This window comes from Hypanus sabinus, unplaced genomic scaffold (genome assembly GCF_030144855.1).
Source record: "Hypanus sabinus isolate sHypSab1 unplaced genomic scaffold, sHypSab1.hap1 scaffold_423, whole genome shotgun sequence".
Classification (NCBI taxonomy): domain Eukaryota; kingdom Metazoa; phylum Chordata; class Chondrichthyes; order Myliobatiformes; family Dasyatidae; genus Hypanus; species Hypanus sabinus.
In genome coordinates, this window is record NW_026781302.1 from 105,425 (window position 1) to 177,513 (window position 72,089).

At 44.2% G+C, this 72,089-nt stretch overlaps 3 protein-coding genes across 4 annotated transcripts; 2 read left to right on the top strand and 1 right to left on the bottom strand.

The window, feature by feature from the left end:
- Positions 1 to 6,018: 6,018 nt before the first annotated feature.
- LOC132388841 (gastrula zinc finger protein XlCGF26.1-like) lies at positions 6,019 to 22,431 on the bottom strand. Of its 2 annotated transcripts, XM_059961264.1 has the most exons (4): positions 21,001 to 22,431; positions 19,711 to 19,861; positions 9,412 to 9,521; positions 6,019 to 8,885 (listed from the first exon to the last, which is right to left on the bottom strand). In XM_059961264.1, the coding sequence occupies exon 4, from the start codon at positions 8,477 to 8,479 to the stop codon at positions 6,755 to 6,757; it is 1,725 nt and encodes a 574-aa protein (XP_059817247.1). In that variant the 5' UTR covers positions 8,480 to 8,885; positions 9,412 to 9,521; positions 19,711 to 19,861; positions 21,001 to 22,431; the 3' UTR covers positions 6,019 to 6,754. The 2 variants fall into 2 exon arrangements, with proteins under 2 accessions (XP_059817247.1, XP_059817248.1); XM_059961265.1 differs by lacking the exon at positions 9,412 to 9,521.
- Positions 22,432 to 28,643: 6,212 nt separating this feature from the next.
- Positions 28,644 to 35,859, top strand: LOC132388845 (zinc finger protein 229-like). The gene is made up of 2 exons (XM_059961267.1): positions 28,644 to 28,670; positions 33,561 to 35,859. The coding sequence occupies exon 2, from the start codon at positions 33,917 to 33,919 to the stop codon at positions 35,204 to 35,206; it is 1,290 nt and encodes a 429-aa protein (XP_059817250.1). The 5' UTR covers positions 28,644 to 28,670; positions 33,561 to 33,916; the 3' UTR covers positions 35,207 to 35,859.
- Positions 35,860 to 42,849: 6,990 nt separating this feature from the next.
- LOC132388836 (zinc finger protein 16-like) lies at positions 42,850 to 54,965 on the top strand. Its single transcript, XM_059961261.1, has 4 exons — positions 42,850 to 42,998; positions 45,609 to 45,727; positions 45,838 to 46,014; positions 53,370 to 54,965. Exon 4 carries the CDS (start codon positions 53,777 to 53,779, stop codon positions 54,728 to 54,730), a length of 954 nt encoding a protein of 317 aa, XP_059817244.1. The 5' UTR covers positions 42,850 to 42,998; positions 45,609 to 45,727; positions 45,838 to 46,014; positions 53,370 to 53,776; the 3' UTR covers positions 54,731 to 54,965.
- Positions 54,966 to 72,089: the final 17,124 nt, after the last annotated feature.

The following is a 72,089-nucleotide window of genomic DNA, read 5'->3' on the forward strand; positions in this document are numbered from 1 at the left end:
ATCCACTTCAAGAACCTGTGTTGCCTCAAACGTTTTCCTTTGTAATAGCAATGGCACTCACTCCTGTTCCCTGACACTCATAGATCTCTGGCACACTGGTGGTGTCTTCCACAGACAAGACGGATGAAAAGTACCTATCAAGTTAGTCTACCATCTCTTCCCCATTTGTAGCCCATGAGCATCATTTTCCAGTGGTCCAATATCAACTCTCGCCTCCCTTTCGTATATTTTATAACTGGTTTATATTATTGTATAGTTTGCTGTCATATTTCACCTTTCCCCTTACAGCTTTTATTTTTAACTTGCCTGTTGTTGGATGTTAAAAGCTACCCAATTATCCAACCTACTACTCACTTTTGCTACCTTATATGCTTGTATACAGTCCTTAACTTCCTTTGTCAGCCACGATAGCCTAGCCCCGCTGTTTGAGAACTACGTCTGTGGAATATATCTATCCTGCACATTATGAACTATTCCCAGAAACGTCAGCCATTTCTGCTCTGGCATCATCTCCACAACCATCCTTTTTCAATCCACCTGGGGAATCACCTTTCTCATGCCTCTGTAATTCACTTTCATTCCATTGAGATATTACACATGTGACCTGTGCTTCTCCCTCACAAATTGCAGTAGGACTTCAATCATATTATGATCACTGCCTTCTAATGGTTCCTTTACATTAACCTGCCTAATAAGATCTGGGTTATTACACAACACCCAATGTAAGATAGCAGTTCCCCGAGTAGGCTCAACCATCAGCTGCTCTAAAAAGCCATTTCGTTTGCATTCAATACATCCCCTCTTTTGCGATCTCACGCCAATCTGACTTTCCCGATCCTCCTGCAGAGTGAAGTCACCCACTACAGTTGTGTCATTAAATTTATTACATAAATGCCAAACATTCAGCAGTACCTGGGGCAGAAGTGAGGATACATGCTTTTACTAAGGAGAGAAGGGGTTTTTGAAGCGGAAAGGCCTGAAGGTAGATAAGACACCGCAGAGTTCAGAAAGAGGTGGCTGAAGAGATTGTGAAGGCATTAGAGTCATAACACACTACAACACAGGAAAATGCCATTCGGCCAGTCTATTCCGTGCTAAAGCATTAATCTTCCGAGTTCCAACAAATTCCACCTGGACCATCGCCCTCCCTATGCTTCTCATCCATTGACCTAAGCAAACTTCTCTAAAAGATTACAATCATCCCTGCCACTTGCTCTGGCAGCTCGGGGCACACTCTCCCCGCCTCTGAATGAAGAAGTTCCCCCGTAGTTTTCTCTTCAAGTGATGAGTAATGATCTATCAGAAATCACTAGATTTTAGAACGGTTCTGGTGGACCAGAAATTTGCAAATGTCACTCCAGTCTTTAAGAAGAGAGGGGGCACAAGAAAGAAAATTATTGGACAGTTAGTCTGACCTTAGTTGTCAGGAAGATGTTAGAGTGTACTAAGAGTGTGTTTTTTGGGTACTGTAATTGGGGAAACATGATGAAGTAGGCCAACGTCAGCCGGATTCTTTCGAGGAAATCTTGACTGACAAATCTCTTGGAATACTTTGCGCAAATAACAGGCAAGGTAGATAAAGCAGAGGCAGTGTATGTTGTTTGCTTGGATTTTCAGATGATCTTCAACAAGGTACCCCATGCAAGGCTGATTGAAAAAGTAAGGAAGCATGGGATCCAAGGACACATTGCTTTGTGCATCCAGAGCTGCCTTGCTCACAGAAGACAAAGAGTGGTTGTAGATGGGTCATATTCTGCATGGAGGTCGGTGACCAGTGGTCTGCCTCAGGGATCGGTTCTGCGTCCCCTACCCTTCGTGACTTTTATAAATGACCCGGATAAGGATGTGGAGGTACGGGTTAGTAAATTTGCTGATGACACAAAGGTTGGGTTAGGTTGCAGGGGGATACTGATAGTCTGCAAACCTGGGCTGAGAAGCTGCAAATGGAGTTCAACCCAAAGAAGTGTGATGTGGTTCATTTGCTTCCGTCAAATATTATAGAATATAGTATTAATGGTAAGCCTCTTGGCAGTGTGGAGGAACAGAGGGATCTTGGGGACGGAGTCCATAGGACACTCAAAGCTGCTATGTAGGTTGACTCTGTGGTTAAGAAGCCATACTGTGCATTGGCCTTAATCAACCGCAGGCTTGAGTTTAAAAGCCGAGATGTAATGTTGCAGCTATATAGGACTTTGGTCGGACCCCACTTGGAGTACTGTGCTCAGTTCTGGTCGCCAAACTACAGGAAGGATGTGGAAGCCATAGAAAGGGTGCTGAGGAGATTTACGAGGATGGTGTCTGGATAGGAGAGCATGTCTTTTGAGAATAGGTTGAGTGACCTCAGTCTTTTCTCCTTGGAGTGATGGAGGATGAGAGGTGACCTGATAGAGTTGTTCAAGAAAATGAGAGACATTGATCGTATGGATAGTTAGAGGCTTTTACCCCAGGGCTGAAATTGCGAGCACGAGGGCATAGTTTGAAGATGCTTGGAAGAAGGTACAGAGAAGATGTCAGGGGTAAGTTTTTTACACAGAGAGTGGTAAGTGTTTGGAATGGGCTGCCGGCAGTCGTGGTAGAGGCGGACACGATAGGGTCTTTTAAGAGACTCCTGGATAGGTACACGGAGATTAGAAAAATAGGGAACTGTATGTAACCCTTGGCATTTCTAGAGCAAGGACATGTTCGGCATCGCTTTGTGAGCCAAAGGGCCTGTAACGTGCCGCAGGTTTTCTATATTTCTATGTTTCTAAGGTGCTGCACGTGAGGCTGCTTAACAGGATCACAGCTCATGGAATTACAGGAAAGAAACTTGTACTGACAAGGGAGAAAGAGTCAGAATAATGTGGGCAATTCTGTTTTGCTGTCGGTAACTAATGATGTTCTGTAGGGGTCAGTATTGAGACCGCATCATTTCATGTTAAATGTGAATGAGATGGATGACAGAATTGATACCTTGGCGACGAACATTGCAGTTGATACAAAGATAGGTACGGCACAGGTAGTTTAGAGCAAAGCGGGAGTCTGCAGAAGGACTTCGATAGGTCTGGAGAAGGCCAGCAAAGTAGCAGTTGAAATACAGTGTATGCAACTCATGTACATTTGGTAGAAGTAATTGGCGTAGAAAAAAAAATGGGAGAAACTTGAAAAAATTAGATGTGCATAAGTGCTTGTGAGTCCTTGAGCAAGAGGCCCTAAAGGTTTGCTTGCAGATTGAGTTGATTAAGGATGACAACTGCAATGTTAACAATATAAGAGCAAGGATGCGATACAATAGCTTTATAACGCATTGGGCAGATCACTGTTGGTGCATTGTGAGCAGATTCCGATCTGTACTTACGTCTTATTATCTGAGCAAAAGATGTGCTCGTATTTGAGTGGGTCCGGAGAAGTTTCAAAGAATGATTCCAGGAAGACCAAGATTGGATGACCAGGATGAGGAAGTACGTGGGAAGGGATTCACTCAATCAATAGACAATAGACAATAGGTGCAGAAGTAGACCATTCGGCCCCTCGAGTCTGCACCGCCATTCTGAGATCATGGCTGATCATTCACTATCAATACCCAGTCCCTGCCTTGTCCCCATATCCCTTGATTCCCCTATCCATCAGATATCTATCTAGCTCCTTGTTGAAAGCATCCAGAGAATTGGCCTCCACCGTCTTCCGAGGCAGTGCATTCCACACCTCCACAACTCTCTGGGAGAAGAAGTTTTTCCTCGACTCTGTTTTAAATAACTGACCTCTTATTCTCAATCCATGCCTTCTGGTACTGGACTCTCCCAACATCTGGAACATATTTCCTGCCTCAATCCTATCAAATCCTTTAATTATCTTAAACGATTCAATCAGATCCCCTCTCAATCTCCTCAATTCCTGTGTGTACAAGCCCAATCTCTCCAATCTCTCTGCGTAAGACAGCCCTGCCATCCCAGGAATCAACCGAGTGAATCTACGCTGCACTTCCTCAATTGCCAGAATGTCCTTCCTTAAACCTGGAGACCATAATTGTACACAATATTCCAGGTGTGGTCTCACCAGGCCCCTGGACAAATGCAAAAGGACATCCTTGCTCTTGTACTCAATTCCCCTTGTAATAAAGGCCAACATTCCATTTGCCCTCTTCACTGCCTGTTGCACTTGCTCATTCACCTTCATTGACTGATGAACTAGGACTCCTAGGTCTCTTTGCATTTCTCCCTTACCTAACTCTACAGATGTTACTCTAACAGATGTAGAATAACTTTCTGCAACTGTTGAGGCTTGATCTTTATACTGCATTGCCTGATAGGGTGATGGATGTAGAATCCATAATGGCTTTCCAAAATAAATGGAAGAAAATCATTTGCAAGGATATTTGGAAAGACTGGGAACAAAACCAATTGGATTACTCTTGGAAAGTCAAGCACAGATGCAGCATTCTAAGTAGCCTTGATTTACAAACTTTACAAATTCAAAATTGATGAGGACTTTGGGATCATCCAACCTACAGAAATTTATCAATATCCACTGCTGATGATTTCCACACACAAATAAATCTAAAGGGATATGCCCAATCAAATAGCTAATTAATCGATCAATAGCCCCCAAAACAACACGGCCCAGCCGGACACATAACTGTTGACTTTACATCTCACAACTGTGGATTCAGTAATGAAACCCGTGATTAATGTTGTTGTCCCTCTGAAATCATAAGAAACGCACATTAAGGTGCATTTAAATGAGAGCGCATCCCCACAGGTGACGTTGCACAGACCCCCCTCGCGCCTGACGTCACGCATGGGCTTCCCACACCGGGATCTGCCCTTACGTGCACAGCGTATTACGTCATCCATGCGCTGGTGAGCTCGGGCTTTATCAGTTTAATAGCTGGGCTAATAGTCACGTGACCAGCCCTCCCCCACCGCTGTCAACAAAGGATTCAGGGGCTGCACTATTCCCATTGGTGCAAAGCGATGTCAATCACTTGTTACCACCAGTCGCAGAGGTGGACAAGTCCAGAGGGTGTTACCCCCGCTGAGTTCGCCTCCCGCTCCGGCCTCAAACTCCACATCACAGCGGAGTAAATGTCCGTTTTTTGATTTATTTCCATTTCCCTCCAAGGGAAGTTGGGGCGTTTGTGAAGCGTCTCCTGCAGCCGGAGTCTGATATGTCGCCGAGAGGTGGAGACCTCTCGGCCCGTCGGTTTGATGCCAGTTCCCTGGGGAGGGAGAGGAGGGATTTTATTGAAAGGAAAAAGATGGAGGGAGCGGACAAGATGTTTGTCCCGGTGAAAATCTGTGGAAATGTCTGAGCCCACGGTAGTGGCGAGCAAAGGGATTCACATAGGGGAGGAAACACCAACAGACGGTTGACCTGCAAGTGGGGCCAATGACGGGGGTAGGAGGTGAGTCGTTGGGGCAACACGGGGCTGCGTAAGATGGACATTTTTTGCACAGAGGATTAAAAAAGTGATTGGAGAGTATTTGTATTAGAGAGTGCAATGAAGTTTCAACAGACTGATCCCTGAAATGGTTGGGTCATCATATAAAGAAAGATCAAATGTGATAAACCTTTCATTTAGAGAATCGAGGACTGAGAGGTGAACACATTGCAATGCAAATCATTACCGGTTGAAACAGGGATCCCAGTCTCTGAAAAAGGGGGTGGGTGCCTATATTTTATAGTAAAACCCCTATTGGTTTACCTGTACTTCCTCTATCAGTTTTATGCTTGCCCTGGTCCTTCACACCCCCTTACCTGCTTAAGATTCAGCCCATTAGCAACAGTCAGCAATTCATTCTTTTTGGCTTTTCCTAATGCCTTAGGGGTAGGCGCTTCCAGAAATTTATAAATGTCCATTGCTGCTGATTTCCACACACAAATAAATCAAAAGGGATTTCCCCAATCAAATCGATAATTCATCGATGAATAGCCCCCAAATTTGTTCATATCCCAGACGCAGGCCCCAAATTTGTTATGAACCATAATGCTTTAGAAACAAGCCAGCAGCAATAGACTACACCTGGAGTCTGGTTTTGATGTTAAATCTGTCTTTATTAGAATCTTCTTGTAAAATTGCAACTTAAACAAGATAAACAGAAGTTAATAGTGTTACATTTATAAATGTGTGTAAATATAACTCCCAAACTATTGAGCTCGGGGGAAACAAGGCTTACAGTGTTGAGATGATAAAGCATTAAAGTTCAGTTCAACTACAGAATAGGCGATGAGAGGGAGAGACTTATAATCCAGGGTAAATGGCGAGAGAAGGCAAATATGTAGAATTGCACAGGTTCCACGGTGGTAAAACGAGAGAAGAGTTGCTGGAGATTTTGTACATCATCGTTCCAAATCCACATACAAATTATCATCGAAAGTGACTTGTCACAAGCGGTATCGTCTTCGTGAACTGCCACACCACAGCCAGGCAAGGGTTAACACATAAGTGGTCTCCACAGGATGCGCCAAATCCGATCCACTCTTAAGGATCAAATGAGGTGACAATGACACATTCGATGTACGGTGAATCAATAATTAACCCATCCTTGTGGGCATAGGAAAGTTCCAAACAGTGACCCTTGGCCACTAGTTCCCTGGTTTCGATCCTTCCATTTTTCCTCCTTTGTCTCCGTCTGACTCTGAGTGTCTGTGTCCTCGGTTAAAATTAAACAAGCTGCGAGCAATGAAAACAAGCTGCAAGTCAGACTGAGTCGGCATCCTAATGCCTGTCTCTCTCTCTTAAAATGACAGTCCACAGCAAACGAAACCCAGGGATTCATAACAACGACCAGTCCCCACTGTGAACTGACTGGTGTGCCAGTAGTTGTGATGACTGAGTGAATCCTTTCCCGCAGTCTGAGCAGGTGAACGGCTTCTCCCTAGTGTGAAATCGCTGATGACTCTGTACGCTGGATAACTGAGTGAATCCCTTCCCACAGACTGAGCAGGTGAACAGCTTCTCCCCAATGTGAACTCGCTGATGACTCTGTAGGGTGGATGAACGAGTGAATCCCTTCCCACATACTGTGCAGGTGAATGGCTTCTCCCCAGTGTGAACTCGCTGGTGACTCAGTAGGGTGGATGACTGAGTGAATCCCTTCCCGCATTCTGAGCAGATGAATGGCTTCTCCCCAGTGTGAACTCGCTGATGATTCTGTAGGTGGGATGACCGAGTGAATCCCTTCCCACAGACTGAGCAGGTGAACGGCGTCTCCCCAGTGTGAACTCGCTGGTGATTCTGTAGATTGGATGACTGAGTGAATCCCTTCCCACAGTCTGAGCAGGTGAATGGCTTCTCCCCAGTATGAACTCGTTGATGACTCTGTAATCTGGATGACTCAGAGAATCCCTTCCCACAGACTGAGCAGGTGTATGGCTTCTCCCCAGTATGAACTGACTGGTGTGCCAGTAGTTGGGATGACCGAGTGAAACTCTTCCCACAGTCTGAGCAGGTGAATGGCTTCTCCCCAGTGTGAACTCGCTGATGACTCTGTAGGCTGGATAACTGAGTGAATCCCTTCATACAGACTGAGCAGGTGAACGGCTTCTCCCCAGTGTGAACTCGCTGATGACTCTGTAGGATGGATGACCGAGTGAATCCCTTCCCACAGACTGAGCAGGTGAATGGCTTCTCCCCAGTGTGAACTCGCTGATGACTCTGTAGGCTGGATAACTGAGTGAATCCCTTCATACAGACTGAGCAGGTGAACGGCTTCTCCCCAGTGTGAACTCGCTGATGACTCCGTAGGATGGATGACTGAGTGAATCCCTTCCCACAGACTGAGCAGGAGAATGGCCTCTCCCCAGTGTGAACTCGCTGGTGTCTCTGTAGGGTGGATGAGTGAGAGAATCCCTTCCCACAGACTGAGCAAGTGAATGGCCTCTCCCCAGTGTGAACACGCTGATGACTATGTAGGGTGGATGACTGAGTGAATCTTTTCCCACATTCTGAGCAGGTGAACGGCCACTCCCCAGTGTGAACTCGCTGATGATTCTGTAGTTGGGATGACTGAGTGAATCCCTTCCCACAGACTGAGCAGGTGAACGGCCTCTCCCCAGTGTGAACTCGCTGATGACTCTGTAGGTTGGATGACTGAGTGATTCCCTTCCCACAGACTGAGCAGGTGAATGGCCACTCACCATTATGAACTGACTGATGTGCCAGTAGTTGGGATGACTGAGTGAATCCTATCCCACATTCTGAACAGGTGAACGGCTTCTCCCCAGTGTGAACTCGCTGATGATTCTGTAGGTTGGATGACTGAGAGAATCCCTTCCCACAGACTGAGCAGGTGAACGGCTTCTCCCCAGTGTGAACTCGCTGATGACTCTGTAGGTGGGATGACTGAGTGAATCCCTTCCCACAGACTGAGCAGGTGAATGGCTTCTCCCCAGTGTGAACTCGCTGATGTCTCTGTAGGTTGGATGATGCAGTGAATCCCTTCCCACAGACTGAGCAGGTGAATGCCTGCCCCCTGGTTTGAACACGCTGGTGTGCCATTAGGTCAGATGACCGAAAGAATCCCTTCCCCGAAATTCAGCAGATGACCAGCTCTGCCCAGTGTCATCTGACTGGTGTGTCCACAGGTGGGATGCCCGATAGAATCCTTTCTCACACACAGAACAGATGAATGGCCTTGCCCAGTGTGAAATTGCTGATGTACCTTCAGTTGAAATGACCGAGTGAATCCATTCCCACTGTCTGTGCGGGTGAACGGCCTCTCTCCTGTGTAAAATGCCCGGCTTGCTAGTTGGTCAGATGACCAAGAGAATCACTCCCCACAGTCTGAGCAGGAAGGATGGTCGATTGAATCCCTTGCTCCACTTCTTAAATATCTAGACAGAGACAAATAAATTGTTGTGCCGTGTTTGAGGTTCCTGGAGACATATTCCTTCCCGTTTTTAACCTGTAAAAGATTTACAAAATTCATCAATGAGTGTAGGACAACATTTCAGATGAGATTACTTGAATTGCCAAGATTTGATTTGGTATCACACTGTTACAGTGAGGTTAAACCCAAGTTGGAAGATAAATCATCTCCTGACTGGGCAGAGTGCTAGGATCTGGAATGACCATCAATTCCCATATGCGTTTCAAGTTCCAACTCCTTAAACTGCAGGGTTACAAGCTGCAGCTGGATGCACTTCTTGTAAGTGAGGGCATCAGGGACACTACAGGTCTCCCCATCTTCCCTCTAATTTGTAATAACAAGTGTGTACATAAATCTTGCACTGTGCATTTTTTTTTACCCAGTGACAAGATGTGCACGGTGAATTTTATATAGAGAGGTATTCATTTTCACAGCTAGAAAATCACAGTCAATAGGAACTTTGATCTCCTCTGGGTTCAATCCACACTCTCACACTCTCACATCTACACTCTCACACAACCTATGTAGTAGGCCTGTAATGGGTAATGAAGGATTTTCTCACCAAAGTTTTTGCATATTGTCCATATGTTGTTTGCTTGCTAAGTTATGCTTTAACAAGTCAGATTTCCAAATATCATTCCACTTCTTCCCACTTGCAAATTCTCCAGCAACCTTTGCAACACCAGAATACACAAAAGTATCATCAGTTTCTGTATTCTACATAAATATTTCCCCTGAACCCTCCCCCCCCCCAATGAATGACAGTGGTGAACTCAGTTTCTATATTCCCCTGAAACCTTCCCCAATTCTCCAGCAACGTTTGCATTGCCACAATACACACATCAGACAAAGACTGACAGTGTTGAAACTCAGTGATTGCAATGCCAATGAATACGAAGGGAAGGGCAGTAGTCCGTCACTGGAGTCTGGCACATTTGTGATGTGAAAGCTACTTGCTGCCCAGGGCAAAGGTGCTTGATATCATTCAGTACCCAGAGAGAATGGGACAATACATGCTCTCACCGGTAGAAAAGTCCTGAACAAAAGGTGGAGGAACAAGCAACAGACACAAAATGCTGGAGGACCTCAGCAGGCCAGGCAGCAGCTATGGAAAAGAGTACTAATGCTGAATTCCTCTAGTATTTTGTGCATGTTGCTTGGATTTCCAGCATCATCAGATTTTCTCTCATTAGTGATTGGAGGTAGAGCATAGGTGATTTTCTCAACTGGTGATGTAAAAGATTTTGTTCCCTTTCTCTGAGTTCCTAATCCTTGCCTTTATTATAGCTGGAGCTCAGCTCTGTCTGAAAGATCCATCGGTTCCCATTCACTCAGCAGCCGGAAGCTCCCCGGGGCCCGTGTACGGATCGTGGAGCTGAGAGCCAGGGACAAGAGCAGGACTGTCCCGGGATTGTTGGCCACGGTGTCCAGATTTCACAGGAATTGTCGCGAAGTCGGTGTTTAAGATAAAAACACGGAGAATCGCTATTACCTGCACCCAACATTTTCAAACCCTTCTGTGTACTGCGCATTTCATCAGCGCTTCAGTACCGGCGAAATTCTTAACGCATGGCCCTATGGGTAATCACGGTGCCATTAAACATTTCTGCCAGCACCGGTTCAATGCCCATGCCTCATTTTTTTTTTATATAGTGTGTATAGAAAAATCTGCAGCTGTCTTAATGCAGAAAGCGGCTCCCATAAACAATATACTCAATATCAACGTGTATCTAACGCCAAAGTAAAATGCAGTTATAAAATACAGGAGATTCTGCAGTTGCTGGAAATACAGAGACACACACACACAAAACGCTGGAGGAACTCTGCAATTTAGAGAACTACGAAGCAGTGGAGTACACAGGCTAGGCATGCGGAAGGGGCTCTGCCTAAACATTGTCTTTTTAGTTCCTCTCCACATTTGCTGCCCGAAATTAACCACCTTTTTTCCCGGTCAACCAGTTTCCAAATGTATCTGACCTTTCTTTTGTAGCCATATCCTGCTGGTCTGATTCCTCCTCCTCCTCCTGGTAAACTCTAGACCCCATCTCTCTCTGGAACCCCAAAGCCCTGTCTCAGGCTGGCAACTTTTTGGTTTTTGACTCTGCACCATCGAAGATTCACTTGCTAGTCTGCTGTCAGACTTTAGAGGTGCATTGTGTTATGAGACCGCAGGTTGGCTTACTGTGAGTGTCACTTTAGGTGCCTGAGTGAGGCGGCACTGTGACATTAGACACAAGGGGGGGGGGGGGGGGGGAAAGAGAGAGAGAGAGAGAGAGAGAGAGAGAGAGAGAGAGAGAGAGAGAGAGAGAGAGAGAGAGAGAGAGAGAGAGAGAGAGAGAGACAAAACCACAGTGAGCTCATCGTCTTATTCAGCCCGGAGAAAATCATGCAAGAAATTCATGCAGCTGCAAAACTTAAAAAGTGTTGTCGTTCATCCATGCAATCTTTAAATGCTTGCCATTGCATATGAATGTTGCGGAACCAACTAGAGAGCAGGCCATTCTACATTGGGTATTGAGCAAAAAGGAAGGGTTAGTTAGCAATCTTGTCGTGCGAGGCCCCTTGGGTAAGAGTGACCATTATATGGTGGAATTCTTCATTAAGATGGAGAGTGACATAGTTAATTCAGAAACAAAGATTCTGAACTTAAAGAAAGGCAACTTTGAAGGTATAAGATGTGAATTAGCTAAGATAGACTGGCAAATGATACTTAAAGGGTTGACGGTGAATATGCAAAGGCAAGCATTTAAAGATCGCATGGATGAACTACAACGATTGTTCATCCCAGTTTGGCAAAAGAATAAATCAGGGAAGGTAGTGCACTGGTGGCTGACAAGGGAAATTAAGGATAGTATCAAGTCCAAAGAAGAAACATATAAATTAGCAACAAAAAACGGCACACCTGAGGACTGGGAGAAATTCAGAGACCAGCAGAGGAGGACAAAGGGCTTAATTAGGAAAGGGAAAAAAGATTATGCGAGAACACTGGCAGGGAACATAAAAACTGACTGTAACAGTTTTTACAGATATGTGAAAAGAAAAAGATTGGTCAAGACAAATGTAAGGACCTTTACAGTCAGAAACAGGTGAATTGATCATAGGGAACAAAGACATGGCACACCAATTGAATAACTACTTTGGTTCTGTCTTCACTAAGGAGGACATAAATAACCCTCCGGAAATAGTAAGAGACCGAGGGTCTAGTGAGATGGAGGAACTGAGGGCAATACATGTTAGTAGGGAAGTGGTGTTAAGTAAATTGAAGGGATTAAAGGCAGATATATTCCCAGGGCCAGATGGTCTGCATCCCAGAGTAGGCCAAGAAATAGTGGATGCATTAGTGATAATTTTTCAAAACTCCTTAGATTCTGGATTAGTTCCTGAGGATTGGAGGGTGGCTAATGTAACCCCACTTTTTAAAAAAGGAGGGAGAGAAAAACCAGGGAATTATAGACCGGTTAGTCTGACATTGGTGGTGGGGAAAATGCTAGAGTCGGTTATCAAAGATGTGATAACAGCACATTTGGAAAAAGGTGAAATCATCGGACAAATTCAGCAAGGATTTGTGAAAGGAAAGTCATGTCTGACGAATCTTATAGAATTTTTTGAAGATGTAACTAATAAGAGTGGATAGGGGAGAGCCAGTAGATGTGGTATATTTAGATTTTCAAAAGGCTTTTTACAAGGTCCCACACAGGAGATTAGTATGTACACTTAAAGCACACTGTATTGGGGGTATGGTATTGATGTGGATAGAGAATTGTCTGGCAGACAGGAAGCAAAGAGTGGGAGTAAACTGGACCTTTTCAGAATGGCAGGCAGTGACTAGTGGGGTACCGCAAGGCTCAGTGCTGGGACTCCAGTTGTTTACAATATATATTAATTATTTAGATGAGGGAATTAAATGCAGCATCTCCAAGTTTGCGGATGACACGAAGCTGGGCAGAGGTGTTAGCTGTGAGGAGGATGCTAAGAGGATGCAGGGTGACTTTAATAAGTTAGGTGAATGGGCAAATTCTTGGCAGATGCAATTTAATGTGGACAAATATGAGGTAATCCATTTTGGTTGCAAGAACAGGAAAACAGATTATTATCTGAACGGTGGCCGATTAGGAAAAGGGGAGGTGCAATGAGATCTGGGTGTCATTGTACACCAGCCATTGAAGGGAGGCATGCAGGTACAGCAGGCGGTGAAAAAGGCGAATGGTATGTTGCCATTCATTGCAAAAGGATTTGAGTACCGGAGCAGGGAGGTTCCACTGCAGTTGTACAAGGCCTTGGTGAGACCGCACCTAGAGTATTGTGTGCAGTTTTAGTCCCCTAATCAAAAGGTTCACCAGATTGATTCCTGGGATGACAGGACTTGCATATGAAGGAAGACTGGATCGACTAGGATTATACTCACTGGAATTTAGAAGATTGATGGGGAATCTTATTGAAACATATAAAATTCTAAAGGGATTGGACAGGCTAGATGCAGGAGGATTGTTTCCGACATTGGGGGAGTCCAGAACGAGGGGTCACAGTTTAAGGATAAAGGGGAAGACTTTTAGAAACGAGATGAGGAAAAACGTCTTCACACAAAGAGTGGAGAATCTGTGGAATTCTCTGCCACAGGAAACAGTTGAGGCCAGTTCATTGGCTATATTTAAGAGGGAGTTAGATATGGCTCTTGTGGCTAAAGGGATCAGGGTTATGGAGAGAAAGCAGGTACAGGGTTCTGAGTTGGATGATCAGCCATGATCATACTGAATGGCGGTGCAGGCTCGAACAGCCGAATGGCCTACTTCTGCACCTATTTTCTATGTTTCTATCCACCGTCAACCCTTTAAATATCATTTGCCAGTCTGTCTTAGCTACTTCAAGTCTCATATCTTCAAAGTTGCCCGTCATTAATTTCAGAACATTTGGTTCTGAATTAACTATGTCACCCTCCATCTTAAAGAAGAATTCCACCATATTTCGGTCACTCTTACATGACAAGATTGCTAATTAACCCTTCCTCATTGCTCAATACCCAGTCTAGAATGACCTGCTCCCTCGTTGGTTCCTCGACGTGTTGGTTCAAAAAACCATCCCGCACACATTCTAAGAAATCCTCTTCCTCAGCACCCTTACCAATTTGGTTCACTCAATCTATATGTAGATTGAAGTCACCCATTATAACTGCTGTTCCTTTTTTGCACGCATTTCTAATTTCCGGTTTAATGCCATCCCCAACTTCACTACTACTGTTAGGTGGCATGTACACAACTCCCACCAGCGTTTTATGCCCCTCAGTGTTACACAGCTCTACCCATATCGATTCCACATCCTCCAGGCTAATTTCCTTCCTTTCTATTGTGTTAATCTCTTCTCTAACCAGCAACGGTACCCCACCTCCTTTTCTTTCCTGTCTATCCCTCCTGAATATTGAATATCCCTGGATGTTGAGCTCCTATCCTTGGTCACCCTGGAGCCATGTCTCTGTGATTCCAACTATATCATATTCATTAATAACTATCTGCACATTCAATTCATTCACCTTATTGCAAATGCTCCTTGCATTGACACACAAAGCCTTCAGGCTTGTTTCTACCACACTCTTAGCCCTTATACAATTATGTTGAAAAGTGGCCCTTTTTGATTTTTGCCCTGGATTTGACTGCCTGCCACTTTTACTTTTCAACTTACTACTTTTTGCTTCTATTGTCATTCTTCACCCCTCTGTCTCTCTGCACTTGTTCCCATCCCCCTGCCACATTAGTTTAAATCCTCCTGAACAGCAGTAGCAAACGCTCCCCCTCGGAATAGGAAGACGGACAGCCCTCTGTGATTCCTGTGTATGCTCCCTGGAAGCCTCAAGAAATGATAATGATCATGAATCAGGCCACAGATAGAAAAGAAAAAAACAGCGCAGTTTGCTCAGTGTGTCCACGGTACCATACAAATGTTTAATGCGACTCCTCAAGATTTAACTGCTGCATGGTTCTCTCAGCTGATGAGAGGCAAAAAGGGAAGGCAGAATTGAGAGACAGGAGTTACAGCTATCAGGAGTTCCAGGTGGAAAACCATAATGAGAATGAACAGAATGACCAGATTATTCAAGCCTTTGAAATGGCTCTCCAACAACCTGTAAACATCACTAAAGTACTTGAATGCAATCCGAAGCCTGGGGAATCAGGACCAGACTATTGGGAGTGACTTGTGTCCTGCTACGGCACCTTTGCAGGAGACCAAGCCTTTAATGATGGGAATCTTTCCCCCGAGTTCAATGCCCTACTGCTCCAATGCTTACCAACTAAGTTAGCCAACATGATTAAAACAAATAATATGGATTGGCCTGACAATGACCAAAATCGAATGCGATGAGCTTTGACATATCATTAGGACCCAAATTTCGAATCCCGATCAACCCCGAAGGGAACTAATATTAAAGGTGAATATGCTCAGCGGGAAGGACGCGAGCGGGCTATATCTGAGGAACAGAAATGGGAACAAAAACCTACCAAGTGACAGGTGGGGACAACAACCCGTTTAGAAATTGACAAGAAGATCCTTGCAACCATGACTGCCAACCCTCAGGAAGAGCCCAATGTAATATTGCAAGTTGCTGGAAATCCAGTTCCATTTATGATTGATATGAGGGCAACCACAACCATTCTCGATCAGGAAATAGTATCGGAAAAGGGATTCCAGCTATCAGACGCTACAATCACTCTGTCAGTGTTCGAAGGCACGGAACGTACGTATTCACGTACCCAGCCACTGCAGGTGGAATTCCAGGGGAACCAGTGTGAGGTTTCATTTACTGTCACCACCAGACGGGGGTGTAATCTCGTAGGGAGAGACTTGCTCTGTCTGTTGGAAGTTGAGATTCTATGCATGGACAAGGATATCATGCTGGGACTGCGAACAACTGATAGCTTCCTCTGACCACCCAGTGGTGGGCACTTTATCTGGACTCCAGTACATTTGAACCCCTTCTTCCAGTGGCCGACTCTCATGTGACTCTGTGCTATGACCCTACGTGGTGCTCAACTGAGGAAAGCCAATATTATGCACCCCGAGGGACAGAAATTCCCAGTCACGGTGATTGGAGAGGTTAAAGGAAGAGACTGCATTGCATTTCTGGCCGAGGTTCCAGATTTCTTTTGGCGACAGACAGGACTGGAGGTTCCCAATACCACCTTCAGGGTCTGACCTGGGTTCAAGCCAATGAGCCGAGTGCTCCTGGCCTACACCATGACGAAACAGGCCTCCAGCACCAAGGGAGACTGGCAAGACTTGGCCGTGGGCCAACTCCGATACTAGAAGGAGTCTGAGGTGAAGACGGGACATCTGGTAAGACATTCTTTTAATAGTGACTGAACCCAAGATGTTGTACCCCATCTCTGGGCAATTTCAGTCCATGAAGTCCGCCCTCCTGTCTGGATCACAGTGAAAGAAGGACAGACTCTCCCAACCATTCTGCAATACCCTCTCTAGCCCATCCGGATCACTGTGAAAGAAGGACAGACTCTCCCTTCCATTCTGCAATATCCCCTCTAGCCCGTCCGGATCACAGTGAAAGAAGGACAGACTCTCCCATCCATTCTGCAATACCCCCTCTAGCCCGTCCGGATCACTGGGAAAGAAGGACAGACTCTCCCATCCATTCTACAATACCCCCTCTAGCCCGTCCGGATCACTGGGAAAGAAGGACAGACTCTCCCATCCATTCTGCAATACCCCCTCTAGCCCGTCCGGATCACTGTGAAAGAAGGACAGACTCTCCCATCCATTCTGCAATACCCCCTCTAGCCCATCCGGATCACAGTGAAAGAAGGACAGACTCTCTCATCCATTCTGCAATACCCCCTCTAGCCCGTCCGGATCACTGGGAAAGAAGGACAGACTCTCCCATCCATTCTGCAATACCCCCTCTAGCCTGAGGCAACGTTTTATGAGGATGGAAGCTCTTTTGTGGATCCAGCAGGGAAACGATGCGATAGTGACAGACAGTGAAGTAACTGAACAGGCCTCTTTTGAAGCAGCTGTCTCCGCCCAGAAGGCTGAGCTGTTTGCTCTGACTCGTGCCTGTATCCCAGCAACAGACAGAAGTGGGAACGTTCACACAGACTCCCATTATGCATTTGGAATTGCACATGACTACGGGGCTCTCTAGGAACATGGGGATTCTTGACTTCCTCTGGCCACCCCATTAGTAATGACAACTTACTCACTGTTCTGCAGCTACCTCAAGTTTTGTTCTTCTCAGGGGGACGCCTCTGAGGAGGAATGAAAACTGTGGTCCCATATGGGGTGCAAGAAAGTCCCCGGCCTAAGTTTTTGGATCACCTAGTGGGACAGGTTTGTGTTCCAACACAATTTTTACCAATACAATTTTTGACACACCTGGGAAAGGAGGGAATGGTTGGTAACCTGTACCCTGCACATCGGGAACGACTCCCTTGACAGGTGGATCTTTTTCATGTCTACAAGTTGATTTTATTGAATTGCCTACAGTACATTGCTATAGATACTGCTTAGTTATTATAGATGTGTTTAATAGATGGATTGAAGCTATTCCAACTACCATTAATACTGCTGTGACTGTTGTGAAGGTATTATTATGGGAAATAATTCCCAGGTACAAGCCAGAGATGCTGAGTTCAACAATGGCCCACACTTTATGGTGAAAGTAAATGAAGGAGTATGTAACAAACTAGCTATCAAGCAACAATTCCACTGTGTACACCACCCACGGGCCGCTGGCAGTGTGGAAAGAGCCAATGGCACTCTGAAGAGTAAACTGGCCAGACTAACAGTGGAGACTGGACTCACTTGGTTGAAGGTCCGACCATTAGCCCGATTCCACATGAGGGTTACCCCACAGAGGAAAACAGGGTTGTCACCAGCTGAAATCATTTCTGGACGGCCCATGAGTACACCCTGGGAACAAAGTCTCAGGATTAAAGCCAAAGTGTATAAGAATAAAGAACCTTGGTTCTCGATGGATATTGGAACTCTGATAAAGAAGAGAGAGATGTATGACATGTGTAAGAATCAGGGAGCAAAGAAGGTACTTGAGGGGTATAAAAAGTGCAAAATAATACTTAAGGAAGAAATCAGGAGGACTGAAAGAAGACATGAGGTGGCGTTGGCAGACAAGGTGAAGGATAGTAAGAGCTTCCACAGATATATTAATAGCAAAAGGATAGTTAAGGGATAAAATTGGTCATCTTGAAGATCAGAGTGCTTGGCTATGCATGGAACCAAAAGAAATTGGGGAGATGTTAAATGTTTTTTTTGTGTCTGAATTTACTAAGGAAACTGGCATGGAGTCAATGGAATAAGGCAAACAAGTATTGAGGTCATGAAACCTATACAGATAGAAGAGGAGGAGGTGCTTGCTACCTTGAGGTGAGTAGATAAATCTCCAGGACCTGACAGGGTATTCCCTCGGACCTTGAAGGAGACTAGTGTTGAAATTGCAGAGGCCCTGGCAGATATCTTTAAATGTCGTTATCTACGGGTGAGGTGCCAGAGATTTGGAGGATAGCTCATGTTGTTCCGTTGTTTAAAGCAGGCTCTAAAAGTAATCCAGGAAATCATAGGCTTGAAAGTTTGATGTAGGTCATGGGTAAGTTATTGGAAGGAGTACGAAGAGATAGGATCGACAATTATTTAGATAGACAGGGACTTATTAGGGAGAGTCAACACGGCTTTGTGCACGGTAGGTCATGTTTAACAAATATATTAGAGATTTTCGAGGCGGTTACAAGGAAAGTGGATGAAGGCAAGGCAGTGGATGTTGTCTGTATGGACTTCAGTAAGGCCTTTGACAAGGTCCCGCATGGGAGGTTAGTTAGGAACATTCAGTCACTAGGTATACATGGTGAGGTAGTAAATTTGAATGGGAATTGAGAAAGGGAGAAGTCAGAGAGTGGTCGTGGAGGATTGCTATTCTTGAGTGGAGGCCTGTGACAGGTGGTGTGCCACAGGGATCAGTGCTGGGTCCATTGTTATTTGTCATCTATATCAATGATCTGGATAATAATTTGGTAAATTGGATCAGCAAATTTGTTGATGATACAAAGATTGGAGGTGTAGTGCACCGTGAGGAAGATTTTCAGAGCTTGCAGAGGGATCTGGACCAGCTGGAAAAATGGCAGATGGAGTTTAATACAGACAAGTGTGAGGTATTGCACTTTGGAAGGTCAAACCAATATAGAACATACAAGGTAAAAGGTAGGGCACTGAGGAGTGCACTAGAACAGAGGGATCTAGGAATACTGATAGAAAATTCCCTAAAAGTGGCATCACATGTAGATAGGGCAGTAATGAGATGGTACATTGGCCTTTATAAATCAAAGTACTGAGTATAAGAGTTGGAATGTAATGGTGTGGTTGTATATTGCAATAGTGAGGGGGAATTTGGAGTATTGTGTGCAGTTTTGGTCACCGAATTACAGGAAGGATATTAATAAGGTTGAAAGAGTGCAGAGAAGGTTTACAAGGATGTTGCCAGGACTTGAGAAACTGAGTTACAGAGAAAGGTTGAATAGGGTAGGACTTTATTCCCTGGAGTGTAGGAGAATGAGGGGTGATTTGATAGAGGTGTATAAAATTATGATGGGTACAGATAGAGTGAATGCAAGCAGTCTTTTTCCACTGAGGCTAAGGGAGAAAAAAAAACCAGAGGACATGGGTTAAGGGAGAAGGGCAAAAAGTTTAAAGGGAATATTGGAGGTGGGGGCTTCTTCACAACTGTGTCTGACTGGTACTGGCATAACTGGTTCTTCTGGGCACATTCTGTCTCACTCCCAACTATTTTGTACCTTCCTTTGTACAGGTATGTAATGCCTAAAGGACCAGTGTTTGAGTAAATGAGACTCACCAAACTTTCTCCTGACTGAATCACTGGAATCTCCGAGTCATATGGGTCCTCTCCAGTCAGTGCTCTCAATCCTCGGGCTGGTTCACATGTTGCTGTTCCCTCGTCTTCAGTCATGCGTTTTCTTCCAATAAATCTCTCACCGCAGTTTTAACTTTAACATGAAAGATAATGAAGCACGTTAACAATGAAAAGGAGGACCAAACATTTCTGCTTAATGTTACTAGGAAGAAAACTCACTGAAATTTAAACGTTGAAGGCAAATATAATGATCTCAGTGAACAATCTTTTATTGTCCCTCACATGACACAGACGATACGGGATAAGAAGGAGCCATCATTCAGTCATGGTAAGATATAAGACACAGGAACAGAATTAGGTGATTCAATCCATCTGGTCTGCCCACCATTCAACCACGACTGATTTTTATTCCAACACCATATTCCTGTCTTCCTCCTGTAACACTGAAGCTACTCAGCAATCATCAGTATATTAATCTTCACAAATATACCCAAATGGCAGCCTCAAACAAATTCTGCGGAAACAAATTCCAGATATCAGACATCTCTTGGCCAAAAAATTTTTCTCATCTCAGTTTTAAAGGGAAGCAAATTTATTCTGAGACTGTGCTGTCAGATCACAGACTCCCTGTCTAATGGAAACATCCTCTTCATGTCCAGGCTATTCAGCATTTGGTAGGCTTATTTAACCATACATCCCTCCACCACCCCCACCGTCCCTCTGAACTCCATCGAGCACAGGTCCAGAACCATCAAATGCTCCTCACACATAAAGCCGATCATTCCTGAGATTATTCATGTGAACCTCATTAGCAACAACTGTACTGAACACATTTCCAGCAATAACAGACAAAATGGTACCAGATAATTGACAGGGAAAAGTTGTGCTTTCTTTACTGTTATACTATCACTCCATTTCCAGGTTAAAACTGGTCCATTTCAGGAAATTTGTATTACAGATCCTAGGATACAGATCTTGTCTTGCCTATACTGGAGTGACCGCCGGCGCTGGGCTATAAACGTGCAGGAGTAATGTGTGGCTAAGTGCCTTGCTCAGGAACACACCACGCTGCGTAGTGCTGAAGCTCGAACCATTCATCCCCTTGACATCCCAGTCCATCGCTAAAGCAGGCAATGAAATCAAAGATCCCCACAACCTGGGACGTTCACCTTTCACACCCACCCCAGTCCGGGAGAAGACACAACAGCCAAAAAGCCCCACGACAAAAGCGAGGAGCCCCAGGAAGCGAGGCGAGATCAGGGAAGTTAATACCTGAACACAGTCAGTGGCCAAAATCAACCACGTGATCTGGCGTCACAAAGCGGAGGCGGGGCGAATCTGCGGCACAAGACACAAGTGACCTGTCTGCGAGTCTTCCATTTCAATTCTGCTGAAACAGACAGCCTGGGCTCCTGGTTTGGATCGTTCAATGCAGATTAAGTTAAGTCGACACATTTCTGACGAGCCCAGATAGCTGGAAAATAGATGATTAACTGGCCCTCAGTTCCGGGCTCACGGCCAACATCAGATCTCCCCGCTCGGGATCGGTCTCAATACCGAAGTATTGAAGTGATATCTTCGGCCCGCAGACAGTGATCCCGACGGAAGAGACGAAAGTCTTTCCCGAACACACGGCCGACCCACTTCAGCTCTGAGCGGAGAGGATAACACCGTCCACCCGGAGACTGTGAACATGCGCGAAGAGATTGTTACATCATCGGGAGGCGGGGCCACGCAGATGCTGCGGTTAAATGGGAGGGGCAAATGGGATTACTCGTCAGGATTGGTGACACCTCCCCCCTCCCCCCAAGGCAGAGACTCCAGCTACTCATTAGTCAGTGGAAAGAAGCAAACTTGCCGCTCACATCTCCTCTCACCTTAAATGTATTAGACATTTCAACCCCCAGGAAAATATATCGTCTGTCCACTCAATCTATTCCTCTCGTAATCTTATAAACGTCCATCCAGTCTCACCCCAGCCCGCGCCGCTCTGGAGAAAACAACACAAGTTTGTCCAGCCTCTCGTTATAGCTCATGCCCTCTAATCCAGGCAGTGTCCTGGTAAACCTCTTCTGTGCCCTGTCCAAAGCCCCGACATCCTTTCGAGAATGGGGGCGACCAGAACTGTATGAAACACTCCAGATGTGGTCTAACTAGTTTTATAAAACTGTGTTACGAGCTGCAACGTTTTAGAAACGAACCAGCAGCAATAGAGTTCACACTGGAGTCTGGTTTTGATGTTAAAATCACTCTCTTTATTAGTATCTATTTATAATATAGTAACAACGAAATAAAGGAAAGTTAACAGTGTTAAGTGTATATGTGTGTAAATGTATTTCCCAGACTATCGAGTCTGAGGGAACAAAGCTTAGAGTCTTTAAATGGTAAAGTAGGAAAATTCAGTAATCTACGGAATAAATGATGGGAGAGAGATGCTTGTAATCCATGGTGAAACGTAAAGAAAAGGCCGTTACTTCAAAATAACCGTCGACGAAGTTCTTATCCGTTGAATCCGTCCACAGACGAGTTATCAGCGAAAGTGACCTGACAGAGGAATACCGTCTTCCCGGGGTTACCACACAACATACCCAGGCAAGGGTTAACACAAGATATTCCAAAACCCACTCCTATGGATTATACGAAGTGACAGCCACACACATTCGTTGTGCTTCCGTGTACCGTGTACCGTGGGCCGAGGAGACTCTCAACCCTCAGCTGCGAATAACTGAAGCGATCAGCTTTTGCAGTCTCTCTCTCTCTCTCTCTCTCTCTCTCTCTCTCTCTCTCTCTCTCTTTCTCTCTCTTTAGACTGGCCGACTGCCTGTCTGCAGTTCGCTCTCTCTCCCTCTCTTCTGGTTCAGTCCACACTCAGCGCTATCAGCCTGTGACTGACGTCATAGTCCCGCCTCCTCACGCCGGCGCTCTTAAAGAAACAGTCACAGTACGACCGCAGGCTCGTAACAGCAGCAACACAACCTCCCGACTTTTGAACTCAATGCTTCAACTAATAAAGACAACCACGCCATTTGCCTTCTTAACCACTGGATCAATCTGTTTCAGTCTCTTTCAGGGAGCAATGAACTTGGAGTCTACGATCCCTCTGATCATCGACACTGTTCAGGGTTTTGCATTTAACGGTGTACAGTCTCATACATTCGACCTACCGAGCTGGCAAGATGATCATCACTAATCAAATTTCACTGAGATTTCTCAGGTCCTGTTGAATTTATTGCCAAGTGCACAAGTACGGGAAGGTACAGGTACAGAGGAACACTGACTTGTGGCAGCATCACACGCAAGTACATTCACATAACACACAGAACACAAATTATACGATGCTCTGTCAGTAACAATCTCTAAATATGTTTTATATCATTAACAATATATAAAATACATTGTGTCATGATCAATAGTAAAATGTGCATTTTGTGTCAATAACAGTCTGGAAATGTTGAATTTGGTCCCTGTCTCCATTCCTCCTGCAATCCACAACCAGCTCCTCTTTTTTTGTCACAATGAGGGAGAGGTTGTTTTCTTGTGTCGGGGTGATGACGTCTTCTCTGTAGGCTGCCTCGTTATTATTTGGGATTCAGCCAGTCAGTGTAGTGTATTCAGCAAATTTAATTAACAGATTGGAGCTGTGGGTGGCGACACGTCATGGGAATACAGAGAGTAAAGTAGGGGGGCAAAGAGACACCCCTGTGGGGTATGTGTGCTGAGGGTCAGAGAGACAGAGGTGAGGGAGCCCACTCTTACCACCTGTCGACGATCTGACAGGAAGTCCAGGATCTAGCTACACAAGGCAGGGTGAAGGCCGAGGTCTCTGAGCTTCTTGTTGATACTTCACGCCTTCGTATGGCTACTGCTCTGCCCATGACTGCAGAGAACTTTGGAGAGCAGAGAACATCAGGGAAACAAGCCTCCCCTCCATGGACTCTTCCTACTCTTCCCCTGCCTCGGAAAAGCAGGCCATGTACTCAAAGACCCTCACATTACCTGGACATTCTTGCTGCAAACCCGCTCTCCCATCGGGGAAGAGATACAAAAGCCTTAAAGTGCGACACGCCCGGCTCAAGGACGGTTTCCTGTCTACAGTTACAAGCTAAATGAATGATAAAATGGACTCGACCTCACAATGTAACTCGACGTGACTCTGCACCATATGTCTAGTGATTGTTTTGCCAGTTTCATTTTTCATTTTTAGAATCTTTTTTATTGATGCTTAATCTTCTACAGCTATATAATGATGCAAAACGTCAATAGATTAGTATGTACACAGTTAATAAAGCTGAAAAAAAACTGATCGTAAAATATAAAAATGGAAACAAATATATATATATAGAAAAATAAGGGAAAAAAGTGTCCCATCTAACGCGGAAAAAAACCCAGTAACCAGAAAAAAAGGGGAAAAGTCCATTAGGAATGAACCCTCCGGAGCAATACGTTTGACCATTACCTAAATTTTTTTAAAAAGAATCATCAACCGTCATTTCACACTTATAAAAAAAATAAAATTGGACGGAAAACATACAGCAACATTCAAATTAAATGATAATATTTGGCAAAAGAACCCCATCTTCTCTCAAAATCGAATCGAGGATCAAAAGTTCTACTTGTATTTCTTCCAAACTAAGACATAACATTCCTTGAGAAAACGATTCAATGAATGTAGGGGAAGAAATATCTTTCCATAATAAAATAGCCCTTCTTGTCAGTAGAGTAACAAATGCAATTACATGTTGATCTGAAGATGAAATACCCTGAATATGATGTGGCACTTTACCAAATAGAACAGTCAACCTATTAGGTTGTAAATTAATTTTCAGAGCTTTAGAACTTGTAGAAATAAAAGATTTCCAAAACTATTTTAATGAAGAACTTGACCAGAACATACGTGACAAAGTAGCTACTTCAGTTTTACATCTATCTCAGCATTTGTCTATACTAGGAAATATTTTAGATCGTCTCTCCTTTGTTAAGTAATAACGGTGAACAGTTTTAAATGGAATTAAACAATGGTTGGCACATTCAGAAGAGGAATTTACATTTTTAAAAACTCGAAGCCAATCTTCATTAACAAAGGTCATATTAAGTTTTCTCTCCCAATCTTGTTTAATCTTTAGTGATAGGTTCTCGTTTGGTAACAAAAATAAATGATACATTCTGCCAATGGAACCTTTCACAAAGGGATTCAATTTCAAAATGGCATCCAACAAATCAGATTCTTGTAAACATGGAATCTTAGGTAAATAATGTTGTAAAAAATGTCAAAACTGTACATATTGAAAAACATGTGTATGAGCGAGAGAAAATTTGTTAATTAACTCTTCAAAGATCATCAATCGGCCATCACAAAATAAATCTGTAAAAGAAAGGATCCCTTTATTTTTCCATAGGAGAAAAATGGGGACAGTTGTTGAAGGTATAAATGAGAAGTTTCGATGTAAAAAACTAGTCATCTTAAATTGTTTAAAATTTTTTAAAACACGAAACTGAACCCAAATCCGTAGAGATTGTTTAATAACCGTGTAAAAATTTAAATTTGGAATTTTAAAGAGCTGTAAAAGTAATGGAGCTCCTAATATTGAAGTTAAATGAAATTGTTTAACTGCTTTTAATTTCAAATCAACCCACAATTGATTTTAGTTCTTATCAAGACAATATAACCAAAAACAGGATTCTCTAATGTTCACAGCCCAATAATACAGTCTTAAATTAGGAAGTGCAAGTCCACCATCTTTTTCAGATTTTTGTAAATGATACTAATTAATTTATTGTTCCAAATAAAGGAAGAAATAAGTGAGTCAATTTGATCGAATTTTTTTTAGTTAAAAAGATAGGTATATTTTGGAAAACATATAAAAATCTAGGTAAAATCATTTTCACAGCATGAATACGACCGATTAAAGAAAAAGTAAGTGGATTCCATCAGGAAAATTGTTGTTTCCTGGAGACCATTAAAGGAAATGTATTCGCTTTGTAGAGATATTTATTTTATTTTTTTTACAAATTATAATACCTAAATGTATAACGTTATATAAAATACATTGTGTCATGATCAATATTAAAATGTGCATTTTGTGTCAATAACAGACTGGGAAATGTTGAATTTCATCCCTGTCTCCATTCCTCCTGTAATCCACAACCAGCTCCTGTGTTTTTGTCACAGTGAGGGAGAGGTTGTTTTCTTGACACCACTGTGTCGGGGTGATGACTTCTTCTCTGTAGGCTGCCTCGTTATTTGGGATTCGGCCGATCAATGCAGTGTAGTCAACAAATTGAAATAGCAGATTGGAACCCGCCACTGCAGATCAAGAAGGAACAATATACGAATCTTGGGTCTTCCTGAGTTGGTCGAAGGCAATCGACCTTCAGAATGTTTTCCAAAGCTGTTCGCTCGTTTGTTTTCTGACGTTTTGGAGACTCCGCCTGGAATAGACCGGGTACACCGAGCCCCGGTGTTTAACTCCTCTTCTCAACAGAAACCTCGACCTGTGACCATTGTTTTTCATGACTTTCAAACAAAGGTTACCATAGTTCGCCAATATCGTCGGTTAGGTATGATGAAGAAGATAAGATAAGGCTGGTCGAAGATTATTTGCCCGGGGCATTAAGCGAACGTTTTAAGTATGAAAGAAAAGTCATGGCTGCGTTTTATAACAGAGACTATAAACCTTCACTAAATTACCCCGCTCGCCTCAGGATCATTTTGAAAAATGAAATGTTGTCTTTCATCCACTGACATTCTTTGTAAACTTTTAACAGTGTAAAGAATTCAAAGGATTTGTCGATAGGAATATCAAACACAACAACACGTTAGCTCCGCTGTATCTATCAGGTCACCAGCGCTTGAGTGCCACCGGTCCTTGAAAGTGGAGACGGAGATGCTGGAGAAGACAGCGCCCCTCTCGCTGCAAGGAGAGCGCGAGCACGTGTCCATCTCCGTGATCTGATTGGATACATCGCCATGACGTTTAGCAGTGTGACGTCATTCACTGGCTCTCATTTTGGAAGGGATTCAGTGGCACATCGCAGATACACCAACAGCTTCGCTCTGGGAAGCGGCCGTTCACCTGCTCCGTGTGTGTGAAGAGATTCATTCAGTTAACCCACCTTGTGATGCTCCGGTGAGTTCGCAATAAATAGAGGCCACATTTCTGTCCGGAGTGAGCAAAGAGTTTTACTCAATCATCCCAGCTGCTGCAACACCAGCAACTTCACATCAGGGAGGAAGTTCAAATCAGCTCCGTGTTAAATGTTTAACCATCACGGTGACTGAAGGCAGCTGCTCATCGTAGCCAGGACTGAACCCTGGTCACTGAGCATTGGAGGAGTCCGTTCTGCTGATGTTAGCCTTAAACTAGACTGATGTTTAATATTGTGGATCTGTGAAAGATAAATCAGTTTTATCAAATCCCGTGTGTCAGGTACTTACCGTCTCCACTACACTCACTATGTACACTAGAGAGGGCACTCGGCCCATCTGGTTTCAGCCCATGTTTCTGTTCCGTATCAGTTTATGAAAATCTATCCCTGCCGTTCCCCTCTCGCTCTCCCTGAGATGACAGGTTGCAACTAGTCACCACTCCGTGGGATAGGAAATTCCCCTTGAATTCCATAGAATCACAGAAATCTACAACACATTACAGACCTTTTGGCCCACAATGTTGTGCCGACCACGTAAATTAGTCTCTAAACTGCTTAGAATTACCCTATCGCATAGCCCTCTGTTTTCCTAAGCCCCATGTACCTATCTAAGAGTCTCTTAAAAGATCCTATTTTATCCGACTCTACCACCGTCGCTGGCAGTGCATTCCATACACAATCACCACTGTTGTTTAAAAATCTTAGCTCTGACATCTCCTCTGTACCTACTTCCAAGCAGCTTAAACCTATTCCCCCTCGTGTTAGCCGTTTCAGCCCTGGGAAAAAAGCCTTTGACTATCCACACGACCAATGCCTCTCATCATCTTATACACCTGCATGAATTCCCTGCATGATTTTTGCCCGGGCTGAACAAGACGATGAGCTCACTGTGGTTGTGACGTTGTTCAGGGCTCCGGACGAAGTTGGTTAAACTCCTTCTTCCCCGCTCTTTTCAATGTTTTCAGTCATTCTCACTAATTTCAAAGGTCTTCGCTTCGAACTGCTGGGTTGTTAATGAACATCTGAAGTCTGACAGCAGACTAGCGAGTGAATGGAGCAGAGTCAGAAACCAAGTTGCCAGTCAGGGATTTGGGGCTCCAGAAAGAGATGGGGCCTGGAGTTTACGAGGAGGAGGAAGAAGAGAAACTGAACCTGTAGGATGTGGCTACGAATGAAAGATCAGACACATTTGGAAACTGCTTGATTGAAAAAAAAAACTGGTTAATTTCTGCAAAATACTGGAGGAAATCAACAGATCAGGCAGCAAATGTAGAGAGGAATAAATAGACTACGTTTAGGCCGAGACCCTTCAGCATGCCTAGACTGTGTACTCCTCTGCTTAGTTGCTACCTGAACTGCACAGTTCCGCCAGCATTGTGTGTGTGTGTGTGTGTGTGTGTGTGTGTGTGTGTGTGTGTGTGTGTGTGTGTGTGTGTGTGTGTTTCTAGCAACTGCGGAATCTATTGTGTTTTATATCTGCCTCTGTAACAGGGTTATACGAGAGGCATTAGATAAATAGAATGCCTGTTGATATTGAGTATATTGTTTTTGGGAGCCGCTTTCCACGTTAAAACAGCTGCTGAGTTCTCTACACAGAAAAAAAAACCCTGAGGTGTGGACATGAAACCGGTGCTAGCAGGAAAGTTTAATGGCACCGCGATTACCCATAAAGCCCTGAGTTTAAAATTTCGCTGTTTCTGAAGCAACGATCAAAAGTGCAGGCATCAAGGTCGATGACGTCACCGAATAGCACGCATGCGCGCCGTACACAAAGGACCTCCGGAGGATCGGTAAAGGTAGGAATGATTTTCCGGGCTGCTATTTTAAACACCGACTGCGGGACATTTGCTGGGAACTCTGGACATCATAGTCCGCAATCCTGGGACAGTCCTGCTCTCTTCCCTCTCTCTCAGCCCCGCGATCCGTACACGGGCCCCGGGGAGCTTCCGGCCGCTAAGGGAATGGGAACCGATGGATCTCTCAGACAGAGCTGAGCTCCAGCTATCTAAAATGCAAGGATTAGGAACTCGGAGAAAGGGAACAAAATCTTTTACATCAGCAGTTGAGAAAATCACCTTTGTTCTATCTCCGATCACAAACAAGAGAAAATGTGCAGATGCTGGAAATCCAAGCAACACACACAAAATGCCGGAGGAACTCAGCATTAGGACTTTTTTCAATAGATGCTGCCTGGCCTGCTGAGCTCCTCCAGTATTTTGTGTCAGTTGCTTGAGCTACCTCCTCTAGTTCTGCACTTTTCTACCGGTGAGAACATGTTTTGTCCCGTTCTCTCTGGGTACGTAATGATATCAAACACCTTTGTCCTGGGCAACAAGCAGCTTTCACATCACAAATGTGCCAGACTCCAATGAGGCAGACTACTGCCCTTCTCTTCATATTCATTGGCATTGCCATCACTGAGTTCAACACCATCTGTCACTTGGGAGAGGGTTCAGGGGAAATATTTATATACAATACAGAAACTGGTGTTACAGTATTGTGGTGATGCAAAATTTGCTGGAGAATTTGCAAGTGGGGAGTGATATTTGGAAATCTGACCTTTGAAAGTATCATTTAGCAAGCAAATCACATATGGACGGTTTGCAAAAGTTCTAGTGAGAAAATCCTTCATAACCCACAACAGGCCTGTTACATAGTTTGTGTGAGAGTGCAGATGAACTCGATCAAACCCAGAGGAGATCAAAGTTCTTATCGACAGTGATTTGCTAGCTGTTAAAAGAAATACCTCCCTATTTAAAATTCAGTGTGCACGTCTTGTTGTCAGTGGGTAAATATTGCACAGCACAAGGTGTTTCGGCACACCGATCATTACAAATTAGACGGTACATTGGTGGGAAGGCGGGGAGACCTCCAGTGCCCCTGATACCCTCACATACAAGATGTGCATACAGCTGCAGCCTGTAACCCTGCATTTTAAGGAGCTGAAGCTGGAAATGGATGAATTCTGGATCATCTAGTAGTTGGAGGGGGTGATAGTTATAACATCAAGAGAGGTGAGTTACACTCAAGGTGCAGGACACATTAAACTGGGTGAGAGTAAGGAAGGGGAATGAGGTTAAATAGCCAACACAGAGTACTCTTGGGGTCATCTCATACAACAACAGGTGGACCACTTTACAAACTGTTGGGGGGACGGGTTACCTGGCAGAGGAAAGTCAAATGTTCGGAAATTAAAACTAGCAGAGATCTAATATCCTAGTGGTAAGGCTTGCTATTGCTAGTGTGTGGAGTGGAGGGTGTTTGGTGAAACTAAATTTGCAGGGGGGAATTGGAGTCAGAATGCCAGAACAGATGGTGAAGCGGGTGAAATGAATTGACTTATACCATTCATATACATGAGGAGTAGAAATCTTCATATTACTTCTTCATCTAAATGTGCAATCTGTAATTTACAATAAATAGTTTATACTTAGGACAGTCATTATAACAGAAACACAATTGTATCAGCATAAATTAATCAGTCTGTTGCCCTGGTGGAAGAAGCCGCCCAGGAGCCTGTTGGTCCAGCTTTTATGCTGCTGTACCATTTCCTGGAAGGTCGCAGCTGGAACAGTTTGTTGTTGGAGTGACATGGGTCCACAATGATCCTTTGGGACTTTTTACGCACCTGTCTGTGTAAATGTCCTGAACAATGGGAAGCTCACAACTACAGATACGCCGGGCTGTCCGCACCACTCTCTGCAGAGCCCTACGATTGAGGGAAGTACAGTTCCCATATCAGGCAGTGATGCAGCCAGTCAGAATGCTCTCAATTGTGCCCCTGTAGAAAGTTCTTAGGATTTGGGGCCCCATCCCAAACTTCTTCAACCGTCTGAGGTGAAAGAGGCACACGGCCACGTACCACACAGCCGGTATGTACAGACCACATGAGATCCTTGGTGATGTTTATGCTGAGGAACTTAAAGCTGTTCACTCTCTCAACCCCACATCCATTGATGTTAAAAGGGGTTAGCCTGTCTCCATTCCTTCTGTAGTCCACAACCAGTTCCCTTGTTTTTGTGACATTGAGGGAGAGGTTGCTTTCTTGACACCAGAAAGATGTTGTTCAGACCTCAGATAGAGTCAGCAGACAAAAGGTTAAGCATGGTATGATGAACGTGCTGAGCTGTATATATCACAATGCAAGAAGCATTGTAGGAAAGCCCGATGAGCTCATGACAGGGAATTTGATATTGTAGCCATTATTGGGACTTGGTTGCTCCCAACACTCTGAGAGATTTAGAAAAAAAAAAACTTTGTAGAGATCGCAGACTATGCTTAGAAACAAAGATTGATATAGTAAGCGATTTTAACTTTTTATATATTGAGTGGAATTCCCATACTGTAAAAGGACTAAATGGAGTAGAGTTTGTCAAATGTGCTCTTAATCAGGACGTCGTATTCCCGACATAGAGGTGTGCGGTAAGCTGTTAGGAAATGATCTTGCATTAGTGACGTGTATGGGAACACTTTGTATCTAGCGATCGTAATGACATAAGGTTCCAAGTAAATATGGAAAAAGAGAGGGCTGGACCATGGTTTGAGTTTCTAAATTGGAGAAAAGACAATTTTGATGGTATCAGAAAGATCTAATAAGTGTGGATTGGGACTGGTGGTTTTTCTAGCAAAGGAGTACTTGTAAGTGTGAGTTCTTCAGAAGTGAGGGAGTAGAGTTTGTATGTGCCTGCCAGAATAAAAGTGGTAAGGTAACTGGTACAGTGAAACTTGGGTTTCAAGAGATATTGAGACCTCGGATATTTTGTTCCTCTAAGTGTCTCAGACTGCTGGGCGCTACCAAGACTCATTAATGACTGACTCATTAATCATCATTCCAAGCCCTGAGCTTATCTGACTTTTTGTTTAGTCGTCTTCTGTTGGTTCCTAGAAGCTTCCCAATAGTTTTTTTGTTCTTTTGTTTGTCCTGTCTTTGTCTTTTATGTTGGTTTTGGCTTCTCATTTCAGCCATAGTTGTGTCCTCCTGCCTTTCCAATGCTTCCATTTCTTTGGGATATATCTGTCACTCAGCTCCCAAATTGCTCCCAGAAACTCCAGCCATTGCTGCTACGTTGTCACTCCTAACTTTTCCCTCCCAAACACGTTTGGCCAGCTCCTCTGTTACAGAAACATGGAGAAGTTCAGTACAGAAACAAGCTATTTGGCCCATCTGGTCAATGCCAAAAAAAATTTAAGCTGTCTAATGCAACGACCTGCACTGGGAACATCGCCCTCCATACCCCTACCATACAGGTACCTATCAAACTTCCCTTAATTGAGAAATCGAGTTCATATTCACCACTTGTGCTGGCATCTCTTTCCACACTCTCACGACCATTTCAGTAAAGAGCTTTCCCAAATGTTCCTGTTAAACTTTCACCATCCCCACTTACCCATGACCTCTGGTTGTCATCCTACCCAACCTCAGTGGAAAAAGCTGCTTGCATTTACCCTATCTGTACCCTCATAACTTTGTAGACTTATAACAAATCCTCAGAGCAATGTCTAATTTCCTTGTTTATGTTTAGAGCCTTTTTTAGGTGTATAAGATGATGAGGGATGTTGATCGTGTGGATAGCCAGATGTTTGTTACATCGGCCTTTATAAATCTAAGTATAGAGTATAACAGTTGGAATGTAATGGTGAAGGGGTATTAGACATTGGTAAGACTGAATTTGGAGTATTCTGTGCAGTTTTGGTCACCTAATTACAGGAAGGATATTAATAAGGTCGAAAGAGTGCAGAGAAGGTTTACAAGGATGTTGCTGGGACTTGAGAAGGTGAGTTACAGAGAAAGATTGAATGGGTTAGGACTTTGTTCCCTGGAATGTAGGAGAATGAGGGGTGATTTGATAGAGGTGTATAAAATTATGATAGGTATAGATAGAGTGAATGCAAGCAGGCTTTTTCCACTGAGGCCGGGGGAGAAAAAAAAACAGAGGTCATGGGTTAAGGGTGAAGGGGGAAAAGTTTAAAGGGAACATTAGGGGGTGCTTCTTCACTCAGAGAGTGGTGGGAGTGTGGAATGAGCTGCCAGATGAAGTAGTGAATGCGGACTCACTTTTGACATTTAAGAAAAACTTGGACAGGTATATGGATGAGATGGGTTTGGAGAGATATGGCCCAGGTGCAGGTCAGTGGGACTAGGCAGAAAAATGGTTCTGCATAGCCATGAAGGGCCAAAAGACCTGTTTCTGTGCTGTAATGTTCCATGGTTCTATAGTTGAAATTTCCCAGGGAAGAAATGGCTAACATGAGGGGGCATCATTTTAAGCTGCATGGAAGTAGATACCAAGGGGATTTTGGGGTAAGATTTTACACAGAGAGTGGTGGGTGCGAGAAATGCACTGCCGGATATTTGTGTGAGAGTGCTTCAGTTACTGTGGGGCCAGCAACCCATGCAACTCAGTTGGAACAGGGAATAATACCAATGGCGAGAGTCAAACTGAGCCAGGTCACCAATTGAAGATGGCAGAAATGCCCCATTCTTATAGAGACAGGAGGAGCATCAGAGAGTTTGATGGTCATTTCAGATACCAGCAATCTGCCCAGTTAGAAGATGATTTCTCTCTCCAACTTGGGATGAACTTTACTGTAACAGTGTGATGTCAGATCACACCTTGACAACTCAAGTGATCTCATATGAAATGTTGTCCTACCCCATTGATGGATTTTGTAAATCTTTTTTACAGGTTAAAAATGTAAAGGAATTTGTCTACGGGAATCTCAAACACAACTCACCAGTTTTGCTGTCTTTGTCCAGATATTTAAGAAGTGCAGCAAGGGTTTCACACGATCATCCTTCCTGCTCAGACGGTGGGGAGGGATTCACTCGATTGTCCTTCCTGCTCAGACTGTATGGAGGGATTCACTCTGTCATCTAACTGACTGGCACACCCATCGTTTTACATGGGAGTTCACCTGCTCAGACAGTGGGAATGGATTCACTCGGTCATTTCAACTGAAGGTACTTCAGCAAGTTCACACTGGGCAGAGGCTGGACATCTGCTGAACTTGTGGGAAAGGATTCACTCGGTCATCTGACCTAATGGCTCACCAGCGAGTTCACACCAGGGAGTGGCCGTTCACCTGCTCAGACTCTGGGAAGGGATTCACTCGGTCATCTGAAGTAATGGCTCACCAGCGAGTTCACACTGGGGAGAGGCCGTTCATCTGCTCAGAATGTGGAAAGGGATTCATTTCGCCATCTAAACTGAAGATACATCAGAGAGTTCACACTGGAGAGAGGCCATTCACCTGCTCAGATTGTGGGAAGGGATTCACTCAGTCATCCTACCTACTGGTACACCAGTCAGTTCACACTGGGGAAAGGGCGTTCACTTGCTCAGAGTGTGGGAAAGGATTTACTCAATCATCCACCCTAATGGCTCACCAGCGAGTTCATAGTGGGGAGCGGCTGTTCACCTGCTCGGACTGTGGGAGGGGGTTCACTCGGTCATATAAACTGAAGGTACATCAGCGAGTTCACACTGGAGAGAGGCCATTCACCTGCTCGGACTGTGGGAAGGGATTCACTCAGTCATCTGTACTGAAGTTACATCAGCGAGTTCACACTGGGGAGCGGCCGTTCACCTGCTCAGACTGTGGGAAGGGATTCACTTGCTCATCTCAACTGAAGGTACATCAGCGAGTTCATACTGGGGAGAGGCCGTTCAGCTGTTCAGTCTGTGGGAAGGGATTCACTTTGTCACCTCACCTACTGAGACACCAGTTAGTTCACACTGGGGAGTGGCCATTCACTTGCTCAGTCTGTGGAAAGGGATTCACTGAATCATCTGTCCTGCAGAGACACCAATCAGTTCACACTGGCAAGTGGCAGTTCACCTGCTCAGACTGTGGGAAGGGATTCAATCGGTCATCTCACCTGCTGTTACACCAGTCAGCCCATACAGGGAAAGGGCCGTTCACCTGCTCAGTCTGTGGGAAGGGTTTCATTTCATCATCTCAACTGAAGATACATCAGCGATTTCACACCGGGGAGAGGCCTTTCTCCTGCACAGACTGTGGGAAGGGATTCACTATGTCATCTCATCTGAAGGTACACCAGCGAGTTCACACTGGGGAGAGGCCATTCACTTGCTCAGACTGTGGGAAGGGATTCACTTCGTCATCTCAACAGAAGGTACATCAGAGAGTTCACACTGGGGAGAGGCCATTCACCTGCTCAGACTGTGGGAAGGGATTCACTTCGTCATCTCAACTGAAGGTACATCAGAGAGTTCACACTGGGGAGAGGCCGTTCACCTGCTCAGACTGTGGGAAGGGATTCACTCGGACATATCAACTACAGAGACACCAGCGAGTTCACACTGGGTAGAGGCCAATTTCATGCTCAGACTTTGGGAAAAAATTCTCTCAGCTAAATCAACCAATGTATATCACTGTTGACACTGGGGATATTCCGTTCACCTGCTGTGAATGTGGGAACCAATTCACTCAGTGAACTAACCTTATGTAGCTCTTGCTTTGGCTAGTAGCTTAATATAACGGGTGATAGACCCCAGCCTGGCTAAACTTAAGAAATATCATTTGGATGGATGCTGTGTGATGTGTCCCCTGCTACAAATCAGAACCCTGAAATAACAGTAAACAATATGTGATTAAACAATTGAGCTTTGTAATTCATACTTTGACCAGAGGGTTAGTAAAGAAAACAAATTTAAGAAAAAGAAAAAGGACCCACTCTCTCCATTTGCATTTTCTCATTTCTCCCTGGCAAAAGACCATGAAAATCTCTCTTCCAGACTCACAAGAAAGAACATTTCTGTCATTGGATAGCCCCATAGTCGTAGCCTAAACATTGCTGCTACTGAGAAACCATTACCTCAGCTGGGAAACTTTACTGAGAGGTCCTTACATTAGCAGTGAAACCTTACAGCATGTAAGACTTGTGACACACTACTGGGTTCACACTGGGGAGAAAGTTTCAATGAGCTGCATGCTGGATATTTGTCCATCACCATTGCTGAATGCAACTTCGAGACTGACTGTCAGTGCTGAACTCTGCAATTATTGCTGCTGCTCACCACACCCAGTTCTGCACCCTGGTCACTGGGCATGGGAGGAGTTTCTTCTGCTGCACATTCACCTTTAATGGGACTGGAGTTTAATATTCTGGATCTGAGACAAATAAATCAATTATATTTTAAACTCTGTCTCTGGTACTTACTGAATTTATAACACACCTAGTGTACAGTAGAGAGTCAACTCAAGCCAGCTGGACGCTGCCAGTGATTCAGTTCCATGACAGTCCTTTTAAATCCTCTCCTGTTGTTCATCTCTCACTCTCCCTGGGTGGTGAGATCCACCACTGGATCCATATTCCAGTGGTGACGGATTCCAAACAGACACAACTCTGTGGTGAAGAGGTTTCCTTTGAGTTTTCTGCAGAGTGAAGAAGTCGAGGAGAAGGAAATCAGAAGTGGGGTGTGGCAATGTCAGAGTTGAAACATTTTGAAGCTGATTGACAGAGAAAATCTTTTGTTTGTCTGACTGATAACACGAACAATACCTGTGTTGAAGTGCTCCACTGTTTGAGGAACTGTGTGTGTTCGGAAATGCTTTATCTATTAAGGGAGATGTTCCTGCTTGTTTATCTTGTAATATTATATCTGGATCGTTGTTATGGATTGTCCTATCTGAAATAATGTATTGATTAATGTATAATTTTGTCACCATTTCATCTGCTCAGATCGTTGGGATGTCTCCCATGGAGGATCATACTCGTTCAACTGATTAATATTTCCTTCCATAGTGATGATTAATTTTTCTGATTTGGCCTGTCATTTAAGATTTCCGGTCTGTATTTCTTATCACAATTGCATATACACACATGGAGTGCTGAATCCAGTTCATTTTTGATGAAAACATATATACCTAGAAGTTTTATCTGACTGTTCTGTGATATTTTTTTATTTCATGTGTGTTATTTCCCTTCCTCCATCTGTCCAAGGTAGTGTTAATCTAAGTGGGTTTGAGTGTAAATAGTCTTTTCTAAAGCTTTCTTAAGTTATTGTTTATCTTTCTAAATTATACTAATTGAAATGGGACCAAGATATTTTTATAAAAAAAGAAGTCAATGTCAGTATTGATGAAAGTGTGTATTGCCTGTGTTGTATTTGTTAGTTATTGAGCTCTATTTGGTAGTTTTTTTTTTAAAGTCTTGAACTGAATTTTGTCAAAGGTTTTCCCTATTTTGCAGTACTTTCTATTTTTGTTGCTTGTTGATATTCCAGATATGTGGGTATCAAGTGTCCCGGTGAAGGATCTTGGCCCGAAATGTTTATTCCCATCCATAGATGCTGCCTGACATGCTGAGCTTCTCCAGCACTTTGTGTGTAGTTCTCTAGATTTCTTGCAACTGCAGGTCCTCTTGTTTCCCAGATACTTATATGTTTCTTGAAAGAAGAAGCCAAGAACAAGCTGGTAGTGGGGTTGAGTGGCTCTGTTGGTAAAATATTAAATGAAATCATTAGAAAGAAGTGGCGTAGGGTAGGAAGGTGTAAAATCTGTGGGTAGAATTAAGGAACAGCAAATGTAAAAAAGAATCCCTGATGAGAATTGCACAGAGACCCCCAAACAGTAGTAAGTATGTGGTCCTCAAATTACAATGGGAGATAGAAAATGCGTGCCAAGAGGGCAATGTTACAGTAGTCATGGGGGATTGTCATGCAGGTAATTAGGAAAATTAGGATGGTGTTGGTCTCAAGAGGAGGAATTCCTGGAATGCCTACAAGATGCTTTTTTAGAGCAGCTCGTGATTGAGTTCACTTGGGGGTCAGCTATTCTGGATTGGGTGTTGTAATAAACCAGAATTAATTAGGTCACTTAAGTCCAAAGAACCTTTAGGGGTAAGTGATCTTAATCTGATCTAATTCACCCTGACATTAGAGAAGGAGAAGCTAAAGTCAGGTGGAATAAAGAGAATTAGAGGGGCACGAGAAAAAAATTGTTCAAAATTGATCTAAAAAAAACATGGGCCGGGACGAAAACAGATCAGCAATGTCTGGAATTTTTGGAAGGCACAGGATATATACTGTGGCATGCAAAAGTTTGGGCACCCCTGTTCAAAATTTCTTTTACTGTGATTAGATAAGTGAGTAAAAGATGACTTGATTATAAAAGGCATAAAGTTAAAGATGACACTTTTTAAATATATTTTAAGCAAGATTACATTTTTATTTCCATCTTTTACAATTTCAAAATAACAAAAAAGGAAAAGGGCCCGAAGCAAAGGTTTGGGCACCCTGCATGGTCGTTACTGAGTAAAACCCCCTTTGGCAAGTATCACAGCTTGTAAACACTTTTTGTAGCCAACCAACAGTCTTTCAGTTCTTGTTTGAGTAAATTTCTGGGTTCACTCATAAGTAGCAAACTACTGACTGTGGAAATTACAAATGAGAATATTATTCAGGTCACAGAGCAGCAGTACTGAAACAGGCCCTTCTAGTCCATGCTGACCTGTTTTTGTTGTTACTGCCTGGTTCCAGCTACCTGCACCACAGCCTCCATGCACCTCCCATCCACGTCCTCACCCAAATTCCTTTTCAGTGTCTAAATCGAACCCATATCCTCCACTTCCACTGGCAGCTCATTCCACACTCTCACCAAACTCCAAGTGAAGAATTCCCCTTCAGATTCCCCGAAAATAATTTACTTTCACCCTGAACGTATGTCCAATGTCAGGGTGAGAGGGAGGACGGGGCACAGAGGGAAGACAGTAAGGGAAGGTGGTGGTCGAGTGCAGAGAGGGAAACAGACTGGAGAGTTTATACTTAATATCTTTCAGAAAAAGTAATTGTTTGAACTTACTGCAAACCTGCTATCCATACCCTGTACGTTATTGATCTAGATGACAAGTAGCAGTGTTTGACGTTCAAAGTAAATATTGTTATCAGAGCACACATATGTCACCACATACAACCCTGAGATTGTTTTTCCTACAGGAACACTTAGCAAATCTATACAATAGTAAAAGGATCAATGGAAGTTCAACTAGAGCATAGAATTCAACAAACCGTGCAAATGCAAATATATTCAAATATCAATGAATAATGAGAGCAATGTGGGTTAACCCTGGGGAACCTCACTGGGCTCGGGCCTCGAGTCCAATAAACAGCCTCCCACCATCACTCTCTGCTTCCTACCATCAAAACAACTGTGCATCCAGTGAGCCAGCTTTCCCTGGATCCCGTGTGATCTGACTTTCCACAGCAACTTACCATGCTGAACCGTATCAAAGGCCTCCCTGATGCCCATATCAGCCACGATCCTGGGACAGAGGTGTCACCGATCAGAGGGCACAGATTTAAGCAGAGGATGAAGAGGTTTAGAGGGATCTGAGGGGGAGATTTCTCACTCAGAGGGTAGCTGAAATCTGGAACTCACACCCCTCAGGTTTCCTTAAAATATATCACCTCACATCGTTAACATATAACCTGTCGCGGATCAGAACAAAGACTGCGTGGAGAGGGAAGGCGGGTGGGGAAGGGGGATGATGCGGGAGGGTGGCACAGCTGTAAGGGGTAAGGGGAGAGCAACTGCAAAATGGAGACAAGGAGTGTCTAGACTTACTATCTGAATACAAGTAATTGTTTGAACTTACTTGCTGAAAAATGCTAATTATACACTGTACATTCTCAACGAAATTATTGACATAGATGACAAGCAGCAATGTGTAACCCTGGGGAACACCACTAGACACGGGCCTCGAGTCCAATAAACAGCCTCCCACCATCACTCTCTGCTTCCTACCATCAAGACAACTGTGCATCCAGTGAGCCAGCTCTCCCTGGATCCCATGTGATCTGACTTTCCACAGCAACTTACCATGCTGAACCTATTCAAAGACCTCACTGATGCCCATATCAGCCACGATCCTGGGACAGTAGGGTTACAAGTCAGAGGGCATAGATTTAAACACTGGATGAATAAATTTCGAGGGATCTGAGGAGGAGATTTTTCACTCAGAGGGTGGCTGAAATCTGGAACTCACTGCCCGAGGTGGTGGTGGAGGCAGGTCCCTTCACAACATTTACGAAGAGGATGAGCATTGAAACTGCCGAGATACAGTCGGCTGTGAACCAAGTGCTGATAAATGGGACAAGTGTAGACAGTGAGTGGATGGTCAGAACAGGTATGGCCGGCCAAAGGCCTGTTTCCGTGCTGTGTGATTCACCACTCCGGACATGGTAAATTAACGATGGTGGCACCGCAAGGCATTGATTTCAAAACTCCACACCCCTCTCTAACCTGAAGTAAACCAAACTGCACCCCTTTCTCACCTCTGTGAATATCTGTTTCTGTCAAGGTAGCATAGAGATTGGTCACTTCTGCTAAACCACTGGCAATTGATGAAGTTCCCGTGTCGTCTTCCATTAATGCAGCTGCCTTACATCTCTGTCACTCTATTCCAGCTGCTACCATCCGGGAAGCAGTACCACAGCATAAAAACCAGGACCAACAGGCTCTGGGACAGCTTCTTTCACCAGGCCATCAGACTGATGAACGTACTCTATATTACACTCTGTTTTAATTATTATAAACTATTATAAATTACAATGATTGCACGTTGCACATTTAGATGGAGATAATGTAAAGATTTTTACTCCTCATTAATGTATGAAATAAAGTCAATTCAACTCACTTCCTGATTCCGTGCCTGACCTGCTCGCCTATGGGTATCCTCCGTCAACAAGCTTCTTCCTCAGTCACCATTTGTGAGGTTACACAAACAAAAAAAAAACATAAAATGATCTATTAGACTGCTCCTGTATCCCTTTACCCCTGAACATGTTCTCCTGTTAAAACTCTCTCCTCAGCCCCTTCCCGATTCCCTTTCACTTTCAGAATCCCGATATGCCAGCATATCCGAATTCACTGTAAGGACATTTATACGTCACAGGAGGATGTAGAAACCCGTGTCCTCTGATGCACAGGTCACTGACACACCCTCCCCCTTCCCAATCTGCACTCGCAGCCCATGATGGAGACAGCTGTCCTAGACTCTGAGACTCTGTAACACACAATCTTGTAACTCATAATCTTGTGAACAGCAATCTTAGACAGTCATTAATATGAAGAGTGAATTGTTGTTTCCTGAAAGGACACGCGAGCTAAGCTGTCTGATCCAGTTCACCAGATCGTCCCTTGTTTACAACTTAATTTGTCTCGGGACCATCCTCCCCGTATCACGGAATGTGCAATCATCCCACTTTCACCCAAAAGAACCCAACCCGCCTACAAACCCACACCCACACTCCACTCATAACCTCTACCCACACACACAGACAGAGCCCATTCTCCCCAAACACCTTGGAGAACCACAAGAAATTGACCCTACAGCCCTGGCTCGGTCGCAAAGTTAAAACCGGGGCTGAGGAGAGCCTGGAGCTCACAGCCACCCGGTAGAGCTCGGGCCAGGCCCTTTCTCACTGCTACCGGCCCCCGATTTACACAAACCCGACATCAGCCTCTGTCTACCGCCGCTCGGACTGTCACAGACCCAGTGTTGCGACGCTTAGTGTCGGCAGCGCGCCTGCGCGTCTCCCTATGGTCCAGACTCTGGCCGAGGGTTCCCACAGCGCCACCACTGGCCAGAGCCGGAGGGACAGCGCAGAGAGCTCGGCCGTTCGGCTCTTTCGCTGGGACACGCCGAACTCCCCATCAACTCCATCCAGCTGGAATGTAATAACCATCAAATATAATTCCTGTCAGCGATTAGCTGTCTGAGTGATTCGATGACTTTTAGAGGAAGGGGTATCTATGGTCCACATTGTCAAGGTGTTAGTTTACCAGCATACAAAGACGCTGCCGGAGGAACTCAGTGGGTCGGGCAGCATCTGTGGAGGGAAATGGGCCGTCAACATTTCGGGCCGAGACCCTCCCTCTGGATTGTGAGTGGACGGGAAATAGTCAGAGAAAAGAGGAGAGGGGTGGGGATGGGGCAAGAGCTGGGGAGTGAGAGGTGGATCCAGGTGAGGGGGAGGTGGGAAGGTGGAAATAGTGACAGGGGTGGGAGGTGAGTGGTTGGAGCAACACGGGATACAGAAGATGGAAATTAATTCCATAGGGGATGAACAAAGAGGTTAGAGAGTATTTGTTATAGAGAGTGCAATAAAGGTTCACCAGACTGATCCCTGGGATGGTGGGGTCATCTTATGAAGAAAGATCAAATGTGATAACCCTTTCATTTAGAGAATCGAGGACTGAAAGGTGAACGCATTAAAATGCACAACATCATTCCCGGTTGAACCAGGGATCCCAGTCTCTGAAAAAGGTCGTGGACTGTCCGAGTCTGAAATGTCTCCACTCCGAGGGCGGTGAATGTTTGTAAATCCCCACAACAGAGGGCGGTGAAGACTCAGTGATCGTCCTCACATAAAACAGAGAACAACAGATGTGTGGAGACCAAAGGGAATCGAGGAAATGAGGATCCGGCAGAAATATGTGGTTGAGAAGGGAGAACAGCCACTATCTTGTTGATGGTTAGAGGGGCTGAATGGCCTTCTGCTGCTGTTTCTCACTTAATGTTTCAGTGTTCCTGATCGGTGATGCCGGAGGAATATAAATAGAAATTAGTGTTTATAGACATAGTCTGATTTAAATGAAACTTGCACATTTCTGGTTTGGGTCTGAATTGTGTTTCGGACCGCGATGTGAGTCGAAACTCTTAACTTTGAGAGCTCTGTGACCTGGGGCTAGAGGGAACGGGACCGGGGAAGATATGGTGGGAAAAATTAAATACGTATCTGGTTTAAGTTTGGAAATAATAAAATAATATGGGAAATGCGACGGTGGGCAGGGCAGTGTGTGAAGGGAGGGTTGCCGTCACCGGATCACGTGGGAGGCCCTCCACTCGTCACGTGATCCCGTTTTACCGCAGATCGGAAGCATCTGCCGATTTTTCTGAGGCCCCGCCCACCGCTCGATGACGCAATTAGCACATTGCGCATGCTTACATTCCTGGGCTAGTCCGTGCTGTTTTTTTCGTTCTTTGTGAAAGCGGGTCGGCGGTGAGATCGGGATGCGGAGGGGGGGTTCTCGCCGTCTTGGACGGGGTGCCGGAGACGGATTATTCTCTGAGGGGCAACACCAAAAATTTTCTTTCGGTGAGTATTGAAGCCGGTCCCGATCGGGGAGTTCTGACGTTGGGTAGTGAGTTAACTTTCCCGAACTCGAAACAAGAGAAAATCTGCATTTGCTGGAAATGCGAGGAACGCGCACAAAATGCTGGAGGAACTCAGCAGGCCGGGCAGCATCTAGAGAAGAGTACAGTCGACGTTACCGGCCGAAACCCTTCGGCAGGACTGGAGAATAAAAGGTGGGGGTGGGGACGGAGAGAGAAACACAAGGTGATCGGTGAAACCTGAAGGGGGAGGGGATGAACTTTCCCGAACTGGCGGCCTCGCCTCGCTTCCTGCACAGAATCTGCCGGGGTCGGTCCGGGTTGTGAGACCTTCACACCGAACCGTCTGAGATGAGCCGCCGCTCAGCCCCTGTTGTTCTGGTCCTGTTAGCAGGATGACGTAAACTTATTTCCATATTGTTACTGACAGAGAAATGTATAATTTGTGTTCCGTGTGTTAACTGAATGTACTTGCCTGTGATGCTGCCACAGTGTTTCTCTGTTCCTGTACTTTCCCGTACTTGTGCACTTGGCAATAAATTCAACAGGTCCTGCGAAAATTCGGTGAGATTTGATTAGTGATAATCAACTTTGCAGCTCGGTCGGTGGAATGTAGAGACATGTTAATGTATACACTGTTAAATGCAAAACCCTGAACAGTGTTAATGATCAGAGGAATCTTGGAGTCCGAGATCATCGCTCCCTGAAAGAAACCGCACAGATTGATCGGGTGGTTAAGAAGGCAAATGGTGTGGTTGTAGCGGTGTGCTACAGGCAGCGCTAAAATAACGACACGGGAGTTGGTAAACTGCAGTCAAAGATAACTTTATTCGAACTCAACAGCCTTGCATTAAAGCCTCCCTCAACCCGCCCCCCGTGGGCGCGGATGCTCCAAAAGACACGTACTCACAAACCCCCGCAGGCTATCTCCCTTAGCCGGAACGCTGGCTAATTGTGAGCCGGTTCGGGTGTGCCAGGAAATGGGTCGCCACATGGTTGTATTTATCATTGAGTTCAAAAGTCGGGAAGTTATGTTGCAGCTTTATAAGATTAATTATGCCACATCTGGAGTGTTTTATACAGTTGTGGTCGCTATCATTCTCTGAAGGATGTCGGGGCTTTGGAGCGGGTGCAGAAGAGGTTTACCAGGACACTGCCTGGAATAGAGGGCCTGAACTACAACGGGAGGGTTAGGGTTAGGCCACATCTGGAGTGTTTTATACAGTTGTGGTCGCTATCATTCTCTGAAGGATGTCGGGGCTTTGGAGCGGGTGCAGAAGAGGTTTACCAGGACACTGCCTGGAATAGAGGGCCTGAACTACAACGGGAGGGTTAGGGTTAGGCCACATCTGGAGTGTTTTATACAGTTGTGGTCGCTATCATTCTCTGAAGGATGTCGTGGCTTTGGAGCGGGTGCAGAAGAGGTTTACCAGGACACTGCCTGGAATAGAGGGCCTGAACTACAACGGGAGGGTTAGGGTTAGGCCACATCTGGAGTGGTTTATACAGTTGTGGTGGCTATCATTCTCTGAAGGATATCGGGGCTTTGGAGCGGGTGCAGAAGAGGTTTACCAGGACACTGCCTGGAATAGAGGGCCTGAACTATAACGGGAGGCTGGACAATCTTATGTTGTTTACTCTGGAGCCGTGCCGGCTGGGGTGAGACTGAATAGACGTTTAGAAGATTACCAAAGGATTAGAAACAGTGTCTCAGAAAGTCTCTGACTAACCACATGATCAATGCCTCTCATAAACTTATATACCTCTTTCAGGTCACCTCTCATCCTCTGTGACTCCAAGGAGAAAAGGCCGAGTTCACTCAACCTATTCTCATAAGGCATGCTCCCCAATCCAGGCAACATACTTTTAACTCTCTTCTGCACCCTTTCTAAGATTTCCACATTCTTCCTGTAGTGAGGTGACCAGAATTGAGCACAGTGGAGTGTGACCAAGGTCCTATATAGCTGCAACAAAAACTCTCGGCTCCTAAACTCAACACACAATTAATAAAGGTCAATGCACGGTAGACCATAGAGTCAACCTGCATATCAGACTTGAGTGTCCTATGGACTCGGATCCCAAGATCCCTCTGATCCTCCACACTGTGAAGAGTCTTCCCATTAATGCGAAATTCTGCCATCATGTTCGACCTAACAAATTGAACAACTTCAAACTTATCCGGGTTGAACACCATTTGGGACTTCTCAGCCCAGTTTTGCATCCTTTCAGTGTCCCACTGTGACCTCTGACAGCCCCGCACACTATCCACAACACTCCCAACATTTGTGTCATCAGTAAATTTACTAACACATCCCTTCACTTCCTCATCAAGGTCATTTATAAAAATCACGGCGATCAATGGTCCCAGATATAAGTATACTGTAAATTTTTATTATTTTGTTTTTTTTTTCTTCTATATCATGTATTACATTGAAATGCTGTTGCACAGTTAACAGATTTTACACCACATGCTGGTGATAATAAACTTGATTATGAATCTGAGTGGATAGACAATACATTTTTCCTGGGGATTGAAATGTCTAAAACACTTAAGGTGAGACCAGATGTAAGCGACGTTTGTGTCTTTCCACAGAGTGTTGGGAGCTGGACCCTCTGCCTGGGGTGGGAGACCCCACTAGTCACGTGATCCTGTTTACCCCTCCGATTTATCCACAGATGTACAATATCTTCATGCATGCTCACTGTTTCCGGGTGGGTGGTGTTTTCCTTTCTGCTCAGCCTTCAATGTTTAACGTTCAGTGAGTTTTGGTCATAGTAACAATTAATAGAAATGTTTGGTTCTCCTTTTTATTGTTTATCAGCTTCATTATCTTTGATGTTAAAGTTAGACATGTGATGAGAGATTTATTGGAAGAAAATCCCCGAATGGAAGCAAACCATGACTGAAGTCGAGTAAAACAGCCCAAGGATTGAGAACATCAACTGGAGAGAATCCAACTGACTTGGAGATTCCATTGATATAGTCAGGAGAAAGTTTGGTGAGTCTCATTTACTCAAACACTGGTCCTTTAGACATTACATACCTGTACAAAGGAAGGTAGGAAATAGTTGGAGTGAGACTGAATGTGCCCTGAAGAACTAGTTATGCCTCTGTCAGACCCAGTTACAATCACTCCAGGTCTGGTAATGTGCTTCCAGCAGCCCAGCCCTTTGAAACCACTCCCATTCCCTCACAGTGGTCACTCAGTTCAAGATCTCTCATCCTCTGATGTAGCTTTTGGTCAGTTCTGAGTGGGGAGAGGGAAAGAGAGGGGAGTGTTTATACTGACTGTCTTTCAAAAACAGTAATTGTTTGAACTTGCTGCAAACTCTCTCCCCATACCCTGTACTTTCTCAACTAAATTATTGACATAGATGACAAGTAGCAATGGGTGTAACCTCAGGGAATGTCACTAAGAACGGGACTCTAGTCCAAGAAACAGGCTGTCACCATAACACTCTGCCTCCTACCAATCGTCTGTTTGCAGACTCTGGGGCTCTGTAACAAACTCAATGTTAACAGGAAGATTAGTCAGTGATTAAGATGATGAGGGAATTGTGGCCTCCTGAAAGGACACGTGAGCTGATCTGTCTGATTCATTGGACCAAATCCACCCTCGATGATAACGTAATTTACCCCTTGCCCATCCACCCAGGTCATGTTACTTCTGATCACCCACAGTACCCCAACCACCCTCTGTCCCGCCAGTGGCTCGAAACCCTTCTGACCATTCACCCCACACCGACTCACTGACAGGCCCCCTTCACTCACATCCACCCTCCCAAGCTGGAGGGGAACCACAACAAACTGATCCCGCAATCCCGACTCGGGCGCAAATCTAAAAGACTGGAGAACCCGGTGGCTCCAGCTGTCTGGATCGATCCAAGCCCATTCCCACTGCAACCGGCCCTCGATTTACACAAACCCGAGATTAACTCTTTCCTCACCGCTACCTGAACATGAGAAACACCAGCATCACCTGGGGTTGGCATTGCACTGTGATTTGCTGTAGGTCCTCGTATGCTGTGAAACTCCCCACTGTTGGACATGTAGACCAGAACCGTATACGTTAAAGACTCCCCACTGTCAGATATGTTGACCAGAACCGTACGTGTTAGAGCTCCCCACTGTCGGATATGTTGACCAGAATCATACACAGTAAATGTCAAGGCATGGAACCATAATCCCATGGTGGATTTGTTCAGTGACATGTGAACATACGTGATTAACGACCCTGCAACTGGGGACTGAATAAATAGTTAGCCTAACAATTCTAATCAGACACACCATCTTCTCACCTTTCTCCCTCATCCCTGTCTACGTACCCCGTTTCCCTCACCACTCCTCCTCACGGTCCCTCTTCATCCTCCTGCCCTCTACTCCAGACCTCCCTTTTTATTCAGTCTCTCCCTTGCCATCTCGCCACTCCCTCACCCCCTTCCATATCATCGCCCCCTCAACCATTCTTGCTTCCTCCCCACCTCTACGCTCCCCTTCACTCTTCTCTATCTGCCTCAGTGACACTGCTACTTGACCATTCTCTCACTCTCTTTCACCTTCTGCCTTCCCCTCTCCATCTCCCCCTCTCTCATGCACCCTCTCACTTCAATCAAATTTGTCTCTCTCACTCAGTCACCTCCACCACTCTGTAACCTCCATTTCCAGCTCTCACCCTCTCTTTCTCTCTCTCTGCATCCCACCCTCCCCCTCTCTCAAACACTTTCCCTGCTGGCTCCTATATCCCACATTGTCTTCCCCTCTTTATCACCCTCTAAATCTACCACTCATCCCGCATGTTCTGCCTCTTTGCTCCCTGTCAGTCCTCCTCCTCACCCCCACCCCCCCATCACACCCCGTGCTCACCACCTCATCCGATACAGTGGTATGTAAACAGCTGGGCACCACTGGTCAAACATTCTGTTACTGTGAATAATTTAGTGTGTAGAAGGTGAACTGATCTCCAAAAGTCTTAAACACGAAACATTCTTTTCTACACTTTAAGCAAAATTAGTGTATTATTTCTGTTTTGTACAATTTTAGAATGGAAAAAAAAGGAAAGGAGCACCATGGATAACCCCAAGAGATTTGAGCTCTCAGATAACTTTTACCAAGGTCTCTGACCTGAATTAGCATGTTAGGGCTATGGCTTGTTCACAGTCATCATTAGGACAGGCCAGGTTATGCAAATCACAAAGCTTTATAAATACCCTGTCTCTTCAAACCCTGTTCCAACAATCAGCAGCCATTGCCTCCTCTAAGCAGCTGCCTAGTACTTGAAAAGTTAAAATAAATGATGCTGACATAGCAGGAGAAGGCTATAAGAAGATAGCAAAGCAATTTCAGGTTGCCGTTTCCTCAGTTCACAATGTAATTAAGAAATGGCAGTTAACAGGAACAGAGGAGGGCAAGTTGATGTCTGGAAGACCAAGAAAGCTTTTTGAGAGAACTACTCGTAGGACTGCTAGAAAGGCAAATCAAAACCCCCATTTGACTGTAAAAAAAATTCAGGAAGATTTAGCAGACTCTGGAGTGGTTGTGCACTGTTCTACTGTGCAGCGACACCTGCACAAATATGACCTTCATGGAAGAGTCATCGGAAGAAAACCTTTCCTCCGTTGTCACTACAAAATTCAGCATCAGAGGTTTTTCTCACATTGAGGGAGAGTTTGTTTTCTTGACACCAGACAGATGTTGTTCAGACCTCAGACAAAGTCAGCAATCAAATGCTTGAGCATGGTGCGATAAATGTGTTGAGCTGTGGAAATCATGATCCAAGAAGCATTGTAGGAAAGCCAGATAAGCCCAGGGCATGGAATTACGATATCGTAGGCATTACTGGGAATTGGTTGCACCCAACAGTCTGAGGGATTTAGAGGAACAAATTTGTAGAGAGTTCACAGACTACACCAAAAAACAAAAGTTGATATAGTAAGTGATTTTAACTTTACATGGGACTCCCATACTGTAAAAGGACTAGATGAGGTAGAGTTTGTCAAATGTGCCTCAAGCAGTACGTAAAACATCCGGCGTAGAAGTGTGCAATAAGCTGTTGGGAAATAATCCAGGGCTGGTGACAGAAATTAGTGTATGGGAACACTTCATGTCTAGTGATCCTAATGCCATGAGATTCCAAGAAAATATGGAAAAACAGAGGCCTGGACTTCTCTTGAGATTTTAAATTGGAGAAAGATCAATTTTATGGTCTTTGCAAGGATTTGACAAGTGTGGATTGGAACAGGCTGTTTTCTGGCAAAGGAGTACTTGGTAAGTGGGGGTTCTTCAGAAGTGAAATTTTGAGTGTGTAGAGTTTGCATGTGCCTGCCAAAATAAAAGGTGAAAGGTAACTGGTGCAGGGAACCTTTGTTTTCAAGAGATATCGAGGCCCTGGATATTTTGTTCATCTAAATTCCTCAGGCTGTTGGGTGCTACCAAGACACATTAATGACTACAATATCATATTTCCACACCCAGAGCTCATCTGACTTTCTTTAGTTGTCTTCTCTTCATTTCTAAAAGCTTATTTAACCTCTCTTTGGCTTTTATGTTGGTTTTGGATTCTCATTTCAGCCAAGGTTGAGTCCTCCTACCTTTCCAATGCTTCCACTTCTTTGGGATGTGTCTATCACTCAGCTCCCGAGTTGCTCCCAGAGACTCCAGCCATTGCTGCTCCATCATCACTCCTACCAGGTTCCCCTTCCAGTCAAGTTTGGCCAGCTTCTCTGTCACAGAAACATGGAGAAGGTCAGAACAGGAACATGCCCACTCTTGGCGAACAGAATGGTGACCTATACAGGAGACAAAATAGATGGGGGAGGTTTTAAATAGTAGTTTTGCATCTGTATTTGCTCAGGAGATGGACACAGAGTCGATAGAAGTGAGTCAAAGCAGCATCAACTTCATGGACCTTGTACACATTACAGAGGTGGAGGTGTTTGCTGTCTTAAGGCAAATTAGCATGGATAAATCCCCAAGGCCTGACAAGTTGTTTCTCAGGACCCTGCGGAAGACAAGTGCAGAAATTTTCGGGGTCCAAGCTCAGATATTTAAATCATCCTTAGTGACAGGTGAGGTACTGGAGGATTGGAGGACAGCCAAGGTTGTTCCGCTGTTCAAGAAAGGCTCTAAGGATAAATGAGAAAACTTTATGTTAGTGAGCTTGACATCAGTAGTGGGAAAAGTATTAGAATATATGTGCAGGAGCTGGATATGTAAGTATTTGGATAGATGTGGACTGATTAAGGATAGACAGCATGGTTTTGTGCATGGTAGGACATGTCTAGCCAATCTTATAGAGTCTCTGGAGGAAGTTTTCAGGAAAGTGGATGAAGGCAAGACAGCTGATTTTTTCTCCATGGGAACTTGACAAAGTCACATATGGGAGGTTGGTCAAGGAGGTTCTGTCACTCAGCATTCAAGATGAGATAGTAAATTGGATGAGGCAATGGTTTTGGGAGATATTTAAGGAAAGGTACGCTGCAACCGGTGTTTCTCCAGTTAACGGACGATTTCCCTCCATGCCTCTCTGGCATCATGGGCAACCGCGTATGAGGCAAGTTACAGCAGTGGTTCCAAAGAAATCAGCAGCCCGTAACCCAGCTCCCCTGGAAAGTGTCCAGGGGAGCTGGCTGGATTCAAACTCAGGTTCATCCTGAAGTCCGGCACGGTTGCCACTGTGCCACCAGCCAGATCCGGACATTTCTTTTCAATATTGTTATTGATTTTCTTACATAAAAGAATACCGAGTAACTTAAGTGTGTGTGTATATATATACACTATATAATAATATATATATAATATAAATATAATATATATAATAATCTATAAAAATGATAAAATGGTACTAAATACAGTATATTAGAAACTGTATATTAGAAAAAATCTAATCCGCTACCAACAAAAAGCTGCTTGGTAAAAAAAAAGAAAAAAAAGGAAAAACATCCTTATCATTATAAGTAAATAGATGATAATATTAGCCAACATCCGTACGTAACAACAAATCAAATGCTTTGAAAATAATTCAAAAATGGTCCCCATTATGTTTGAAAGTCTTTGATTCAGAAATTGAACATCAAATCTGTTCTAAATTTAAGCATGATGTAACATCACGCAGCCACTGATCAGGTATTTCCAAAATCATATCTTGCCCTCCAACATTACCAAATAAGGCAGTCAAAAGATTAGGCTTAAAATTAACCTTAAAAAGTGCAGAAAAGGTTTGAAATACTTCCTTTCAGTATTTTTGAAGTCTCGGCCATATCCGAAACATCTGAATCAATGAAGCTACTCCATAGTTGCATCTGTCAAAATAGGGAGACATATCTGAATAAAAACGAGAGAGCTTATCCTTAGTCATATGGGCCCTATGGACTACTTTAAATTGTAGGAGGGAATGGCAGGCATATAACGATGAAGTATTAACCAATTTAAAAATTTCATTCTATATGTTGAAGTCTGCAAATCTTGTTCCCAGAGATTTTAATTTTGTCTAAAGGAACATTTCTCATTCTCAACAGCAAGCCACAAATATTGGATATTGAACCATTCTGAAAAGGTTTCAGATTAAAAATTACATCTAATAAATTTTTATCTGGACTTTTTGGAAATGTATGCAATTGAGACTGCAGAAAGTCCCTAATTTGCAGACATTAAAAAAAAATAGGTTTTTGGTAAGCTCTATTTAGCTGAGAATTGCTCAAGCGAAAAGGCTTCCTCCAACTAACAAATCCTGGAAGCAGTTAATACCTAGTCTATCCCATTCTTTAAAAACTACATCAATCAAAGAAGGGTTAAAAATAGTTAGAAAAAATAGGACTTGATAGCAAATGTCTCATTAAAACAAAATATTTTCTAAATTTTATCCAAATCCTCAAAGTATGTTTAACTACCAATCTGTCAGGTAGTTTACTTAAAGATAAAGGAAGTGAAGATCCAAGAAGAGAAATAATAGAGAATTTATGAACAGAATTAGCTTCTATAGAAACCCAAACAGGACAGTCCTCATGGTTAATATAGTATGACCAAAATGTGAGGTTCCATATATTGCCTGCCCAGCAATAAATCATAAAATTTGGTAAAGCTAAACCTCCATTCTTTTTTGCCTTTTGAAAATGAAATTGATTTTGTCTAGAAAGTTGATGTTTCCATATATAGGAAGATAGGGGAGAGTCAAGAGAATCAAAATAGGATTGAGGAATAAAGATGGGTGAGGCCTGAAAATGGTATATAAATTTAGGTAAGATTCATTTTAATAGAATTGATTCAGCCAATCAACGATAATGGAAGTGGCAACCATTTTGAAAGTGTCCTTTTAACGTAACTCAATAGAGTGAAAAAATTCCTTTAAACAGTAGCTTATAAATCTTAGTAATTATTACAGCAAAATTGATTTCTTATAGATTTAAAAGCAAGGTTAGTATGAATGGGTACCAAATTATTCAAAGGAAGAAGTTCACTCTTACGTAAATTTAGATTATATCCTGAAAATTGGCTGAAACAAGAAAGTAAAGAAAGCACAGAAGTTTTGACATTAGAAATATAAAGTAGTACGTCATCGGCATAGAACAAAACTTTGTGACTAATACCTCACCTTAATATCCCAGTGATACCGTGAGATACTCTAAAGGCAATAGCTAAGTGTTCTAAGGCCAGATCAAAGAGCAATGGACTCAAAGGGCAACCTCAAAGGACCAGACTGGATTTATTAAAGATTAATATTCTCATTTCCCTATTCGTCTTTTATTAAATGTCATTTATTCTCCTTCTAAAGAGACATTGGAATGTGTGTCATCCTTAGATGCTGAGAAGGCCTTTGATTGGGTTGAATGGAATTATCTATTTAAAACATAAGAAAATTTAATTTTGGGCCTGATTTTATTCAATGGTTTAAATTATTTTATTTATATCCTTCTGCTCGGGTTTTAACTAATTCTCAGAATTACAAGCCATTTATCTCCAATGTTGAACTAGACAAGGTCAGGAGATATTTACATGGCATTAAGTCTATGGCACTTTAAATTAATAGTACATAAAAGAAAATCCCAGCTGTATGTCAACAAAAGCTACTTGCGTGAGAGTGTTTCAGTTACTGTGGAGCCAGGCACCCATGCAGCTCAAGGGGAATGGGGAATACTACCAATGGAGAGAGTCAAACTGAGCCAAGTAACAGGCTGGAGATGGCAGAAATGCCCCATACTTATAGAGCATCAGAGAGTTTGATGGTCATTCCAGATACCAACACTGTGACCAGTTAGAAGATGATTTCTCTCTCCAGTTTGCGTTGAACCATACTGTAACAGTGTGAGCTCATCTGAAATGTTGTCCTTCACCCACTGATGAATTTTTAAATCTTTACAGGTTAAAAATGACAAGGAATTTGTCTATGGAAATTCAAACATAGCACCCCAGTTTTGCTGTCTCGGTCTAGATATTTAAGAAGTGGAGCAAGGGATTTACTCGATCATCCTTCCTGCTCATACTGTGGAGAGGGATTCACTTGGTCATCTGACTAACTGGCACGCCCATCATTTTACACAGGGGAAAGGCCATTCACCTGCTCAGACAGTGGGAGTGCATTCACTCGGTCATCTCAACTGAAGGTACTTAAGCAAGTTCACACTGGGACAAGGCCATTCACCTGTTCTGTGTGTGAGAAGGGGTTCAGTCGGTCATCCCACCTGTGGACACACCAGTCAGATCACACTGGGCAAAGGTTGCTCAACTGCTGAATTTGTGGGAAAGTATTCACTCAGTCATCTGATCTAATGGCTCACCAGCAAGTTCACACTGGAGAGAGGCCATTCACCTGCTCAGACTGTGGGAAGGGATTCACCCGGTCATCTCACCTATTGAGACACCAGACAGTTCACACTAGGCAGAGGCCATTTACCTGCTCAGACTGTGGGAAGGGATTCACTCGGTCATCCCATCTGAAGGTACATCAGTTAGTTCACACTGGGGAGAGGCCATTCACCTGCTCAGACTGTGGGAAGGGATTCACTCAGTCATCACACCTATTGAGACACCAGACAGTTCACACTGGGGAGAGGCCATTCACCTGCTCAGAATGTGAGAAGGGATTCATTCGGTCATCTGACCTACTGGTACATCAGCGAGTTCACACTGGGGAGAGGCCATTCACCTGCTCAGACTGTGGGAAGGGATTCACTCAGTCATCACACCTATTGAGACACCAGACAGTTCACACTAGGCAGAGGCCATTCACCTGTTCAGACTGTGGGAAGGGATTCACTCGGTCATCCCATCTGAAGGTACATCAGTTAGTTCACACTGGGGAAAGGCCATTCAGCTGCTCAGTCTGTGGGAAGAGGTTCACTCGGTCATCCAACCTGAAGTTACATCAGCGAGTTCACACTGGAGAGAGGCCATTCACCTGCTCAGACTGTGGGAAGGGATTCACTCAGTCATCTAAACTGAAGTTACATCAGTTAGTTCACACTGGGGAGAGGCCATTCACCTGCTCAGAATGTGAGAAGGGATTCATTCGGTCATCTGACCTACTGGTACATCAGCGAGTTCACTCTGGGGAGAGGCCATTCACCTGCTCAGAATGTGGGAAGGGATTCACTCGGTCATCTGACCTACTGCAACATCAGCGAGTTCACACTGGGGAGAGGCCATTCACCTGCTCAGAATGTGGGAAGGGATTCACTCGGTCATCTGAGCTACTGAGACACCAGTCAGTTCACACTGGGTAGAGGCTGATCACCTACTTAGACTCTGGGAGGAGATTCTCTCGGTCATCTCACCTTTATGTGCATCATTGAGTTCACACTGGGGAGAGGCCGTTCAACTGCTGTGAATGTGGGGAAGGATTCACTCTGTAATCTAACCTTGTGACACACTGCCAGGTTCAGACTGGAGAGAAACTTTCAATAAGCTGCATGCTGCATATTTGTTCATCACCATTGCTAAATGTAATTTCAAGAGTGACTCGTAAATTATTGCTGCTGATCACCACACCCAGTTCTGCACCCTGGTCACTGGGCATGGGAGGAGTTTCTTCTGCTGCACATTCACCTTTAATGGACTGGAGTTTAATATTCTGGATATGAGAGAAATAAGTCAGTTTTATTTAAAACTGTCTCCAGTACTTGGTGAATTTATAACACACCTAGCGTACAGTAGAGAGCCAACTCAGGCTGGCTGGATGGTGCCAGTGACTCTGTTCCAGGACAGTCATTTTCATTTTTTCAACTTTTTTATTGATTTCCAGTAAAAAATATACAAATCAGTGGAAAGGTTTAGCAAACAGAGAATACAATAGACATATAAAGAGCAATAAAGAAAAGTATATATTGTCAAAATCAGATAGGTTTAATGTTATGCAGTTATATATACAGTATAATAAAAAAAAACACAACTCCTCTTAACAAATCGTTAAAAAAATTGGAAAATTTTATTTATATGCAGGAAAACAACACTAAACTAAATTGGAACAAAAAAAAAGAAAAGAAAAGAAAGATTGGGCAGTCCAATTGAGGATAAAATTAGAAGAAAAACAAAGAGAAATGCAACCTTCCAGTCACCTCCAAACTTTCACGGATAAGGAGTTTCCCGAAAGAGAATAAAGAAAAAATAAATTAAATCATATGAAAATATTGAATAAAGGGTGACCAGACTTGCTCAAAATTAAAAGATGTATCAAACGTCCAGCTTCTAATTTTCTCCAAGCTCAGATATGACATAATGAAGGTGAGCCAATAGAAAACAGTAGAGGATTAGATTCTTTCCAATATAACAAGACAGTACTCCTAGTCAGTGAAGTTGAAAAGGCTATCACATGCTGAGCGGAAGCAGATACTCTGCCTATTTCCTCTGGAATAATCCCAAAAATTCCCGTAGGAGAAATTGGGTTGAACATCCACATCTATAACTTTAGACAATATTCTAAACACATCTCTCCAAAAATTATTTAAGCTTATACATGACCAAAACTTATGAGTTAGAGCAGCTACCTCTATGGTATATCTGTCACAAATAGGGCTTATATTAGGAAATATATGCACCAATTTATCTTGGCCCTATGTACTATCTTAAACTGAATAGAGAGTCAATTTAGGCCTGCTGGACCCTGCCAGTGATTCTGTCCCACGAATCCTTTTAAATCCTCCCCTGTTGTTCACCTCGTGTTCCCCCTGTAGGATGGGTTCCAAACAGTCACCACTCTGTGGGTGAAAAGATTCCCCTTGAATTTTCTCCAGACAGTTGAGCTGGCTGCAGTTCTGTCTGAGATGTTCTTTGCCCCTGAAATCTCTGAGCTGAGGAAGAATGACATTTGGATTTACTCTCCTTAATCATGGCTCATTTCCTCATTATGGGTCATTTTCCGTGCTTCTGAAGGGTTGTTAGAAGACATCACTGTTCTCTAAAGACTGAAAGCAGAATGCGAAAACATTGGTTGGATGTTCAAAGGAGCAGGGTCAGAAACCAGAGGTGAGTCTGCACAGGGCAGAGTTTGGGGCTCTGGACGATGGTCGATGTAAGAACGTATCACAAAGAGAAGGAAATCAGCAGCTGGGTGTGGCAATAAATGACAGAGTAGTAACATTTGGAAGCTGATTGACAGAGAAAATAATTTGTCTGACCAATGACACAAACAATACCTGTGGTGAGGTGCTCCACTTGTCAAGGAACGTGTGTGTTCAGAATTGTTATATCTATTGAGGGATTTGCTTGTTTATCCTGTAATATTATATCCGGATGGTTATTATGGATTGTCCTATCTGTAATAATGTATCGATTATCATATATATATACTGTGAGATTTTGACTAAGTGGATCAGGCTGGAAATAATTGTACCTTAATTAGGTTAACATGGTCATTCATCCGTTTGTATTTTAAAGCAAGATTTTGGTGAATGATATTTGCCACTTGATTGCAGCTGCATAATTAATCAGATTGAGTTCAACTGCCGCAGGATCCTGGAATGTGTTGGATTGTGTCTGGTTTCTCTTAGCATTTTCTGCATTGATTGCCTTGTTTGTATTGTATGTATTTTTGATTTTTTTCCCCGCTTTTGTTAACCACCTTGTCCTGTATTTCCGCAAGGAATCCTTCTGTTTCTGGGAAGAGGTCTCCAACTCTCAGTCAGGTGCTCGATATTTCCTTTTCACCATCTCATCTGCTCAGATCATTGGGATGTCTCCCATGGAGGGTCATACTCATTCCACTAGTTCATGTTTTCTTCCACAGTGATGATTCGTTTTTCTGAGGTAGCTTCTCATTTAAGTTTCCTGGTCTGTATTTCTTATCACAATTGCATATACATATATGGAGTGCTGAATCATGTTCAAATTCAATTGTAATCTAAGATGATGGCGCGACGGAGCTTGCAGCGGCCATTCCGGAGCTGATTATCAGTTATTTGTCAAGCGGGGTGCCGTGCGCCATCATAATCGGGTGAAAAACGGACGTGGGAGCACGGAGGAACATCTGGAAATCTCCAGAAGACCACTTTCGTTGCTGCTGCTGCTGTGCGGTCCGGGACTCAGCTGGGAAGAACAGGCACCCAGTCTTCGGAGTCGCGTTGGCGGGGCCGTCTTAATACGCTCGGCAGAGGATGGTGCTCGGAGAAGCTGTGCCGGAGGGGATGGTCGGAGGCTCGGAGCTTCGCCGGACATGGAGTCCGCTGCGGTCAGGTCTCTTTCACTGTGTGCTGTGTCTGCGAGGCTGAGTCGGGCGGCGCCGTGGAAGCCCTTCTGCCGCCTGCGTGGGATGGCGAGTCTGTCGGGACCCTGGGGACTTGTGGAAACTCTGTGGTGGTTTCTGTTGAACTTATAGTCCTTTAACATCTTTGGACTACTTTTACTGTGCCCATGGTCTGTTTTTTTAATGAATTATGCTATTGTTTGCACTGTTGTAACTATGTGGTTTTGTGCAGGTCTTGTAGCTTTAGTTTTTGGTCTTGTTTTGTCTGGTAGCTTTGGAGCTCCTTTCCGGGGAACGTGCTAAGATAGTAACGCGATATTAATACGCAGCAGCCTCTCCAGACTCTGGATTGGGGATTGCCAAACGTTATGTGGATTTTCCGGTGTAGTCTGTTTTGTCCTGTGCTTTTGTGATATCATTCTGGAGAAACGTTGTCTCATTTTTTTTAACTGCATTGCATTTGTGGTTTCTAAATGACAAACTGAATCTGAATATAATAACGTGTTTTGATTTACTTTGTTTATTTGTGCGTGGCTCATCGGAGGATGTTGTCCTTTCTTTCATAAGTAGTTGTGTGTTGTGTGTGTTGTTTGTGCTGCTGTTCTTTACAACCCGGCTTGGAGAAACCTTGTCTAGTTTGTCGGAGTGCATGTGTATTATTAAATGACAGTAAACTCGACTGGAGTTAGCTAGGCCACACCAGCCTCCGAGAAAAACATAGACTGACTGCCCAAACCATGTTCAAACAAAAGAAAGGTGAGGAATCTCAGAGTCTATATCCTCACCTAGACAGCCAGTGCCCAGGCAGGAATCAGGTCTGGACAAAGTTTTCCCGTCTTTGTGACTCCTTTCCTTGACGGCACTCCTTCTAACCGTCATTCACGCTCTCCCTCCCTCCGAACATTATTCACGACCATCACCCTCGCTCTGTCTCTCTGGCATCGAACCGCCATCCCTACGGATGAAATTCACTAATATAAGGTTTACAGGGCTGTATGTTGCTTAAGCTTTGGGAGATTGTGGATTTCTGCGTTTTCCACGAAATAATATCGTGCCTGTCACTTCTGTTCCTCAGAACCATAATACAGCTGCGCAAATGAGATGAGTTTAAACCGATGAACAATAAGTCATGAAAATAAACATTGTGAACTAACTCCTTTGTTCTGCTAAGATTTCACACACCTCTCTGCTACTAGATATAAAGAGCAGCATTATACTTGTACCTTAAGAGTTCCACGCATGTGGACTCTCCGTGATAGCATGTTAAATAGAAGATTTGCCAACTGAACTTGATTCTTCAACATCTCTGACAATTTGCCTTAGCTAAGCAGGATGCCAACAAAATGGTTTCGGACAATGGAGTAACTGTGGGTGGGAATGGCAACTTCGAGTTAGCTACCCGTTGGGTGATCCGCTTTGAGCCTCCTGGCCCATGACCGGGTAGAAAGGACGGCATCGGCAAGATCAAGTCGGAAGGACCGCAGCATTGTGTGAAGTATTGTGGGAATTAAGGACGTGAGGATCCGGATCCTAGTCCCACCCAAGATGTTTTCCGATTAGTAAACAAATCCAACGAGTATAAATAAGTCTTCAACAGGCGAACGGAACGAAATGTCGTTCACGCTTGTGCTTGCGACTGACCGTCTTTCCTTTGCAGGAGCAGGTAAGTAGATTGAAGGCGGATGGGAAGCAGTGACAGTAATGTTGATCAGGAATGCGGGGGAGAGAGTTTCCTGTAAATATAATGATGAAAACCAGGTAAGTAGATTGAAGGAAGATGGTAAGTAACGATAGTAAAGATTGCTGACAGAAATGCGGGGTGAGTTTTCTCTGTAAAGGTAAAGAAAAACAATGAGAAAGTTGCACCGGCAGATGGAACGAGTACAGAAATCCCGGGGAGAGCCGCTGGTGCCGCCAGTCTCCACTGCTGATGATGGCTAGTTGGAAAGTGGAAATACTAGACATGTGATTCCTTTTACCAGTGACTTGTGTGGTTGGACACAAGGACGGTGGCTCTATGGGAGTCTTTTGAGATAAAGAAAATTAAATATTTTAAACGAGATCCTGTTCGAGGAGACGGAGACACTACGCGGGATTTAATAAAGTGTTTTGATTTATGCAATTTACTTTGTTATTTTGAGCCTGGTCAACGGAGTATGTTGTCTTTGTTTTCCTAAGTATCTGTGGGTTGTGTGTGTCCTGGGTCAAACCTTGACTTGAGAAAAGGCTGGTGGTAGCTAAGCGACATCAGTCTCCGAAACCAATAAATAGACCGACTCTGCAGAAGACGTCCGAACAGAAGAACCGGGAGGTGTCTCGGGGCTTATATCCTCACCCAGAGAGTCTGAGAGAGCCCGAGCCCGCCCCGGATTCAGATCTGATCGATGTTTTACTGTTCGCAGAAGCTGTACGACAGAATCAAACACCCTGACCCGTCTGATAATGCCCAGGCAACCGAAGCCGACGAGCAGAAGGGGGACAAGGACAAGACAAGGAACTATACAAGGAAAGATGAGCCTATTTTAAGGGTCCTCTGTCCACTGGCGGAAGGGACTAAAAATCAAATGGGACATGAATATAATTTGCGTATTTAACCCGGAAACGGGAAGCGAATCAGAATAGATCCTGTTACACAATATCCAAAAGAAAATGTTTGCCCCGTCGCGGTAATCCGGCCGTGGGCTATGTCCGAGGTGCAAGCTAAGGGACAAATTTGTAAGATTTATAACCCCTTGCCTGGAAATGTTCAGATGTTATTGAAAGTGGTGTGTGGGACCGACTTGCACGGCAGTGCAAGGAAATTTTGAAGTCCCCAGCGGAATAAAGTGAGATACAATAATGATGGAGATAACGTTACTAATGGAAAGTGGTTAAAGGGCACCGTGTAAGGCTGCCATTATGGGGAAGCCATAGTGACTCTGAAGAGGTTGCCAGTTGCAGACAAAAAACATGAGAAAATATGACTGACTGTGCTTCCCGTTTCCTTGACAGCTGGGAATCATCTGCTGGAATATACTTGCAGGACAACTCTGCGCTACCGTGCAGACAGTCCAGACATTCTTAACCTGCCGAACGACGCTTATTATCGACGGCAGTGTATTCCGACATGCCGACCTCTGATGCATTTCCAACGCACCGCCTGACACACTGAAACATCTCGGCTGAACAATCACCAGAAGCTCCTTTCCGTGTTTCACAGAGCAGAAACTCTTTCTCTGACCGGCCGCATCTATTACGGTCCAGAAGACACAGTGGCAGAACTGTTTATGAGTGAGGAACAGAATGAGTGGTTTAAGTTGCCAAACTGGACTTCTCATGTCACGATTGCCGTCAAACTCCCTGCAACTCCTGAACTACTCGAACCCGTGCTTCAGACTTTACAGGGTTAAACCGCACACAGTCTACATCACTGCCTAATACTAACGCTGCTCTACAATGTCATTCTGGATATTTAATCTTCGCCCTTTTCAGCGTTAAAACAAAGTTTGACTGCTTGCTCCCCCTCCTTCGCCCGAGCGTGTCGTACACCTTTTGCTTTCGCAGTCACCTCCCTCCCTGTGGTCGGTACACAAGAACCATGTAGGATTGTATATTCCGCCCCACCACAGGAAGACCAATGCTGTTCCACCCTCTATACGGAAATATAATTTGTCACCGGAGGGGTCACCTCCCTCCCTGTGGTCGATACAGACGAACCATGTTTGATTGTATATTCCGCCACACCACAGGAAGACCAATGCCGTTCCACCCTCTATACGGAAATATAGTTTGTCACCGGTGGCAGTGAAAGGTATGGAGCCTGGCACAGAAGCGCTGTTAGATCAGGAAGTGCTGTTCCCAACCTGTATTCCATGTAATTCCCCTGTTTCATCAATTCCAAACGCAAGTCATGGTAATGAGTGATTTTTTTAACAGACCTAAGTGCTATTAACAAGATAGTTGTACCTCTTGGTCCCGTCGAGCCCGATGCTGACGTCATCATCTCCATATTCCTGCCGCATCTGATGTTGTTCTGTTATAGACCCTGTTCTGCCTTTCTCTCCATCCCATTACACAGGGACAGTCAGTCTTTGATTGCTTTCACTTACAGTGGTGGACAGTGAACTCGGACCAGGGTGCATCATGGGTAAACTGAGAGCCCCCCGGTTTATGCCGCAGCAATTACACGGGATTTAAGCGCCCAGCGGTTGCCAGCGGAAAGTAGAAATTTACAAACTGCCGATTATCACTCTCGGCCGAGTTAATTGCGAAAAAATGACGTTGCGGCTCTGTTGCCAACCCTGGCTGGAAAGAAACAAAAGGTATCCCTCAATAAATGTCAGCCCACTCTACAGGATTTGGGAGACATGGTTTCTCAAGGAACTGAGCAAATTGCCAAATACCTAATTGCAGCTTTAATTGATGCGCCACTTCCCCGCACCCGAACTGAAATGTTTCCCGTTTTGTGAATGGTCAATTACTGTAGGCATTGGATTCCTGAATATCGAATGATAGAGGCTTCTCCTCGACAAGCCTCATTACCGAGCATGTCTGACGAAATACAGTGGAGTCAGGAAATGAACACAGTCTTTAATGCTCTTAACACTTTTTTGTCAACCGTCCCTGCTTTGGGCATATCTGACTATCCGGCTCCTTTCCAATTATTTGCAAATAAACACCAAGGGTTTGCTAGTGGCAATTTAACACAACGACATCGGGGTCTCAGACAACCCGTTGCATATTATTCATTACAGTTACCTTTATTTGTAAGAGACAGGCCTGTTTGTCTAAAATCTGTCGCCGACCCTGCAGTTGTGGTGGAAAAGTCTAATCCGATTGTATTGGATCACCCTGATGAAGGGTCTGGGCCCGAAACGTCACTGTTTACTCTTTTACTCAGAGGCTGCCTGACCTGCTGAGTTCCTCCAGGATTTTGTGTCCATTACTTTGATTTCCAGCATCTGCAGATTTCCTCTTGTTTGTGATTGGACTCAGACAGCAGTCAACAACAGAAGGAGATGTGCTGCATTGACACAGCAAAGTTAACCCCGGGTCATTACCATCTCCAGATACAATGGTCTTGTCATTTAATCTTGCCAGGCGGTTGTGTTGTAGTCACTAAACCTCTCAAACTGTTTGGGTGTTAAATTGACCAAGACTAGTACGAAGTCCCTTCGGATTCAAACTGATTTCGTGTTCAAGGGGTGGACGGAGATGGGACATAATCGTTACGTATCACTGGAACAGTTATGTGTAATAAAGTGTTGAGTTACTAATGACTGGCGCGAGCCGCATAAATCAATCCTGCTCTCGAAAAGTTACCTGTCGGGTCAACTCTTACTTCCGTCAAACTCCGGGCGTGTAGAATCACCGGAGTTGTACAAGGCTGATCGGTTGCAGGACAGACATCGGTGCGACGGAACTGGAAATGCAACGGAGTGTGTAATGTTCGGTCAGAGAGCGGTACAACACCATTTAAAGTAATTCTGCGATATTTCTCTGTGTGGCTTTCCGCATCAGATAATCAGTGTAAAAGATACAGGGTCCGAACCCTCAGACACGAGGTATTTGACATTTTTAACATGGTGATGAACTATAAGCACAGATGACTGAAATATTAATGGGTATTTAATCTACTGTACCTTACAAGCTGAGCGTTTCCAGTGATTTATGTCTGAATTCGGATTTCCAGTACCATTCTTTTTCCCAAAAATCGATTACACTTGCAGATGGAGATCACTTCGTTCAGAAAGAGAAACAGAGGAGAGGTTGAAGAAAAGGGAATTGATCCACCCTGATTGAAGAAACCCGGAGAAAAGCACAGAGGGCAACACCAGAACGAAGAATGAGATGTCACGGAGAGAATGAAAATAAAACGGGCGGGACCTGACTGGACCGTCCTGGATAGTTCCCGAGTTCTACAGAGCGGCCACCGGGGTGAATTACCCCTGAGGCGCGTCTCACATATTTTTCAGGAGTCTAATGAAGGACAATTTTCATATTTACGGGGTAAACAGCGAGTGAAATGTATCACCACTAAACGCTTGCGCATTTCAGAGCGCTCAGTTGTTACCCATGGTTATCGGCAAGTGGATAGATTGTGAAAGAAAATGGCGATTGATTTAATTCCACTGCAGAAACATGCTGGTCGCTCTACAACCTAACGAATTTGTCACTCTGTGCTGCAGTGTGAGAGTGTGGGTTTCATTCTGCAACTGTCAGTCTCTGATACAGTGTGAGAGTGTGGGTTTCATTCTGTATCTGTCAGTCTCTGTTACAGTGTGAGAGTGTGGGTTTCATTCTGAATCTGTCAGTCTCTGCGAACAGTGAGAGAGTGTGGGTTTCATTCTGTATCTCTCAGTCTGAGCTACAGTGTGAGAGTGTGGGTTTCATTCTGTATCTGTCAGTCACTGTTACAGTGTGAGAGTGAATTTCGTTCTGTATCTGTCAGTCTCTGTTACAGTGTGAGAGTGTGGGTTTCATTCTGTATCTGTCAGTCACTGTTACAGTGTGAGAGTGAATTTCGTTCTGTATCTGTCAGTCTCTACTATCGTGTAAGTGTGGGGTTCGTTCTGCAACTGTCTGCTCCAGGGTTACTGGTGTTGTCTCAGTCCCGTACCTATGAATAGGAATTCGAGGGAAGCTCAGGTCTGACTTTTGGAATCATGTAAAGTTCCGCATTGCAGCAGGAGGTTGACTGATGAACTCTGAGAATTTGCTGTCAGTGTTACGTCACTGCACAGCCGGGAACGTCCCGCTCGTCAGGGACGTGGCTGGCGGGAGAGCTTGTTCCGGTGATGCAAGGCACCGTGTCCTATATTACACCCGTCAGTGCAGAAGACCGAGATGAATGTAAGTGAATGGACCGAAGATGGTGAACAGACTGATATTACAATGTGAACACATCACCAGGACATGTTGGGATCATGGAACAGCAGAGAACAGGAACAAGCCCTGTGATTCACTACTCCTGCCCTGAACACGATACCGAATGAGACTAAACTCTGATGACAGTACATGACCCATCTCCCTTCATTCACTGGATGCTCATGTGCTTTGACTGAATATTTACCGTTATGGGAATCTAGATGTTATTTCCCAACAGAAGGCAAACCTTTGTCATAAGCTCCCTTTTTGAAGTAAATATTTGAGAAGGCAAGAGAAAACACTGATCGATTAAAAAGGTGGAGGTTCACTTAAAGACATCCCCAGAAAGGAGCAGGAAGGCTGGAGAGTTATTCATAACTGGAATCAACTTGGGTGATGAAAGTGAGTGCAGATGTAGAGGTAGGGATGACTGCAAATCCAGCAAACTCTACACTTATAGACTTAGTTATTACACTGCAACAGGATCAGGAGTGAGCAAAAGTACAAACAGGAGAGGATTCTGAAGAGTTTGGGAAAATTCGATTGGATACAGGCACCAATCTGGATTATACTTGATAGTGCTAAATTTGAGGAGCGGGATTGTGAAAGAAACCAGTTGATGTACTTGCACCGTGACATTTGTGGACATCAAGGATCAGATAGAACTGTGGAGCATTTGAAGAATCTGTGTTGTTGGCCAAATCTGCGAGGAGTTGCACATTATTGCAAGAATTGTTTGATTTGTCCCCAGTGAGAAACCAGATAAATCGGCTAGAAATGCATTTTCAGGATACGCCCCGTAGAAGGACCTTTTGTTAACTTGCAGGGTTATTCTGTTGGATCTTCAGCTCCATCCTCAGGAGGACCGAAATATATCTTACAGATAGTGGATGCGTTCACCAAGTGGATAGAGGCTTCCCCAACTAGATAATGAAGACCGCTGACGTTACCGCCAGGGTTTTGTTGGACAGAGTTTCTACCAGTTGGGGATTGCAAAGCTCTCTCGCGACACAAGTTGGTATCCCTTATCCACCGCAATGGAGTGTAATTGCTGAACGGATGAGCAGAACTTTAAAGACAATGTTATGCAAAATGAAATGGTTGGAAACCCTCTTTGGGTTAGATTTATCACAGACCGGGTTTGATGGCATTGGAAAGGACAAATGCAAGCAGCAATTAATTGACTCTAGTAAGGTAGCTCATTATGATGCCGCCATTAATAGGGGACGGAGGAAACAGCAAAAAAAAAGTTTATTTCGAGGTGCGAACAAAACTGCGGGAGTCGGAAATAGGACAGAAAGTTAGTAACTCACTACATCAGCCAAGCCCCTTGAGAGCTTCGCGATTTGCAGGCACATGTGATGTCGCTGACAAAGCAATTCCATCAGTATATTGAATCCAGTCCGCTCCAAACAAGTTGGGGTGATATCATATTAACCAACGTAAACCCCTTGGAGATACTCAATGTCCTCTGGTAGCTGAGTTCCAGAAAACATATTGTCCAGAAAACAGGATGTCCTGGACCGAGATGAGATGATCCTCTTAGAATTATGTCTCAGGTAATTGATGGTGACGTGGACGGAGGAGTTGTGCAACCATTTCCAGACTGCCCCCGGAGGATGAGGATTATTTACATCTTTGCACTCGCCCGAGCTAAGGTGGAGTCAATGGAAGAGAGAAACAGATGAGAGAACGTGTTTGTTCCGTGGTTTTCTGGAAATAAAGTGGTGGATAATTTATCTGATATGACTGGATTTTAACAAGGCGTTAAGTTTAACGATGGTAGGACCATTCATAACGTCAGAAGGTTTGGTATCCAGGTACACAGAAGGCAAAGGTTAGTTGTGGATGGAAAATGTTCTCCCCGGATGTCCATGAGCAGTGGAGTCCTGCAGAGATATGTTCTGAGACCTCCGGATTGTTGTGTTTTTATGAATGATTTGGATGAGGAGGTGGAAGGGTGGTTTATTGTATTTTCAGAGATTACGGTGCAATTACGGATAGTATAGAAGGTTGTCACAGATTACCAACAGGACGGTGGCAGGACGCAGAACACCGCTGAGCAGTTACAGATGGAGTTCAACCCGGAAACTTAGGGAATGATTCACTTTTTGAAGGATGGATTTGATGGAAGAGGTAATACTTTCTGGAGTCAACCAAGTGTCGCACATCAGTACGAGTTCCACAATGGAAACAGAGTGATGAGACTTCCTCCAATAAGCCGAGGGCCGCTCATCGGTACGAGAACCACAACAGGCATTGAGCGGTGCACTGCAGGAGCAGAAGGAAGTGTGATTGGCAGGTGAGCTTGACCACGTCCGCTGTTCTGCACATACTCACAGTGACGCTCAAAAGGCAATAGACCTGAAAGTAAATCAGGAGTAAATAAATACAACTTCGTGACAAATAATAGAACAGCCTGGGAACCTGCGGATAGATCACAGATTTGAATTACTACTTTTATTCAAACTGAGAATGATAGAGTTTTGGCAGGTTTGAGAATATCTTTAAAGTTAAATAAACGGCATCGCAGGTCACGGGAATGGGGTGGTCACGTCATTCACTGGCAGAGGTCAAGTTCCTGGCAAACGGCCCATGTGTGCGTTGGAAAATATTGTTCTTCAAACTGTCCACAGCCTTTGCTACTTTCCTGAACACAGGCTCGCTTTTTGATCGCACGTCTCTGGAATATCGTTGTGGATCTTTAAAAGTGTTTGGAGGACCATAAGTACCGTGTTATTGTAATATATGTCAGCTGTCATTATCAATTCCACCACTCAAAGAGCATGGAATGACTGCAACGAGCGAAAGAAAAGAATGAGCGAATGTTCCCCTTTTAATAAAGAAGTGTTCTCCATTTCAGCCGCCAGAACAAACTCCTTCCCTCAATTTCAGAAGTGAATGGGCACGGTCAAAAATTACGAAGTAAATCGACTTCAAGATGAATGCTTATCTTAAAGCAAGAATGTTATAAAAATATGCTGTTTAAACAGCTGATGACCGGTCTCATGGAAAATAACCCGGAGAAAAGCACATCGTATTTTGGTTTAAAGTAAATAGATTGCAATATCCCTTGAAGAGTCAAATTCATGACAAGGGAACAGTGAGTAAAAATAGTTTAACGAAAGTGTTTGTGCAGTTGGGTGTCACTAATGTCCCTGACGTGATAGCCACGCTAATTGCCTCAGTGGAATTGCTCTCACCTCAATAAAAGTTTGCTTAACCGATCACCAGTCCATCTGAGCAGCTGAATCGCTCCGTACAACTGAACGCTGCTTCTGACGGAATATGGGATATGCGGCGATTTTCTACATCGCGGCCGTTTTCTATCCCACACTTGTAGCGGTTGGTGTCCCCGGTAAGATGCCGGAGCTGGTCACTTTATGTATGGTGGCGTGGTTACTCTGCTGCGGTATCCGCACTGTTACTGAGCACAGATGCTACCGCCGGCTGAAACGTGTTTCCGGAATGGAGGATTTCGGAACCTGATTGTTTTATTTTCATTTTCCCTATTTTGGCGGCAGTGATTTTTTTTTTGTCAATTACGTTCGTGCCGATATTGACATTGTTTCAGAATTTCACCTCGCTATACTTTCTGAGCTGATGCTGGTTTATGTTATTCTAGGTCCGAGTTTCTATCTGTGCAGACACTTCGACCTTATAACAACGTGGCAGCTTATTTAAATGACGTTCCAGTCTATTTTCGACACGTAGGTCTGTTCTTCTGTAAGTCAGTAAATGAGAACTCGTGCTTTATATCTCCTTGATGGCACTTTGACACCGCTACAAATAATCCCGTCTGTTCTTTCACTTCTAATAATGGCAAAGGTGTTGTTTATAGGAGCGATCGACTGATCACCGGTCCGTGAGTCGTGGAACTCGGATGCCTCGCTCTAAACTGTGGGGAGGTCGTCAATCCACTGACACTCACATCCGTCATTGTCCTCCAGCCGGAGAGCAGCGACGGAGACAGCACACACTGGATTCCCGCTTTCCACTTCCAAACAGACCATACCTGGGGGCATTCAGAGAGTTGCTGCTGACCATATTTTAATTTTGCTTTCCAATTTCTTGAGGGTAATTTAACGGCGATTGTGGTCCTCTGTCGGGGAAAATGCGGACTCTCCAAATGCATCACCCGTTACCTGGTTGGAATGGCAACAGCGGATCTGATGGTGGTTATCGTTGTTGCTTTAGTGGAACAAATCAACAATATCTACAGTTATTCCAGATCCCTGCTCATCACTCCTGTATGTGCTCTGACACTTGTACTTAGGGTCTTAACAACGGACTGTTCTGTTTGGTTCACGGTTAGTTTTACCTTCGATCGTTTCATCGCAATATGTTGCCGAAAGCTGCGGGAGCGATACTGCACCGAGAGAACAGCAACAGGCGTTATCGTTACCGTGGTTATAGTGAGCTGCGGGAGAAGTGCCCCGTTATACTTTGCCCTTGAACCTTACGTCATCATTGACAACACGCCGTGGCGGTGCCGCGCCACATATGAATACGTTGCTTCCCCCGTGTGGAGAGGTTACGAATTACTGGACAGTATTTTAACACCATTGCTACCAATCGGCGTAATCCTGGTGTTTAACGGGTTAACCGTAAGACATATCGTTGTGGCAAATAGAGTCCGCAGAAAGCTTCGGCACAGCAGCGACAATCAGAAAGATGCCGAGGTGGAAAAACGTAGAAAATTGATGATTTTGTTGTTTGCTATATCAGCTAATTTCATATTATTTTGGATGCCCTATGTGGCCCATTCTCTGAAATGGCAACCAAAGAACTATTTTTACCAGGACAGATATTTGAGTTCCCCGGTATACATCCTACAGCAATTTGCGTTCATGTTGCAAATGCTCAGCGTGTGCACCAATACTTGTATCTATACACTGACACAGAGGAAATTCAGAGAAGAGTTGAGAAATGGAATGAAATATGTGTTTACCTTAAATGGGCATCTGTGTAGATAACGCCCGTATCCAATTACAGTTCAGTGGAGTTATTAAATAAAGCCGTTTTGAAATGAACAGCATTGGCAAATATTACATAAATTCAAACAATCATATGCCTGGTCATCCGGAAATTGCAGAATTGGCGGAAGATAGCTGACTTCATACAGTTCAGGTAGGTAGCAATACAAACGCTCAATGCTGCTGGCGTGATTGTTGCATTGGTTGAGGTATGTTGCAAACTGTCACAGACACTCGACTGTCAGATGGGCAAGGACAGCTTCAGGAGTTTCCGGGTGTTAGATGTTGAAAGTTGGACAGGGTCGGATAACAGAGTATAAAGGGAGTGTGATGGGAAACCAGGGATAGTATCGCAGTTGCAGAAAGGGAGGACAACGTGGAGCGTTCGTTTGTTGATAGACTGGGAGACGAACACAGAAAACTGAAGGGCACGATCACCGGATATGGAGTATTCTGTATAGCCGTCCCTAGATTAAAAAAAAATGCAAGGGGAACAGTGAGGAGCCCAACGGGAAGCGGAAAATGGACTTGTGCAATGTTATTGGAACGGAAAACTGAAGCTTTCCTAATATTCTTTGGCACTTCCCCAGGGTAAAAGGTTTAGGTATCGGATAATGTTTTCGTTGTGTCCAGGAAGGATTTGTGTCAATATATTTCGACAGGAGGACTAGCGAACAGTCCGTACAGCGTCAAATATTAGACAAGGAAACGAGTCAGATGACAGATCATACCGCGGGTCAGCATTTCAGAACTATAGCGCAGGACTCCCCGACATTTACCTTGCACAGGGATAGGACCAGGGAGCATGGAATTCGGCGATGTGTTAGCGATGTGTGGTGCTACCTGTTAGGAACTTGGGAACGTACGTTGGGAAATGGTGTACTCAGGTAAATGAGCGACAGATACGTGGAGTTTGCTTAGGGAGTAATAACGTGGGGTTCAGTATAAGCTTGTCTCTTTGACGCAGGGAAGGATGAGAGCATACAGTAACGCTGGGTGACAAGGAAGTTGGAACAACTCGCCAAGAGGAAGAAAGAAAGATACTTAAGATTTAGGAAGAAAGGATCGAGTGGGGTTATGGCGAGTCACAAAAAAGACAGGGAAGAATTTAACAATGGACTTCGAAGAGGTAGATAGGGACTTGAGAATGTCATGGGGAGTTGCACTAAGGTGAATGAAGAACAGGAGGATAACTAGAGAGAGTGTGGGCAGCTCAGAGGTGAAAGGAAAATTGTATTCGGAGTCAAGGAGGTAGTGAAGCTCCTTACTGATAATATTGATGAATGTGAGCACGGTGTCAAAAGGCAGATATGCTCGAATATGCCGACGCTCAGAAAGAGGATGTGCTGCAAACTTAGAAAACATTACGATAGACGATTCTCCGGTGCCAGAAGGGATATAGTCCTGGTAACTTTGGAAGGCGAGCGAAGTTATTCCTAAGCTTTTGGACGGAATATTTGTGTCTTCGCTGGCGAAGGAAGGAGAACTCGACGATTGTAGGGTGGAAAATGTTATTCAATTGTGGAAGAAAGATAATATGTTAACACTTTCGAATTATAGACCAGTGAGTATTATGTCAGTAGTGAGAGAAGATTATTGTGGAGGGAATTTATGGGCATTTGGGGAAACGTAGTCCAGATATGGAGGGTCAACGTGGCTTTTTGAGGGGCATGTTGTCCTTTATGTACCAGATTGCATTATTTGTAACAGCGAAAAACGAACAGATGAATCAGAACAGTCGATGTGGATGTATTGATTTTGATAAAGCGTTTGATCCGATTCCCCATAGTGGACTCATTCAGAAAGTCAGGAGACATGGGATCCAGGGAAACCTGGCTGCGTTGATTCAGGATTGGCTTCCTAACAGAAGGCAGATGATGTCGTAGATAGAGTTAATTCTGGCTGCAAGACAGTGGGCAGCCTTGTCCCGCAAGGAGGATAGAAATTTCGGTACACTTTATAACCCTATTTAGACTCAGCCGAGAAATAGGACTGAGGGAAATAACCGATTTAATCTGATGACCCAGCAGCTGCTGGATAATTTATTGAATTAGGGCTGCCGAAGTAAGCTAACCGCTGAGCGATTGACTGCACAAGCGCGTTTTCTATACTGTCCTGTAATTTACACATTACAGGGCAGATGCTAATTTATGGAATTAGGACTGATGACGTAAGCAAATCGCTGAGGTATTGACTGCACCGCCACATTATCTAAACAGACCTGCCATTTACATATTACGGGACAGTTGCTACAATGATTTCAAAACAACATTTTCCAGTGAGACCTGCAACTCAAAATCAGCATTTCAAAGTGTTCAGCAGCAACTTTCGCTGCTCATTTAAAGAGCCATCGTTCCGAAATGCCAATGCCAAATTTCCAGTTCAAGTACACACCATTTTATCCTAATGCCTATTTAACTCTGAATCGTGATTTTATCGTGCTGGGTGTAGAAACGGTCAAATTTCGATCCCTTTGACCCTGAATCCACATGGCCAGTGTGGAGTCCGTATCTCCATCAGAAATCAATAATAAAAATGGATACATCTCCAACCATCGGTCTGAGCGCGTCCCTTCTCTATCAC

Bases quoted from the DNA above. Each gene is read 5' to 3' on its own strand.
- LOC132388845 (XM_059961267.1), top strand. From the start codon at position 33,917: ATGGCTCACCAGCGAGTTCACACCAGGGAGTGGCCGTTCACCTGCTCA.
- LOC132388836 (XM_059961261.1), top strand. From the start codon at position 53,777: ATGGCTCACCAGCAAGTTCACACTGGAGAGAGGCCATTCACCTGCTCA.
- LOC132388841 (XM_059961265.1), bottom strand. From the start codon at position 8,479: ATGGCACACCAGCGTGTTCAAACCAGGGGGCAGGCATTCACCTGCTCA.